Below are 72,089 nucleotides of genomic sequence, written 5' to 3'. Positions count from 1 at the left end.
TTAGTGATATTTGGAATGTACTTAATCCTTTGTATAAATACATTCTAGGTCATAAATTCCTCTTACTGAATGCATTGTAGAGATTATCTTGTATTCTATTACACATGAGTTATGTGCAAATCCAGCTGTGTAGAACTATGGGTTACATATTTAAAATAACTCTTTCCCTCATATGATTCCTATTTTTTTTCTCTATCCCATTTTCTCTAAAATGTGCATATATTCTTATATTACTTTAAATCCTATTAAACACAATCTGAAAAAGATCTATTATATCTATGATTTATGGAAACACAAGGTCTATTATTTGATTTTTTTCTTATATTAAATATCAACATTACTATTTTTGATAGTGTTGAACTAAATTGGTATAACATATGTTAATTTCAGTGAATATACCATTTATTCAAATAGTTGCATATAAAATCCCATGGCTCTGTCCTTTAACATGATAGATTCACATACTCCTTCCCACCCCCACATGACTCCCCTTGAAGATACCTTTTGAAAACTCTTAAATGCTTTGTCTTGGCAGGAAACATGTGCTAACACAGGATGGAAGAGAAAAATGAAAGTTCTTTCACTGGATTTATGCTACTAGATTTCTCTGACAGACCTTGACTGGAGCAGGTTCTCTTTGTGGTTCTTTTGGTCTACATCTTCACTGTGCTGGGAGACACAACCATCATTGCATTATCCCATGTGGACCCACATTTTCACACCCCTATGTACTTTTTCCTCTCCAACCTAAGCTTTCTGGACCTATGCTATATACTACAAGCATTGTTCCCAGGCTCCTGGTTAATCTCAGTGGATCAGACAAATATTTTTCCTTTGGTGATGGTGTAGTTCATCTATACAGCTCTCTGGAGTTGGGAGGTACAGAATGCATTCTCCTAGGAGTTATGGCATTTGACCGCTATGCAGCTGTTTGCAAGCCCCTTCACTACACAGTAATCATGCACCCCTGTCTCTGTACCCTGATGGCTTCTGCTTCATGGATTATTGGTTTTATCAACTCCTTATTGGAGACAGCGCTCATCTTCCTTTTACCACTCTGTGGGAGAAATGAATTAGACCAATTCTTTTGTGAGGTCCCTCCTTTGCTCAAGCTTGCCCATGTAGACATCACTATGAATGAGTCTGAGCTCTTCTTTGTCAGTGTCATCATTCTTCTTGTACCTGTTGCATTAATCATGTTCTCCTACAGTCAGATTGTCAGGGCAGTCTTGAGAATAAAGTCCACTGGAGGACAGAGAAAAGCATTTGGGACCTGTGGATCCCACCTGACAGTGGTCTCCTTGTTCTATGGCACAACCATCTATGCATATCTTCAGCCCAGCAACAACTACTCCTAGGATCAGGGCAAGTTCATCTCTCTCTTCTACACCATCATTATCCCCATGATCTTTCCCCCTCATATATATGCTGCACAACAGGGATGTGAAGGGAGCAATGAGGAGGGTGCTTTGGAAGGACTCTGCCTCCAGATAATGTGGTGAGGAGGACAATTTAATGAAAGGACTTTGAATGTCAAAGCTCTTTGGATGTATGTGTCCTCCATGTTTCATCCAAAATATCCCTGGAAACTCTGAAGGGAATTTCTTTACTTCAATTCTTTTTCAAAAGTGTATGTTCAAAATCTAAGTTCATGAATTCATCCCAACTTCAATAGGTGCTGATTTCAGTGTTCCTAGAACATTTGCCTTATATTTATTATTTTTAAAAAAGTACACTGGTTTTTCCTGTTTGCCCCCCATCCAGGAACATTGTTCCATTTCTACTTGCAAAAAGATATGTGAGTAAATAACATAAAGGCACAGCCAAAATAAGACCATAAACTACTGAAACACTGTAAGGAATACTGACATTTTCTAACAAATGCTAGAAGGATATAATATATTCTTGATTTTTTTTGGCCATTCCCGCAGCATGTGGAAGTTCTCAAGCCAGGGATCAGACCCACAGTACAGTGACAATGCTGGATCCTTAACCCACTGTGCCATCAGAGAACTCCCTATTCTTGCCTTTTGATCATGACTCTATTGCAAAGTACATGGGTTGAATGCATTAGAGCTTTTTCACAGAAGTAGGTGGGGAAACTATGGGAAAAATAAATTTTACTCTTAAAGGAAACTATATTAATCCTGATAAAGCCATTTACTACAGCTGTGGCAATGCCTGATCCTTTAATCCATTGTGCCATGCTGGGGATGGAACCCATGCTTCTTCAGGGGCCACTGCAGTCAGATTCTTAATCCAATGTGCCACATTGGGAACTCCTGGGAAGTCTTATTTTCTCAGTCCTGGAAGTCTTGGAAGAATACATTCTGTCCTTTAAAGATATTCACCTTAGCTATTTAGCCTTATCTTCTATGCAGCCTCAAAATTTGGCAAGTGCCTTGATGAAGAAAACTAGGTGGTAGAGACAGGACACCTTTCCCTAGTGGTTTTTTTGTTTCCTAAGCACAATGGACCTGAAAAGTGTTTTATTCTGTTTTTGAAGCTTTTGGTTTAGCTCTCTGGCTTCTCAGTTCACTGAATATGGAAATACTCACTGGAAACATCTGGCCATGTCTTTGAGGTCTCTTAAGTTCTTAGTTTGTCACTTCAGCCTTACATAACTATTGTGCTGTATCTTTTTCTCCTGGCTAAGGCCCTTTCTTTAGTCCAAGTCCAAGTTCACATCAGGGTTGTTAAATTCTCCACTGGGAGGTGGGGGGAATGCTGAGGTTATTGTCTCTGTGCAGAAGGGTCCTGTCCTCTCTGTAATCCTTGCCTACATCATCCTCATCACTTCCAAAGCTATCTAATGAGTAAGAAATGATTACTAAAAATTTAACTTTTTCAAGTACAGTTGCCCTATACAGAGGATTTGCAGAATATTGGTTCTAGGATCCTCAGAGTACCGAAATCTGTGGATCATGAAATCTCTTAGAGAAAATGGCAGACTAAATAGATCCCTGGTTGGTTGTATCTGCAGTTTGGAAACTGTGACTAAGGGCTACTCATATTGCAGTGGTTATACTGGTCAGCCGTCATCTGCTACACCTTATCTGGAAGTGGATGTTGCAAAAGGGCACCTTGAACGAAATTAGTGAATGGAATCAATGTTTATTTTCTGAAAAGTAAAAAGGTAAACATCTAGATAATTATAGATGGAACCTTTTTGTACTAAAAAAGATATGGTTAGCAATGCAGCTAGCTGTCATGAAAAAAATCCAAGGAATTGTTATTGAAATAATCATATCTTCTGTACTATACTCAGAATATAATCAGAAATCACTCAAAAATATTCATACAAGTAGATAAGAACTGTGTGAATGTTAATATTTTACTAATAAATTTTCACTTAAAGAAAAAGCCTTGCTCCTTTGTTGTTTCATTAGCAGAATGATAAACAAACCTTCAAACTTTCCAATTTTAAAGGCAAAATATCTAAGAGGAAATTACTTACACAAACTTCCCATTGACTTTACCACTTATCCTTTTTCTTATATTGTTTTATAAATTCCCTTCAATATCTGCTATATTACAAATGTAATATCAAATATTTACAAATCTTGATATCCTATATGAAAATATTTTTTGTTTTTTATTAAATTTTGGATTTTTATACACTGCATACATACAAATACACACAGATATACTCAAAAACACACAAATTCATCAAGTAAGCATCTTTTTCAGTCAAAATATAGTTAGTTCATTGACAATATAGTACTCATTTTTGCAAGACATGTTTTTATAATATTTTCTTAGCTTCTTTGCTGAAAACTCCACCTTGTCCTTCCTTACTTTGTCCCGTCTTCCTGCTTGAGAAACAGTCATGGTGATGGTAAATGACTTAAGCTTAAGAACAAAGACCTAAAGGCATAAATGATTTAAGCTTAAGAACTGTTATGTGCCTAGAGGTCAGAGTAAGAGCTTAACCTTTTACCAGCTAAGTGGCTTTTAAAATAGTAAAAGAAATTATATAATAGTAAACAAACCCTATATCATCCACCCATAGCCACTCCTCACTTGATCTCATCTAAAAAGCACAATAAAAGCAGTGTGGTTTCTTGAGGCAGTGCTCTTGTCCCTGAGACCTTGAGCCCCCCTTCCCATTCCCACCTTTACTTAAGATAAATGTCTCTGTGTCTTGTTTTATGTTAACTTTTTTCCTTAAGTTCCACAGCAACTGTTCTTCATTCCCATCCTGCTGAGCTGGTCTTGGCAACTCATGACTAAATTTTCATCAAAAAAACACTTGAAAATTATCACTATAATTTTAGCCTCAGGAACTGGCCACTAACCGTCTTCATGGAATGAAGAAGAGATCAGACACTCACTGTACAAATGATCTTTGATTGAGGTTTCCCAAGGAAAGTAAATAGTGTTCATTCTAGCTGGTTAAATATGACTAGTATAAAAACACTTTAAAACTATTAATTGAGGAGTTCCTATTGCGGCACAGTGGTAACGAACCCGATTAGGATCCATGAGGATATGGGTTCAATCCCTGGCCTCACTCAGTGGTTTATGAATCCAGCTTTGCCATGAGCTGTAGTGTAGCTTGCAGATGTAGCTCGGGTACAGCATTGCTTTGGCTGTAGTGTAGAAGAAAGGAACTTAGAATATTTAGATTATAAATCCAAATTTTATGTGAAAGGAACAAAAGTACTTAATGTGATTACTTAGTATCATAGTATTCTATTAATTTCTGTCTCATTTAAAACTTTAAAAAGTTTAAAACTTTTTAAAGTTTTAAAAGTACTTAATGTGATTACTTAGTATCATAGTATTCTATTAATTTCTGTCTCATTTAAAACTTTAAAAAGTAAATATTGAAAGGACAACAAACATACAGTAAGTACTTCAAGTGTAAGTTTTGAGATTTTTCACAAATTGTATACATTATATAACTAGCACTCATTTAGGAATTAGAACATGACAGAACCCCATAATTTCCTTCCCCATTTTCTCCTTCCAATGGAGAAAAATAACTCCCCAGGGAAACAACAGTTCTGACTTCCAATACTGCACACTCACCTTTCCTGGTTTTGAATTTTAATAAATGGAATCATTAACTATGTCTCACTTTTTCACTCAAAAACATATTTGTAAGAATCACATTGTTGTATGTACTACACTTTTAAAATTCTCATAATTGTAGAATATTCCAATATAGATATACTGTATTTTAATTTTAGCTTATCATATTTAATGTATATTCATTGCACTAGAAAGTATAGCTTCATGGGGATGGGGTGTCTGTTTCACTAATACATCTTAAGTACATAGAACAGTGCCTTGTACACATTTAGTGTTTATAAGGATGTGTTGGATTAAGTTACAACTAGTTTTTAGTCACTCAGAAGTCTCCCAGTGCACTAGAGTTTCAGTCTGCAAGCCCTGCACTAACTCTGTCTCAAGTCTGGTGTTCTCCTCACTAGTCTTCTTAGTGCCCCTTTGACTTCGTTGTTTCTCAAAGTGTAAATCAGGGGATTCAGCAGGGGAGTCACCAGAGTATAGAAGAGCGCAATGCTTTTGTTCACATCCTGAGAGTAACTGGAGGGAGGCTGGAGGTACATGGAGATGAGTGTCCCGAAGAAAACAATCACTACCATTGAGTGAGAACCACAAGTTCCAAAAGCCTTGCGCCTCCCCTGGGCTGACTTTATCTTCAGGACTGCATGGGTAATGTGGCCATAGGATACTAAGATAAGTGACAGGGGCACCACCAAGAAGAGGACACTGACAGCAAAGAGCTCAGCCTCATTGATGGAGGTGTTGGTGCAGGCCAGTTTCAGCATCGCTGGAACTTCACAGAAGAAATGGTCCACTTGGTTTTTGCCACAGAGAGGGAGAGTCATGGTCAGTGCTGTCTGTACTACAGAATTGCCAAACCCCGTGAGCCAAGCAGTTGCCACCAGCTGCAAGCAAAGCTGAGGATGCATGATCAGCATGTAGTGGAGTGGGCGGCACACAGCTGCATAGCGGTCATAGGCCATGACAGACAGGAGGACGCATTCTACACCCCCAAGCCCCAAGGCAACGAAGAGCTGGGTCACACAACCACCATAGGTGATGCGCTTGTCCTTTCCCTTAAAGTTGGCCACTGTCTGGGGGACAGTGCAAGTAGTCAAACACAGATCCATAAAAGAGAGATTGGAGAGGAAGAAATACATAGGGGTGTGGAGGTGAGAATCCACAAGTGACAGAAGTATAATGGTGCCATTGCCTAAGAAGCTCAAAAAGTAGATGATCAGGATGAGCACAGACAGAGCGGTTTCCAGCTGAGGCCGATTGGAGAAGCCCAGGAGAATGAATCCAGAGAAGGTGCTGTCATTAGCTCTTTCCATTGTTGTCTACGTGTTGAAATTAAGAGGACTCCTACTTTTTTCTTGCATGTTTAATCTACCTCTTTTTTCTTAGAGTGGGTAACTAGAGTATGTATGGTTGGAAGTTTGAGACATTTTCACAGTTACTTCCTTGTGGGCAAGACAGAGGGTAATAAATAACTACTGTATGTGAGTATCTTCCATGTTTCAGGCACTGGCCTAAGTATGTTCTATGCATTGTGTCACAACAATTCTGTGAGCTTTGCATCATTATGATTTCTGTTGAATAGAAAAGGAAACTGAGGGTTAAAGAGGTGTGGTAATTTTATCAGAGTGATGTACCTAATAAACTGCAGAGGTAGAATTCATGGACTTGGAGAATAGACTTGTGGTTGCCTGGTGGGAGGGGGAAGGAGTGGGGTTAACAGATGCAAACTACTGCTTTTGGAATGGATTAATAATGAGATCCTGCTGTGTAGCACTGAGAATTATGTCGAGATACTTACAAACGGAGCATGACAATGGGAGAAAAAAATGTGTACAAGTAACTGGGTCCTCATGATTTACAGTGGAAAAAAAATTGTGTTGGAGAAATAACAATTAAAAAAAATTACCAGTGGGGTGAAAAAAAGAATTCAAAGTGACTCTAAATATGAGTTCTTAACTGTTAGAGATACTGTCTTTATTATTGTATGAACTGCAAAGGTAACTCAACTTTCTCCAAAAATGAAATCTGATTATTGTGAATATGTTGCAAATATGCACTGCCCCTATCTCTTTTTTTTTTCCCTTGGGGATTGTATTATTTCAGACTGGCTCTCCTATTTTTGTTTTGTGTAGAGAAAAAAATTTTTTAAATATGCATAGATAATAAATTTTGCTATTAACAATTTTATTCATATGGGAACAATACATTTCAGTGTGTAAAGCAATGGTATGGGAGCCTGTAATCCTTTCTATTGATTGGAAAACTTCTGTTAGAAATTATTTAAAATTCATTGTATCTAAACTTCATGTTCCTGGAGAACTGAACCTGAGGAGTCATCATTGTTACTTCTTTGAGTAAAAACTCAAAAGCATTAATTGATTTTTCCTTTTCTTTCATTTCACAAGTATTTTAAAATTATTTAATGTGATAGAGCAAATATTCTTTGTGTACAGATAAATACCGACCTCACATCAATCATTCTGTTTTGTATTAAAATCATCTGGCCTACCTAAAAAGAGAAAAAAAGACAAAAAATAATCATTGGTCTTATCTTAGAACTCTCTCTTTCTCTCTCATACACACACACAGACACCATGAGGCAAACTTAATAGTAAATAATAATACCTAAAGAAGAGAAATATAAAGGCACCATAGCCTAGAAAAGAGTCTAGTATATGTGGTAGATTCACAGAAAATTTTAGTTGAAAAAAATAAAATATGGGAGAAGTTTAAAAACTGTAAGAGGATATGGAAAGTGAATTGAGTAAGAGAAATATAAATATACAAGAGGAAAACAAATGAAATCTTGAACAACAGTGAATATGTAGTCTTGACTATTTTAACTTTAGTTTTTTTAAAATGCTGGTTTTTATGGAAACTTGGACTGTATCTTTTGTAGACATCACTGTTTTATGTACAGCTTTATTTATAATAGTAGGATCTGAAAATATATTAAATATACAACGGTTCAGGAACTTTGAAGTGACAATAATTTGTCCGTGTTGCTTTTTTAAAATTTTAATTTAATTTAATTTTTTCATTAAAGTATAGTTGATTTACAATGATGTGCTAATTTCTGCTGTAGGGAAAAATAACCCAGTCATACATGTATATACATTCCTTTTCTTATATTATATTCCATTATGGTATATCTTAGTAGATTGGGTATAGTTCCCTGTGCTGTACAGTAGGACCTCATTGCTTATCCATTTTAAATGTAATAGTTTGCACCAACTAACCCTAAACTCCTTGTCCATCCTATTCCCTCCCCCCCTTCCCCCTTGATAACCACAAGTCTGTTCTCTATGTCTATGAGTCTGTTTGTATATAGGTTTATTTGTCCAGTATTGTAGATTCCACATATAAGTGATACCATGTGGTACTGGTCTTTCTCTTTCTGACCTCACATAGTATGAGAATCTCTAGTTGCATCCATGTTGCTGTAAATGGCATTATTTTATTCTTTTTTATGGCTGAGTAGTATTCCATTGTGTAGAAGTACCACAACTTCCTAATCCATTCATCTGTTGATGGACATTTAGGTTGTTTTTATGTCTTGGCACTTGTGAATAGTGCTGCAATGAACATAGGGGTGCATGTATCTTTTTGAATTATAATTTTGTCAGGATATATGGCCAGGATTGGGATTGCTGTATCATATGGTAATTCTATATTTAGTTTCCTGAGGAATCGCCATACTGTTTTCTACAGTGGTTGTACCAATTTGCATTCCTACCAATAGCGTAGGAGAGTTACCTTTTCTCCACACCCTCTCCAGCATTTGTTACTTGTAAATTTATTAGTGTTGGCCATTCTGACCAGTGTGAGGTGGTGCCTCATTGTACTTTGATTTGCATTTCTCTGATAATTAGTGATGTTGACCATCCATATGTCTTCTTTGGAGAAATGTCTATTTAGGTCTGCTCATTTTTTAATTTTCAAAATTGTTTGTTTTTTAAACATCACTTTTTATTAGCAAAATTCATGACCAGGAAAGAGGATATTTTTCTAACTCTCAATTATTCCTCTTCTGTTGGATTCTTGGTACCCTTATTCCTTTTTTCCTAATTTGTTAAGTACCTGTTATGGTGACTTGGTGGTTGTTCTTACTGTGGTGCCAAAGTGTAAAAGTAACTTGGAATAGGAAGTCCTAAAATGCAAAAGATGGGATCGGGATACATGGATAGTAAGAATCAATCTGCCACCACAGTCTTTGAGATTCTAAAGGCTGACTTCCCATCTTTACCTCCTGGCTCTTTCTACTTTAAAATAATAAAGATAATGTCATTAGGTATTAGTAAGAAATAAAAGAGGTAATGTCTTTAGTTCTTTACTGAAACCTGGTAGGTTTATGTTACAATGGATCTATTGTCCTATTTTGAGTAAGCTCTCCCCAGTCCTTGCACATTCTTTAGTGACAACATGGTTATTAACTCTTATACCTTCCAGATTTTGTTTTTACATCTTTAAAAATCTTTCTGCAGTTTTTTAAATTATTAAAGCATGTATATATATATATATATATATATATATATACTCATACCAATTATTAAAGCATATATATATATATATATATATATATACTCATACCATCTTTTTCTCATACTATCATCCCATCATGTTCTATCCCAAGAAACTGGATATAGTTTCCTGTGCTATACAGTAGGATACCTTCCAGATTTTCAAACCTTTTTTTCAAAATACCCAGAATGATACCAAAATGGTAAAACTGGCATTAGTCAGTGTAATTGTTTTATCAAATGTCGGTGCTTACCTTTGTTCCTTCCCTCTATCTTTGTGCTTTAAGAGTCACAGAGAAGCAGCCTCTCTGGTCCATCACGGTGCCCAGTGGAAGTCTCTGGCAATGTTTTTGAAAAGGCTGTTTCTCAGAGATCATGGAAATATCTCATAATCCAGTATGGAATATTATTTAAATGATTTTCTTTTTCTCAGTGATACACAGAACATGAACGGAACTAAGAAATCATTAATTCTGACAAGGATATGTGAAACTCTTTTGTAACTACAAAAGTAGAATTAAATTAACATGGGCATTTGATACAAATTTCAGTGTGTTCTATTATTTTTCCTAGTCTGCTATAACAGACAGAGTACTACAAACTAGAGATTTAAGACAACTGAAATTTATTGTCTGCGGTTCTGGAGGCTAGAAGTCCAAAACTAAGGTGCCCTAGCACCTCTGAAATCTGTAGGGGAGAATAAATTTTTGTACCTCTCTAGCTTCTGGTGGCAGTTTTAGGGGTTCCTTGGCTTGCAGCTTCAGCCCTTCGGTTACTTCCTCAGCAGCCACATGGCCATGCCCCTGCCTGTCTGTTCTGTTTTTCTTATAAGAATATCAGCTATGTTGGAATAGGCAACATGCTAGTGAGTCTTACCTCATCTTAACCTCATTACATCTACAGAGACCCTGTTTTCACATAAGGTCATATTAACAGGAATCTGGGTTTAGAATTTCAACCTATCATTAGGTGGGGGGTGGGCATGATCCACCCCAAGCAATAGTGAATGTAATCATACTCGTCACCTTATAACAATGCCTTATCATAAACGCCTGGTATGCAGTGGTAAGCCTAAGATGCAGGTATTAGTTCTATCCTGTTCCAAGTTCATAAGTGAGGTACATCTTGATCACGACAATTGCTAAGTAGTATTGATAGTGTTACTATTTCCCTTATTCTGAATGGTGTGTAGACAGCAGAAGTCTACAGCAGTGGGGAAAAACTGATTTCCCTTATTGGCATGAATGTCCAGTGAAGGTCATTTCCCCATACACACTTCCGTTACACTTTACAGATTGAAAACATCAACACAGATCACATACGAATATGACCCAGCAGTTGAATTGGTTTGAACTGGAAGAGAAACTACTTACATTCTTTGATTTCTCTAGTGAAGTGGTGTTCAGCCAATCTGGAGTTCACATTCCTCTTCCAGTCTAGAACTTAACTCTTGGTAAATAGCAAACTCAAGCATAGACACCGAATCTGCAGGTAGTACCACCACCTTTTTAGGAATAGGAACTATGTCCTCTGGCCTTAGGGACCCTTGAATTGGTGCTGGACTAGGAATACAGTGTCTCCCTCAAGAGAAAATAACAAAGATGAAAGATATACAACTACTTCTGGAAGAAACAAGGTAGTCTTAAAGGACCGCTAAGGTTCTATGCAACTGGAAGACTGGCATTTTGATGGGAATGTTAATATCGGGTAGCTGAAATTACATGACTGCTTGTCCCTCATGAAAACTTGTGCATTCGATGATCATCACGTGATGTGTGGCCCTGGAACTGGGCAAATGTGTTAGGGGATGAAGTAGATAGAGGGGAATCCTTAGAAAAAATACAGAGCACTGTATTTATGTATGTATGCATGTATGTATCATCTATCTTATCTGTCTGTCTGTCTGTCTATCATCTTTTTAGGGGCACATGGGGCAGCATATGGAAGTTCCCATGCTAGGGATCAAATCAGAGCTATAGCCGCTGCCCTATACCACAGCAACAGCAATGCCAGATCTGAGCTGCATCTGTGACCTACACCACAGCTCACGGCAGTGCCAGATCCTTAACCCACTGAGTGAGGCCAGGGATCAAATCTGCGTTTTCATGGATACTAGTCAGATTTTTTTTCTGCTGAGCCATGATGGGAATTCCCAGAGTCCTGTATTTAAACATGCTTTTAAAATGCCAACCTTGAAAGTGGTTAGTTATCAAAGGCAAGGAAATTGAAAATTGCTACTCACTCAGGCTCTGTTAAAGGTAGAACCAATTCTTTTAAAAATTGCCATTAGGATAAGTTCTATCATCCCCAGGAAGGATCTGCACTCATTTTATAGAGTGTTTCAATGTATAAGAGGGAGTATAAAGTTGACAATTGATTCTATAGCTCAACAGATGTTGGACTCTGAATTCTACATTATCTGCCTGTGGATGAAAGGGCTAATGTTATATCTAAGGGATATTTTTATAAGCTACCAAAGTAAAAGTACATGCTTTAGGGACTGAGATACTTGAGGATGTATTTATTTTCAGTGGCCCCAAGAGTGTTCTGCCCTTTGTAACTCTCTAGCTTCAGTTCAAGTATCCAGATTTTGACTGCCTCTTGGGAGCAACCAAAGAGAGAGTCTCTGGAGAGGTGATATCAGCAGAGTCAACCCTTTCCTTCCAAGTTGATAAGGAGTGAACTTGTCATTTATACTTACCTTCCAAATCCAAAATCTAGTACTTTTAAAAATTGGGATTGACATTTAACATTATACATTGGTTTTAGGTATAGAACATAATGGTCTGACATTTATATACATTGTAAAATTATCTCCATAATGTCTCGTAATATTCATCACCACATATAGACATAAATTTAACTTATTTCCCAGTATCTGTTGACCATAGCCTGAAAATATTGTTCATGCCTTTTCTATTAGAAAAGTAAAATGAGAATTAACTCCACCCCACCCCTGACTCCACACTCTTGTAGGTTACCCCTTCCATTAATGTAATCTTTTTGATAGGACACAACATATCCAAGTTATTTCTCATCTCATCAATGCTCCAAAGACTCTTATTTGTTATCTTATCCTACAATTCTAGTGACTGATTTCTATGAAATCTCTGATGCTTTTCCCATCATGCAATATAGATGAGCTAACAATCATCTTACTTGATGTAATTTGGCACTGATTATGTTCCCCTTCTTCAAGATATTATGCTATCCATATACTTCCTTCTGTTTTTCTATTGTTTCTTGGACTCCTTATTCTCACTTCTATCTCACTGAGCACAAATGTCAATGTTTAGATTTCCCAAAACTCCATCCTTGGCTCTCTTCTGTTCTCTCTCTGTACTGTTCCTTAGATACACTGCCATTTCCATGGCTCAAACTACCATCTATCCATAGGATAAACCTTCAATCCATAGCTACAATTTAGATCACCCTCTTTTTTTTAAATTTTATTTTCCCACTGTACAGCAAGGGGGTCAGGTTATCCTTACATGTATACATTTTTCCCCACCCTTTGTTCCATTGCAACATGAGTATCTAGACATAGTTCTCAATGCTACTCAGCAGGATCTCCTTGTAAATCTATTCTAAGTTGTGTCTGATAACCCCAAGCTCCCGATCCCTCCCACTCCCTCCCTCTCCCATCAGGCAGCCACAAGTCTATTTTCCAAGTCCATGATTTTCTTTTCTGAGGAGATGTTCATTTGTGCTGGATATTAGATTCCAGTTATAAGTGGTATCATATGGTATTTGTCTTTGTCTTTCTGACTCATTTCACTCAGTATGAGAGTCTCTAGTTCCATCTATGTTGCTGCAAATTGCATTGTGTCATTCTTTTTTATGGCTGAGTAGTATTCCATTGTGTATATATACCACTTCTTCTGAATCCAATCATCTGTTGATGGGCATTTGGGTTGTTTCCATGTCCTGGCTATTGTGAGTAGTGCTTCAATGAACATGCGGGCGCATGTGTCTCGTTTAAGTAGAGTTTTGTCCGGATATATGCCCAAGAGTGGGATTGCGGGGTCATATGGAATTCTATGTATAGATTTCTCAGGTATCTCCAAACTGTTCTCCATTGTGGCTGTACCAGTTTACATTCCCACCAACAGTGCAGGAGGGTTCTTTTTTCTCCACACCCCCTCCAGCACTTGTTATTTGTGGACTTATGAATGATGGCCATTCTGACTGGTGTGAGGTGGTATCTCATGGTAGTTTTGATTTGCATTTCTCTTATAAGCAGCGATGTTGAGCATTTTTTCATGTGTTTGCTGGCCATCTGTATATCTTCCTTGGAGACCAGTCTACTCAGGTCTTTTGCCCATTTTTCCATTGGATGATTGGCTTTTTTGCTGTTGGGTTGTATAAGTTGTTTATATATTCTAGAGATTAAGCCCTTGTCGGTTGCATCATTTGAAATTATTTTCTCCCGTTCTGTAAGTTGTCTTTTTGTTTTCTTTTGGGTTTCCTTTGCTGTGCAAAAGCTTTTCAGTTTGATTAAGTCCTATTGGTTTATTTTTGCTCTAATTTCTCTTGCTTTGGGAGACTGACCTGAGAAAATATTCATGATGTTGATGTCAGAGAGTGTTTTGCCTATGTTCTCTTCTAGGAGTTTGATGGTGTCCTGTCGTATATTTAAGTCTTTCAGCCATTTGGAGTTTATTTTTGTGCATGGTGTGAGGGTGTGTTCTAATTTCATTGGTTTGCATGCAACTGTCCAGGTTTCCCAGCAATGCTTGCTGAATAGACTTTCTTTTTCCCATTTTATGTTCTTGCCTCCCTTGTCAAAGATTAATTGACCATAGGTGTCAAGGTTAGATCACCCTCTTGAATTCCATACTAAAGGAAATGGATTCTGGGCTGTGTATATACATGGATTATTTGTGAACTCTAAAATTTCAGTGGTTTTACAATCTAACATAATCTCTGAAAACAGCTCTTGTCTTTGCATGTCAGATTTTGAGAATCTCAATACCAAATCCTTAGTAAGCTCAGTAACCCCCTGAATTAACCTTGATTCTTCCTTGTTTTGGTCTCAACAGTGAACCTAAGTTTTATTGATTATCTCTGGTATGTTTTTGAGAATACATTCACTCTGCAGCATACATTTTCCATTTGTTATCAGTATATTAGTTAAGCTCATTTTACCCTTGCATTAAATTCATCTAAGAGATCTATCAACCAAACCAACTCTCAGCTTTTGTAGTGCTACCTGAATTATTTTTCACAAACTATGCCAGCACATCACTATTTGCTTAGTTTTGGCTACCATTGTCTTATAAAAATCACACCATTAATATATTTATTAATTAATAATATTAACATATTATCAAAATATAATATATTGTATAATTAAATTATAAGCTAATTAATAATATTAACATAAAATAAAGTATCTTTATTCTTTGAGGCCAGCATTCTAATCTGCATTCTATTACTCTAATGTGTTTTTTTAGCTGAAAGATAGTTTCCTAATTCCTATACAACACATTGCATTTCTCTTTCAAATCTTTGCTCAAGGATCAGATTTTTCATGACAGCATAAAATCAAGACTTTCTGTCTTTTTTGATATCCTATAAAATTTCTTACCTAATTATTTTTTACTACTACTCAGTGGTCACAGTAATTATTTCTTGGCTGCCTATATTCCACATTAGAATGTGAACCCCCCAGGACATCACCTATTTCTTCTTCATCTCTCTAGCTACAGTGTTTATTCTGTGTCCTATGTATTCTGTTAGCAAAGTTTAATACTTATTGATATTAGATTAGTAGCTGGAATTTTTGAAATCTGAGTTTAATTTCCATGTAAACTCTAATTGTGGTGGATTGATAAAAAATAATCTTATTATTTCTGTATTTGTTGAAGGTTTATATATATATATATATATATATATATATATATATATATATATATATATATATTCTCTACAAGTGGATGTTGTTTTAAGAGGTTAGATTATGAATGAGAATTTGAGGAATCTTATCTATATCGAAAAATGAGAATTTTTTTTCCTGCTTAAACTTCTTTGTGCACATTTTCTTCAGGAAAAAAAAAACAACACATAAAACTCTAAACACCATAGTCAAGGTCTTTCTTGATGTGCTGTTTCTGTATTTTTTTAACTTTACCGTCCACCTTTTCCCTATGATGCTTCTTTCACTTTGCATGTTCCCATATAGTTTATTTCTTTTGTTTTGCAGCTAAAGCATTTCTTACTCTTTGAAACCTGTCTTCTTCTTCTAGGTAGGGTGAAAATGCCCTTTTATACCCCCTGAAGAAGTCAAAGCCTTTATAGTACTAAACAAGAAGGAATTAAAAGAAGCTATATAGGCACCCATCTCAAGATATAATTAAAAGAAATCCAAGGAAATAATAGAGAAAATATTAATAAAGAAAATATCACAATGAATTAGTTAAAAAGAGATTGGACTGGTTCTTCCTTAGGAAATGGATCTGATATGGCTTTTAAAGCCAAGCTACTAACATACTGTAAGTACTGTCTAAACTTTTAAATTACCTAACTTTAAAGTTTGTTACTTTTGCTTAGATTTTTAGCCCTTGAAATCTGGAATCCATCTGAGTTATTTTCTAATAGCACTTTCTTGGCCAATGTTATTTAACTCATAGACTTCATTTTACATACTACTGTGATATGTCAGAATTATGGAAAACTTACATGTGCTTTTTTAATGCTTCATTGTAGTTTGTAGGTATACACGTAGGATTCTTTTCTTGAGAAAGAAGGAATCAAATATTAGCAACTGAAGTTCCTCTTTAGGACAGTTTTAAAAATTTACTACTGGAAGTGTTAATGCCCAATTGTTTTTTGCCACTCGATGTGACTGCTTGGATTAATCTGCTCTTGGGCATCTTTTCTATTTTTTTCACTGTTGGAGATGATCAACATCTGATCTGTTTTTTTTTTCTGATAAAGTAACCACTTATTTTGAATTACCTGTCTAAATAGAATTGTTTTATGTGTATATTTTATAAACAAGCATGTACATGTCATTCTCATATACAGGAACATTCTTTTTCTTATAAAACCAAGTTAAAAAGTAAACATATCCTAGTCCATCTCACTCCCTCCCCCTTCCCTCTTGACAACCACAAATCTGTTCTCCATATCCATGAGTTTTCTTTTCTGTAGAAATATATGGTCATTTGTGCCATATATTAGATTCTTGATATGTGATATCATATAGTATTTGTTTTTCTCTTTCTGACTTACTTCACTTAGTATTAGAATCTCTAGTTCATCCATGTTGCTGCAAATGGCATCATTTTGTTCTTTTTATGGCTGAGTAGTATTCCATTGTGTAGAAGTACCACATCTTCTTAATCCATTAGTCTGTCAATGGACATTTAGGTTGTTTCCATGTCTTGGCTATTGTGAATAGTGCTGCAGTGAACATAGGGGTGCAAGTAGCTTTTCCAATGAAAACTTTGTCCGGATATATGCCCAGGATTGGGATTGCTGTATCATATGGTAGTTCTATATTTAGTTTTCTGAGGAATCTTCATACTGTTTTCCACAGTGGTTGTACCAATTTACATTCCCACTAACAGTGTAAGAGGGTTCTCTTTTCTCCACACCCTCACCAGCATTTGTTATTTGTAGACTTATTAGTGATAGCCATTCTGACCAGTGTGAGGTGGTGCCTCATTGTAGTTTTGATTTGCATTTCTCTAATAGTGATGTTGAGCATTTGTTCATGTGCCTGTTAGCCATATGTATGTCTTCTTTGAAGAAATTTCTCTTCTGCCTATTTTTCAATTGGGTTTTTTTTTGCTATTGAGTTGTATGAGTTGCTTGCATATTTTAGAGATTAAGCCCTTTTCTGTTGCATTGTTTCCAACAATTTTGTCCCATTCCATAGGCTGTCTTTTTTTGTGGTTTCCTTTGCTGTGCAAAAGCTTGTAAATTTGATTATTCACTTGGCTGTACAGCAGAAATTGACAGAACATTGTAAATCAACTATAATGAAAAGCAAAAAAATAAAAAATAAAATTACAATGTGAAAAAATAAAAATTAAACATATCATTCTTACTAGGAGCAAACCCACAAATGTTGGGAACATAAAAATATTGTTACTTTCTGCATTAAGTAACCTTGTTCTGGTAGTGTTAGACAATAAAATGAAACAGGAATAGAAAGCAAGAGCTTATACAAATAAGAGTTTCTTGGAAAAGGAGGAGCAAAATATTGTTATTTGCACCAAATGTGGTTATGCAATTAAAAATTAGAGCTGTAAATGTTTTTTCCCAAAACAATTTGTTTAATAAGCTTATGGATTAAAAAGTTGTTGTTCAGAATCAATCATTTAAACACATCAAAGTATCATCTTGTGGAAAATATGGTGGGGTAGAAATCTGAATTATAATACTACAAACAAAGTAGCACCTGACATACGTAGGAAATTTATGAAAGCAGTTAACATAATGGGAATTATATAAGATGGCATCTGCATTCTCTTGCCTACTAATAAATGTATTGTTTCATTTATTATAAATTTCACCTTTTTTCTCATTGATAAAAAAAACTTTCAATGCATGTAAGAAAACAGTATTTTCCTCTTGGACTTCAGCTCCTAAAGGGACAGGATATTTCATTACTCTTATACTCTTTAATGGCATTAAATGAAAACATCTGGGCAAAGTTTCAAGGCATATATTAAAGCTCAGAAGATTCAAAATAAAGCTCTAATTATGTGATATTTGGAAAATAAACGTTATGAAAAACCTCAGTTAATAAGGCTGAAATGGCTCAACATTTAAAAAAATGTAGCTGCACTTTGTATTTAATCTTTCTATAGGTTGGATGTGTAAAGTGACTAGGGGGAAAAAGAATACTATATAATCATAATAAAAATTGGCTTGTTATTTATACAACCATATACATACATTCATATATACATGTACAATATTTTCTAAATGTTGGCTCTTTGTTTACAAAACATATTCTTTTAAAAAATAAATTTAATTGGAGTATAGTTGACTTATAGCATTGTGTTTGTAAGTAAGGTGTACCATAAAGTAAATCAGTTGTATGTATATATATACACATGTATATATATCTCCACTCCTTTTCAAATTCTTTTCCCATATAGGTTATTACACAGTATTAAATAGTTTTCCCTGTGCTATACAGTAGGTCCCTGTTACCTGTCTATTTTATGTATAGTAGTGTGTATATGTCAATCCCACCCCCTAATTTATCTCTCCCCCTCATGTTTTGGTAACCATAAATTTGGTTTCAAAATCTTTGAACCTGGAGTTCCCGTCGTGGTGCAGTGGTTAACGAATCTGACTAAGAACCATGAGGTTGTGGGTTTGATCCCTGCCCTTGCTCAGTGGGTTAAGGATCCGGCATTGCCGTGAGCTGTGGTGTAGGTTGCAGATGCGGCTCGGATCCCGTGTTGCTGTGGCTCTGGTGTAGGCTGGCAGCTACAGCTCCGATTCGACCCCTAGCCTGGGAACCTCCATGTTACGCGGGAGCGGCCCAAGAAATGGCAAAAAGACAAAAAAATCTTTGAACCTGTTTTTGTTTTGTAATTCTTTTGTATCATTTTTATTAGATTCCACATATTAGTGACCTCATATAACATTTGTTTTTGTCTGACTTATTTCACTTAGTATGATAATTTCTATGTTCATCCATGTAGCTACAAATGACATTATTGTATTCTTTTATGGCAAAGTAATATTCCACTGTATATATGTACCACTTCTTTATCCAGTCCTCTTTTAACGGACATTTAGATTGCTTTCATGTCTTGGCTATTGTAAATTGTGCTGTACTGAACACTGGGATCCATGTATCTGTTTTTTGTTTTTTTTTTTCATAGTTTCCTACTTTATTTCAAGTTGATGAATTTAAGTGTCTCAACTTATTGTGAATTCCATCAAGTCAAGTGTTCTCAATAAGTTTATTTTTATTTTTTTTGTTTTTGCTTTTGTTTTCTTTGTTTTTGTTTGTTTGCTTTTTTAGGGCCAAACTTGGAGCCTATGGAGGTTCCCAGGCTAGGGGTCCAATTGGAGCTACAGCTGCCAGCCTAAACCCCAACTACAGCAACTCAGCATCTGAGCTGCATCTGTGACTTACACCATAGCTCACTGCAACGCCAGATCCTTAACCCACTAAACGAGGCCAGGGATTGAACCCACAACCTCATGGTTCCTAGTTGGATTCACTTCTGCTGTGCCACAACAGGAACACCTATTTTTTTAAATTTAGGTATAGTTGATTTATAATGTTTCTTCAAGTTCTGTTTTACAACAAAGTGACCCAATCACGCAAGTTTCCTGTGCATTTATCTTTTTGAATTATGGTTTTCTCTGGATAGATACCCAGGAGTAGGATATCATATGGTAGTTCTATATTTAGTTTTTAAGCAACCTCCATACTGTCCTCCACAGTGGTTGCACTAGCTTACTTTCCCACCAACAGTGTAAAAGGGTTCCCTTTTCTCTATATCCTCTCTAGCATTTATTGTTTGTAGATTTTTTGATGATGGTCATTCTGACTGGTGTGAGGTGATACCTCTCTGTAGATTTAAAAAAAATTTATTAAAGTTTAGTTGATTTAGTGTTCCTTCAATGTAGTTTTGATTTGCATTTCTCCAATAATTAGGATGTTGAACATCTTTTCATGTGCTTTTTGGCCATCCACATATCTTCTTTGGAGAAATGTCTGTTCAGATCTTCTGTCCATTTTTTGATAGGGTTTTTTTTTTTTGGTATAAGCTCCATGAGATGTTTATATATTTTTGAAATTAATCCCTTGTCAGTTGCTTCATTTGCAAAGATTTTCTGCCATTGTGTGGGTTGTCTTTTCATTTCTTTTATGGTTTCCTTTGCTGTGAAAAAGCTTTTAAACTTAATTAGGTCCCACTGGTTTATTTTTGTTTTTGTTTTCATTATTCTAGGTGGTGGATCAAACAAGATATTGCTGTGGTTTATGTCAAAGAGTGTTCTGCCTATGTTTTCCTCTAAGAGTTTTATGGTATCTAATCTTATGTTTAGGTCTTTAATGCATTTTGAATTTATTTTTTTGTGTGGTGTTAGAGAGTGTTCTAGTTTCATTCTTTTTTTTAAAAGATTTTCATTTTTTCCATTATAGTTGATTCACAGTGTTCTGTCAATTTCTACTATACAGCAAAGTGACCCAGTCATACACACATACACACACACACACATATATATTTATATTCTTACATTCACAGTATCCTTCATCATGCTCCATCATGAGTGACTAGATATAGTTCCCTGTGCTATACGGCAGGATCTCATTGCTTATCCACTCCAAATGCAACAGTTTGCATCTATTAATCCCAGACTCTCAGTCTGTCCCACTCCCTCCCCCTCCCTCTTGGCAACCACAAGTCTGTTCTCTAAGTCCATGAGTTTCTTTTCTATGAAAAGGTTCATTGGTGTCACATATTAGGTTCCAGATATAAGTAATATCATGTGCTATTTGTCTTTCTCCTGACTTGCTTCAGTTAGTATGAGAGTCTCTAGTTCCATCCATGTTGCTGCAAATGGCATTATTTTCTTATTTTTTATGGCTGAGTAGTATTCCATTGTGTATATTATATATACCACATCTTTCTTAATCCTTTCATCACCAGTGGACATTTAGGTTGATTCCATGTCTTGGTGGATAGTGTTGCAATACTTTCATTTTTTTACATGTAGTGGTCCACTTTTCCCAGCACCACTTTTTAAAGAGGCTTTTTTCCTCCATTATATGGTCTTGCCTCTTTTGTTATAACTTAATTGACCACAGATGTGTAGGTTTATTTTTGTGCTTTCTATGCTGTTCCATGGATCTGTATTTCTGTTTTTGTGCCAGTACCATACAGTTTTGATGACCATAGCTTTGTAGTAAAGTCTGAAGTCAGAAGCCCGATTCTTCTTTCCTCCTTTTTTTTCCCAAGATTGCTTTGGCTATTTGGGGCCTTTTGTCTTTCCATTTTTTTGGTTACATTTCTGTGAAAGATATCATTGGTAGTTTGATAGGGATTGTGAGGAATCTGCGGATTTCCTTGGGTAGTATAGTCGTTTTGACAGTGTTGAGTCTTCCAATACAAGAGCATGGTTTTTCTTTCCTTCTGTTTGTGTCATCTTTGATTACTTTTATTAGTGTCTTATAGTTTTCAGAATACAGGTCTTTTGCCTCTTTAGGTAGGTTTATTCCTTGGTATTTTATTCTTTTTAACGTGATGGTAAATGGAATTTTTCCACTTAATTTCTCTTTCTGATCTTTCACTGTTGGTGTATAGGAATTCAAGGGATTTCTGTGTGTTAATTATAAAATATATTCTTTGACTGGAGAATTACGGGAACCATTCTCTTTATTGTACATCAGGGGAAAAGGTGAGTGAAGTGCAAAACAACAAAAATCTTGAAAGGAGATAAGAGAAAACAGGGAGAGAGGTAAGAAAGAAGAGGAGATAGAAGAATTGATGAGGGCAAAGTCATTGAGCAGGGATCTCTAACTCAAACACCAATAGAAGATAAATTATTAACAAAATAAATTGGATTAGGTATAAGAAATACTGAATACCAAAAACTAAATAAAATATAACTAAAGCATTTTACAATTCAAATTGATAAACAGTAATTTTTATTTATAGTTTTAAAAATCCATTACTTTAAAAAATATTTTAAAGCAGACTCTTCTTTGTAATTATATCAGTACTGGGTCCAATATTTGTTTTAAAAATTTTCCAGGTTTCTTAGCATATTGTTGACATAACAACATTAAGTAAGTTTAAGGTGTACTTCTTGATGATTTGATATATGTTTTAAAATACATATTGATATATTTCTATATGTTGTGAAATGATTACTACAAAGGATTAATTAATACTTCCAGAATCTCATATAATTATTATTTTTTTTTGAAGCAGGACATTTATGATCTACTCTCTTATCAACTTTCAAGCATAGCGCATGGTGTTATTAATTATAGTCAATATTCTGTACATTGTAACCTCAAAACTTATTCATTTAATAACTAGAATTTTATACTCTTTGACCAACACCCCACATTTTGCTCACCTTCCAGCCACTAACAACCTACGTTCTACTCTCTGTTTCTATGGGTTTGGCTTTTTTAGATTTTACAGGGAGGTTAAATTCTTACTTGAAATGGCACAGCTTCTAAAAGGTGGGGCTAAGGATGAACCTAAATATTCAGACTCCAAAGTTATGCTCTTTCCATTGAATGATGAATTTTTTTTTTTAGAAATTCCTTTTTTATTTATTTTTTTATTTTTTATTTATTTTTTTTTTGCCATTTCTTGGGCCACTCCCGTGGCATATGGAGGTTCCCAGGCTAGGGGTCTAATCAGAGCCGCAGTTGCCAGCCTACACTGGAGCCACAGCAACGCGGGATCCGAGCCACAGCTCAGGGCAACGCCGGATCATTAATCCACTGAGCAAAGGCAGGGATCGAACCTGCAACCTCATGTTCCTAGTCGGATTCGTTAACCACTGCGCCATGACAGGAACTCCAGAAATTCCTTTTAATAAGCCTTCACTCTTCATTAGGTAGAGACTAATACTTACCAAAAGGTGGTAATCAACTTTTCTCAAGGTTTTAATCATCTTGCCATATATTCAAAATTTCTTCAATGTGATTATAAGTTTCAAATTTAACCTGTCATTAATCTCCAATTTAATTAATTAATAGTGAAAGATTTGGTGGCTAATAAATAGCTAAAATTGAAAGAATTTCAATTTGTGTTAAAATAGAAATTGGTTCAAAGTTGTATGTTCAGCAACCTGGACACAAAGATTTATTAGTTGGTCAAATAATGAAATTAGACATATTAAACCAAATTTTGGAAGCTTTCTAGCAATGCAAATGTTTTGTGCATGTTTGTGTAAGTGCATGTTTTGGGAGTGGAAAGGAGTAGAGATGGAAATGCAGCATGTGATCTATGGGCTCTTTCCACATGTTTTGGGATTATAGTGCTCACAACCATTTCCCCCCAAAACTATACCTAATTTTCTTTAGGTTCACCAAAATTCCCACAAAGATCAAATAGTTTGGAAGCATCTTTGAAGAGAACCTCACAGTGCAATGGAGTGTCCAGATATAGTCTATGAAAACTCTGCTTACATGAGAATCTCCGGAGTCACATCTTGTATAGGAGAGGGGTGTGTGACTGGATGTTGTATAAACCAGAAAGTAACTAGATTTTGTTACTTGACTTTTGATGGAACTATAAACATATATATTCAATACATCTCACCTTTTGTGAAAGATAATCATGTATCTGAAATTTCCTTCAAGAAGTGAATTACTTTTCAGTACAGAATAATTAAACTACATGCTTGATTTGTAGTCTGGCACTGTATTTTACCTTTCTTCTAATTACCTCAATACATTCTGAGCTTTTTGATTTTGAGAATCCCTTTCTCATCATTTTATTGTTTCCCCTATTATTTTCCTTCTCTTTCATTTTCAGTGTGTATCTTTGTTCTCTATTTAACTCATATCTCTGTATATACCTAATATCTCAAGTCCTGTTTGTCCATCTAGATTTCTCTTTTCTATCTCTCCATTTTTTTTCTGATATTTTCTTTTTCCACTTTCCCTACTTGGCCTCTTTATCCATTTGTCATTGGTAACCACAGAAACCAAAAAGCATAGTAGCAATAGATGGTTGGTAGCATTTCTTAGGAAGTTTGTACTTTTACTCCTACTTACCTCATATGGAAACAGAAATCTAGGAATGATTCAGAGTCCAGAAATAGCCTGTGCAATAATTTAATGAATGGTGGCAATTTAGACATTTCATATGAAAAGTTATTTTCACTAATCTATCTCTACAGAGAAGTTAATGTTCTAGAACTTGGTGGAAAATATTCCTGTTCTATAATACTGTCTTAAAACCTGGTTATGACACTGTCCTGTGTGTTAGTTCTGATGTCCCCTGGCTATCTCTCTTTCTGCTCTATCTCTGTATGTCTCTTTCTGTCTGCCTTTCTTGCTGCCTCTTTTTGACTGTCTCTATCTCTGTCTGTCTGTCTGTCTCTCTCTATATATAATATATATACTATCTGTGTAAGTATGTTCAATTTAAAGAATTAAGAGTGAATAGTCATTCCATTAATAACTAAAACCTAGACACTACCTCTGACAGCCTCTACCTTTTCTCCCCACTGCTCTTGACTATGGTATAATCAGTTTTTTGATACTCTTTTTAGTCTTGGATATAATTTTTGACTATAACTGTAGTTTTACCACCCATATTTTCACTCATAAACAACAGTTTGTCTTGCCTTTTTTTTGAAATTTTTGTAGAGGGAATAATTACTTTTTGAATTGCATCTTTTGCTCAGTGTTTTTTGAGAAAGACATTGATTTGTTTAGCTGTAGTGTGTTCATATTTTGATAGTACCCTGTTGTATGGAGAGGCCAAAATTTATGCATTTTACTGTTGATGGCATTTGGATTATTCTCAGGTTTTGGTTAATGTAAACTATGCTGCTTTGAGAATTCTTGTACATGTCTCTTGGGGCATGTGACTAAGAACTACTTTAGAGAAGAATTAGAGTGCAATTACCTAGGAATGCAGGTACAGTGCAGGTGACTAGTAGTGCAGGTCAGCATTACTAGATACCTGCCAAATTATTAGCCAAAGAGATTTTGCTAATTAATATTTTCAATAGCAAGGGTGAATTGGGAAAAAAAGCATTAATAACAGGTCTGTAATCTGTCCCTCTTCTGGACAGCTTAAGCAGTATTTGTCTTTACTAGACCTCCTTATAAAGATTATGATGGGATTTAACTAGTTGGGAGATAACAGAATATTCTAATCTAAGAATAGTTTTAGCAAAAGATATGTCTCTAAGCTGAATTTTATAACTAAAACAAGAACTTATGGATATATGGGAAACAACAAGCTATAAAATATAAATTAAGGGTCTCATGCTCTACCGACTGAGCTAGCTGGACACAGGGATAGATTGGGAATTTGGGGTTAATAGATGTAAACTGTTGCCTTTGGAATGGATAAGCAGTGAAATCCTGCTGTGTAGCACTGAGAACTATATCTAGTCACTTATGATGGAGCATGATTATGTGAGAAAAAAGAATATATACATACTGGGTCACCATGCTGTACAGTAGAAAAAAATAATTTATTGGGGAAATAAAAAAAAATCCCAGACTGATTGTCGAGGAATGTATCATAAGATATTCTCTTCCCTGCCATTCAGCAGTCTATCAGAATGTACCTGAAAGTTATATATAACCTTCTGGGCAGCCTAGATCTAGGATAGCCTAGATCTCTAGCTCACATTAATAATTTTTAATGCCAGACAAGATATACCTAGTCAAAATTATTTACATCTTTTGCAAAAGCAGAATAACAAGTATACTACATATAGTTAGTTGTCATGTCTATAGAGATTTCCAGACTTCAAATAATCCAGAACAAAAATTTTTTAAATATGTTTCTCATATTTGTTCTGTTTCTAGTACAGAAAATAACAGTTTCAGCTGTAAGAAAAAAACTGAACAACATATAGAGAACTTTTTTTCCCTTATGCCTGATCATTAGCTCTATGATTCTCTAAAGTTGGTTATGAATTATATTAAGTGAAAAATCATTTGCATATTTATATTTAAAATTAAGTAGCTGAATGAATTCTTATTTACTCTATATTTAAATGTAAAAATTGTTTTTGCAATTGTGAGAAAAAAATCTTGTGTTTCATGAAACATCTAAGCCATTCAAAGATGAGAGCTAAGGTAACTAGGAGGTATAGGAAATTATCTGCCCTTTGTCAAATATATGAAATTATGAAAGAGGCAGCTTAGGTATCTCCTGGTATTCTTCTTGATATTCATTTTTCCTGAGGATTGGAATCTCTGAACAGCAAGGTGACATTAGCTAATTAATAGAATAGCACATTCCCCAGAGACTTGAGTCAGATTTGGCTCTCTCTCTGTGCCAGCCCAGTCATAGTGCAGTTTTATACCACCTTATCTTATTGGATCTCTCTGCTATATAGCCAGATCATTGTATTCAGGTAATAATACTGAGAGTTGAAATTGCCTTCCTTCATCTTCCTACCATCTAGACAGAATACAGATCTCCAATATCATGTGAAGATATTGAAGTCATCATGAGAAAGCATCTTCTTGAAAGAAAAATTTCAAGATAATCCAATGCCTAATTGAACTCACTCCATACAACCTGTTTCCTGATTTTATATATCCAAGTTCCAATCCCTAGTACCATACTAAGGGTAGTAACTTGGATATGAAGTAGGGAGAGAGCTTAGGACCCATAGATAAGGTGAATAAAGGTGAGTGTAATGGAACTCAGCCTCTGTGTTGCTTTAGGAATTGGTGAATTATTTTCAGTTGCAATTGTTCTTGAAACAAAAAGCTAAATTGGTTAGCATGTATGTCAGTTGGCAAAAGGAACAGAAATTCCTGCAGAAATTCAAATATAAGAACTACATTTTATTTATTTTAGAAGCCAACACTTTGTTCCTAAACATTTCTTTCTATCATAGTACATTCTTTATACCTCAGTATGTTCATATGGAAAATAATTTAAATACAGCATATTTACTTGTAATAAAACATGCTCTTCAGTAATAGAATAATAATGTATATGTGAAAGTAAAAATATTAGACTATATGCTTCCTTTTTTTTCCTTTGGCTCCTTATTTTCTATGAAATTATAAAATAATTCTTAAAATATATTGTCACTATCTGTAGCTTTAAAATGTTCATTTTCTGGAGTTCTCTGGTGACTCAGTGGGTTAAGGATCTGGTGCTGTCACTGCTGTGTCACAGGCTGCTTCTGAGGTTCAGGTTCAATCCCTGATCCAGGAACTTCCACAGACTACAGACATGGCCTCCCCCCAAAAAAATCAAGGAAGTATAAAAATATCTGAAATATATACGGAATCTTCAAAATGCTAGGTTGATAGTTACAAGAAGGTAGTTCCATTTTGTGAATATTGTGTCAGTGCATCTTTGAGTTTATTGTTAATGAGAAATGATTCTTTAAGTACATATACCAATCTGAAGAGGAAAAGCTTGGAAGAGAAAAGGTAACCTGTTTGTGTAATTGGCAAATTAGGTAAGTGATAATTTTTTGAAACAAGATTACACTGCTGGTGATGTATGATGTACATTAGTGGCCATCCTTTATCTTTGCAGACACATTATTAATGGATTCTTTTGTATGAATGCTTTTGGTGTCCCACTTAGGTCTTTTTTTATTGGCTGGTGCACCTATCCAGACCCTACCTGTTGTTAGGATTGGCTGCTATGTTCTTAGTCAGTCCCTTCTTCTGAGATTCGCCCCCAACTGAATGACAGCCACATTGCCAGGAGTTCTTGGAACTTGATGGGAGCAGCCAGTGGCAGACTCATGAGATACACAAAAGGCTGCTTGTGTCAAGTGGCCCTAAACTCAGTGCAATTCATATTCTGCAGCTGTGCTGTTCAGTAGAGTTGTAACTAGCCATATGTAGCTATTTAAATTTAAGTGAATTAAAATTAAATACAATTTAAAATTCAGTTCCTTAGCTACCACCTGTCAAATGCTTCAGTTGCAACATGTGGATAGGGGCTATTGTATTAGTGAAACAGAATATTTTTTTTCATCGCAGATAGGTCTTTTGGAGAGTCCTACTCCAGCTTCCTATGGGATCAAGCTAAATTAATCCCTGTTTAGCATCCTTGCTTAGGATCTTTTCTGCGCTATGTTGCTTCCCTTATTCCCTTTATCCTGAAAGCATTCCCTCAAGAAGCATGTGGTGAAATTCTTACTTTAGCCTCATCTTCCAGAGAACCTGGCCTAAAACACCGTCCATGTCATTAGACCTGTCATTTCCAATATAGTGATAGATCCATTTCTCCCTCATTTATGGATGGATGAAAATGGCAATCAACTAACCTTAAAGTTGGCAATGTGTTTGGTTTAGTACAGCTAACACTTCAAGAAAGGTGCAATTAACCTAATATAGGTAGAGGTTCTTATATTTTTTTATAATATCAAAATATTCTTTTCTTAATGCCTTTTCTTATATTAGTTCTAGTTTTACATTCTATCTTTGACCTGTAATTGCACTGACAGTGTGTCAACCTTGATCTCTATGTATTTATCTATTTAATTATTTGTCATTGGAAATAATGTAAAGCATGCATTTTGTACATAGATCACACAACTGTATAACTTTAAAAATATTTATCTTGATTAGAATGTTGTTAGTGAATAATCCTACTTTCTTTAGGAACTCCATGCACTCTAGTTATTGGTAATGTTTGAAAATAAAATCAACAGAAAGAAGAGGTAAGTACTGGGCACTGGATTTTGAACTACTGCCTTCAACAGCAGAGCCAATGAATATTTGGAGTTCTTGTTAAATTGGTATAGCAATTTAAGACATCTTGAGAGCAAGAGTTAAGCACTGTAATTGAATGGTGATATTTTCAGGCCCCAAGTATTTATTTTCTTTACTACCATACAGAAAGACTAAGATAGCATTCACAAATATAATAGAGAAGTAGAGGAGTAATTCTGCTAAAATGTGTATGTGCAGCACTCTTAGTGATATTTTGAGTGTAATTTAATCCTCTGTATAAGTACATTTTAGGTCATAAATTTCCTTTACCGAATGCATTTTTGTATGTGTCTTTTTGCCTTTTTCTAGGGCAGCACCTGTGGCATATGGACATTCCCAGGCTAGGGGTCTAATTGGAACTATAGCCGCTGGCCTACTCCACAGCCACAGAACTCAGGATCCAAGCCAAGTCTGCGAACTACACCACAGCTCATGGCAATGTGGGATCCTTAACCCACTGAGCGACGCCAGGGATTGAACCTGCAACCTCGTGGTTCCTAGTCGGATTTGTTAACCACTGAGCCATGATGGGAACTCCTACTGAATGCATTTTATATGTTATCTTCTATTTTATCACATGTGAAGTATTTGAAATCCAGTTGTGTAGAATTATGAGATACATATTTAAAATAATTCTTTCCCTTGTCTGATTCCTTTTGTACTCTTTCTGACAGCATTTCTTATTTTCTCCTCATCCTCATTTTCTCTAAAACGTGCATATATTCTTGAGTACTTTAAATCCTATTAAACACAATCTGAAAAAGACCTTTTGTATCTATGATTGATGGAAACACAAGGTATATTATTTAATTTTCTCATATTAAATATTAATAGTAATATTTTTGATAATGAGGCACTAAATTAGTATAGCATATATTAATTTCAATGAATATACCATTTATTCAAGAAGTTGCATATAAAATCCTATGGCTATGTCTTTGAACATGATAGATTGATGTCCTCATGCCCACCTCCCCTCCCCTTTTGAAAATTTTTAAAAACTTTGTCTTGGCAGGAACCATGTGCTAACACAGGATGGAACAGAGAAATGGAAGTTCTTTCACTGGATTTATCCTACTGGGTTTCTCTGACAGGCCTCAACTGGAGCAGGTCCTCTTTGTGGTTCTTTTGATCTTCTACATTTTCACTTTGCTGGGAAACTCAACCATTATTGTATTGTCCCATGTGGACCCACAACTTCACACCCCTATGTACTTTTTCCTCTCCAACCTAAGTTTTGTGGACCTGTGCTATACTACCAGCATTGTCCCTCAGCTCCTGGTTAATCTCAGAGGATCTAACAAATCCATCTCTTTTGGTGGTTGTATAGTTCAGCTGTGCATTGCTCTAGGATTGGGAGGTACAGAATGTATTCTCCTAGGAGTCATGGCACTTGACCGCTATGCAGCTGTTTGCAAGCCCCTTCATTACACAGTAATCATGAACCCATGTCTCTGTGCCCTAATGGCTTCTGCTTCATGGATCATTGGTTTTGCTAACTCTTTATTGCAGACAGTGCTTATCTTCCTTTTACCACTTTGTGGGAGAAATGAATTAGACCACTTCTTTTGTGAGGTCCCTCCTTTGCTCAAGCTTGCCTGTGTTGACACCTCTATGAATGAGTCTGAGCTCTTCTTTGCCAGTGTCATCACTCTTTTCATGCCTGTTGCATTAATCATGTTCTCCTACAGTCAGATTGTGAGGGCCGTCTTAAGAATAAAGTCTTCTGCAGGGCAGAGAAAAGCATTTGGGACCTGTGGATCCCACCTGACAGTGGTCTCCTTGTTCTATGGCACAGCCCTCTATGCTTATCTTCAGCCCAGCAACAAGGACTCCAAGGATCAGGCCAAGTTCATATCTCTTTTCTACACCATCATTATTCCCATGATCAATCCCCTCATATATACACTGCGCAACAAGGACGTGAAGGGAGCAATGAGGAAGTTGCTTTGGAAGAACTCAGACTCTGGATGATGGGGTGAAGACCGTTTAATGGAAGGATTTTGAATGCCTGAGGTCTTGAGATGCACGTGTTCCCCATTTGTCATCCAGAATTTCTTCTGAGACCCTCAAGGGTATTTCTTTACTTCATTCTCTTACAAAAATGACTGTTCCAAGTCTAAGTTAATGAATTCTTTCCAACCTCTAGGAATGTTGATTCACTGTTTCTAGAGCATTTACATCATTATAATTTTTAAGACGTTTGAAAGAATATAGAATATCTCATCCCAAAATATGCCTAAAGATCATAGAAAGTATTTTTAGCTGATGGAAATTAAGAAGTAAATGATGAAAAAGTTCCCTATTTTCTGTCTAAAGCATAAAATAAATTCTTTTATTTATTTGTACAGGCTCTTATCAACCCAGAGATGGCACCAGAGGAATCTGTAAATAAACTTTTTTAAACTAACCCTTATTCCTAGTTAAAGAAGATGAGTACTGCTTAGCTATAGTTGGGCCACTCCTAGTCCAAACCCTTGGTCTTGTCCATTCTTCACGAATTTATTTATTCTTTGTCTAAAAGGTATAGAATCTTCTTTGTCTAAATGGTATAGTTTAGGGTTTTCATTCTCTTGTGAAGGCTCCTATATATATTTAAAAATTTGGCAAGATTTGAATGCTTTTTTCCTGTTAATTTGTCTTTGTAAAATTAATTTTTAGACACAGCCAGGAACCCTATGCTGGCAGAGGAAAACTTTTTCCTCCCCTAGAAGCTGCCCTGGTTTTCCTTCTTGGCACCCTCCATTTGGGAACATTATTCCTTTTCTACTTACAAAAAGACACTTAAGAACATACCGTAAAGGCACAGCAAATACAGAAACATGAAACCACTGAAACACTGTCAGAAATATTAATATTTTGGCATTTTCTGGCAGTCGCTAAAGACTATCACTTATTCTTGCATTTCAATTGTGGCTTTTTATCAAGTCCATGGGTTGACTGCATCAGCTTTTTCACAGAAATAGTTTAGGCTTAAAGAAAAAAAAAGTTTAGGCTCAAAAAAAACTTGGAAATATCAATCCTGATAAAGCCATCCAGAAATTAGGCCCAACTGTGATCTCACCAGTGTGGCAGTCATATTATGTAGCATTATTTCAGAGAATGCTGCACATAGGAAGAGCTGAGTGAAGGGCGTGATGCACTTCTGTCAGTGAGAATGGTAGCCCATAAGTGGTAATAACACCAGGTAATGCTTGCATATAATTTTGTACATATCCAGAGAAATGCTGATGTAAGGTTTGGGAGTTGATCATTTTAAACTTCTTCCTTTTAAGAAATGATCTTTGAGAATACTTTTATATCTGAATAGTACATGACCTAAGTCCTACTTCATATTCTACACATTTCACCTACAGTAATTCAGCAAAATTTCAAAGGGTAAGATATATTCAGACTACTCTCCTCATATCATTTTACAAATTCTTTGATTCAGGCATCAATTGCTCAGGGCCTTTGTATCTTATACCTGGCAAAAGCCCTGTATACTTTGAATTCAGTGACTTATTATATAAATATGAAAAATAGCCTCTTATTTCCAAGAAATCCTGTGTTCTGTAGAAGGTTACTCAAATTCAGTGGAAAAAATTTCAAGAATAAATAAAGTGCATATTAATTTTAAAAGATTCTATTTGCTTAGGCTTCACAAATAGCCATCTCACTGTGAAATAATTGTCATACAATTCTGAATTCTGAAAAATAAATATAAACATCCCAGAAGAATTTAATCTGACATTCTAGCCCTTAATTAGATCCCTGACCAAACTCAGTTTGTCATATAAACTTGTTTTGGGGTATGAATTCTGGTTTTGTATATGTCTGATGTCACGAACAGTGTGCGTTTCCATGGAGGTTAGAGCTTTGACAGTTACAAATCACAGAAATGTTTTTGTAAATGTAGGCCTTTCCAACACATGCCACATTTGTGTCTCTGAGTGGAGACAGGCACAACATTTATCACACAGTTCCCTATCCTGATAGCTAACCTACCTCCTCCTGGGCTTTGAACCCTCTCTGCTGGGCACACTCATGACAAGTGATCTTGGAACAGAGATATAATTTTGGCAAGCTAGAAATGATAGTTTAGGCAAATCATACACATAGTTAGGAGCTATATGTATCTCTAACAACATCTCATTACTCATACTTGGAATCAACACTTTGGAAATTTTAATGCCATAGTGATAGTTAATGTATACCGGCATAAGTATTTTTTGGAATACACCCAAGGGTGATGTATTTCCCATTCTCCATTATTATTCAACGACATCCTTAGAGTTATACCTTAATAATAATTTTAAAATTCCTCAAATTAACTTTCTTTGGTGCAGAAACCCTCAAGGTCTTATGAAGCCACAGAGCTTTTTCTGGCTAAACAACCACTCTTCTGCTTTTCAGGACACATGAAAGCACCGTTGCAAAATGGATTTATCTCCTTTAAATAAACATTGAAATGGCATTTGGATGTGTACATTTCTTGGAAATGAATTATATATAATAAAGATGTCAGGGCCCCTGCTAAAGTTAAAAAATCATTTAAGATACCAAACCCCACAAGTTCAGTAGTGTTCTATAACATTTTTCATATGGTATCTAGAAACTGCCTCCTCAAACTGTCTATGCTTTTGTCTATAACAGATCACAGGGTTGTGTAAATTGCCACCAAAATTATTTGGACTGTTTCTTTCTGAATTCTCATCAGTAATTTGTGGAATGGCTTCAGTGATTGTACCTGGGGCTTAATTAAATTATTTTATCCCATCTGTGTTTAGCATCTGGAGTTCAGGACTGTCATTATGCCCTAGAGCACTTCATAGAATCTTCTAGCCTTTTAACCCTCTGAGCAACACATGGGGCACATCATCAGCTCAGGTGATAAGTGAATGCAGAAATGCAAAAAGTCAGTCAGACTCATATGAAACAAATATCTTAAGGAGCATAAGATTTACTAACAACTAGTAAAGGACACATAACAGGAGTGACAGTCTCTGCAATATCTATGAGGACCTGAACCAGTCAGACATAGCTTCTGTAGTCTCCCTTTATACAAGGGAAAGCATTATTTTTTATTTTAAATTTTTGCTATAGTTGATTCACAATGTTCTGTCGATTTCTACTGTACAACAAAGTGACCCAGTCATACATATATATACATTCTTTTCTTCACATCCTCCATCATATTACATCACAAGTGATTAGATATAGTTCCCCTTATTATACAACAGGATCTCCTTGCTTATCCACTACAAATGCAATAGTTTGTATCTACTAACCTCCAAATCCCAGTCTGTCGGGAGCCATAAGGCTGCTCCAGTAAAGAAGCCACAGTCAGCACCTGCGTGAGGCTTGTCTGGTTAGCAGAGCTACAGACAGGCTGAAGAAAGAAGAAGGATTGCAGAGCAATTCCTTGAAAAACATCAGTTTCCTGGAAGAGAAAAATGATACCCCCTAAAAAATATGCTGATTTACTTCTTTGTGTTTGTTTTTCTCTTTCCATCTTTGACTCATAGTTTCCTTATAACTAGGGATTTGCCCTGGGTACGTAAACACCAGGACCAAAACAGAGTGAAGTTACTTAAACAGTTAATGGAAAAATCCTTTGTTTTGGAGTAATAATTAATGGCACCTATTTTGTAGAAATATACAGGGGAAACTTTTATGACTTCAGTCCCTTCACATGGGAAGAAGTCCGGGGCTGGTATAAGTGTTGTATGTGGCCTACAAATTGCCGTTCCCTACAACAGATATATTGTTTATTAAATAACAGTGACACCTGTAACTTTTAAAATCCCTCGTGGGGGCACTTGGCAATTCTTAGGATTGATACTCCTCCCTATTGTAATTGGTGGTTTAGATAGATAGCTTATAAAAGAGCTTACGTAAGCCAGGTTAATAGGTTATATGCTTAGCTATGCTGGCGCCAAATAAACCGCAGCCCCAACAATGTCATGAGTCTGAGGCTCTCTTGCGTTTCTGTTAACCACATAGGCCTCTAGCTAAAGAATGTTAGGTACCATAGTCTATCACTTATTAAGCTTTGTTCTTAGAATAGAATAGCTGACTAACTGTTATTGACCTTTTAAGAAAAATACAGTGTGAAATTTCTGAGTTTGTAATCTTAAAGAAAAATCTCTCTTTTTTTCATTTTGGGTGGAGGGTACAAAAGGGGCTTTAAATCAAATGTTAATGACAAATCTTACATAAGACTTGTTTGTAAAATGGTATAAAAGCTGATGCTCTTCACTTAATAAATCGGGTCATCTGCAGCATGCAGCTGAGGAGTTGACTCCAATTCTTTCCACGCTGTTTGTAGCCCCTCCTCTCCTTTGTCGCTCCCTGGCTGCTGGGGCTGGACTCCGGCACCAGTCCATCCCACTCTCTTTCCTTCCCCCTTGGCAACCATAAGTCTGTTGTCCATATCCTTAATTTTTTTTCTTTTCTTAATATAGGCTCATTTGTGCCATATATTAGATTCAAGATATAAGTGATATCATGTGCTATTTGTCTTTCTCTTTCTGACTTGCTTCACTTAGTATGAGAGTCTCTAGTTCCATCTGTGTTGCTGCAAATGGCATTATTTTGTTCTTTTTTATGGCTGAGTAGTATTCCATTGTGTATATATATCACATCTTCTTAATCCATTCATCTGTCAATGGACATGTAGGTTGTTTTCATGTCTTGGCTATTGTGAATAGTGTTGCAATGAACATAGAGGTTCATGTATCTTTTTCAATGAAAGCTTTGTATGCATATATGCCCAGGAGTGGGATTGCTGGATCTTATGGTATATATATATATATATATATATATATATATATATATATATATAATTTTTTTCCATTTATAGCTGGTTTACAGTGTTCTGTCAATTTTCTGCTGTGTAGCATGGTGACCCTGTTACACATACATGTATACATTCTTTTTTCTCACATAATCATGCTCCATAAGTGACCAGACATAGTTCCCAGTGCTACACAGCAGGATCTTATTGCTAGTCCATTCCAAAGGCAATAGTCTGCATCTATTAACCCCAAGCACCTCATCCATCCCACTCCCTCCCCCTCCCCCTTAGCAACCACAAGTCTCTTCTCCAAGTCCATGATTTTCTTTTCTATGTACAGGTTCGTTTGTGCCATATATTAGTTTCCAGATATAAGTATAGGAGTTCTATATTTAGTTTTCTGAGAAATCTCCATATTGTTTTCCATAGTGCTCATACCAATTTACATTTCCACCAACAGTGTAGGAGAGTTCATTTTTCTCCACACCCTCTCCAGCATTTGTTATTGGTAGACTTACTAATGATGGCCATTCTGACCAGTGTGAAGTGGTACCTCATTGTAGTTTTGATTTGCATTTCTCTGATAATTAGTAATGTTGAGCATTTTTTCATGTGGCCATTGGCCATCCTTATATCTTTTTTTTTTTTTTTTGTCTTTTTAGGACCACACCCACAGCATATGGAGTTTCCCAGGCTAGGGGTTGAATCAGAGCTGTAGCTGTTGGCTATGCCACAACCACAACAATGCCAGATCTGAGCCATGTCTGTGACCTACACCACAGCTCATGGCAATGCTGGATCTTTAACCCACTGAGCAAGGCCAGGGAACAAACCTGCATCCTCATAGATACTAGTCAAATTAATTTCCGATGAGACATGACAGGAACTCCCATCCTTATGTCTTTGGAGAAGTGTCTATTCAGGTCTTCTGCCTATTTTTCAATTGAATTTTTTTTTTTTTTTGCTGTTGAGTTGTATATTTTTTGTGTATTTGGAAATTAGGCCCTTGTTGGTTGCATCATTTGAAACTATTTTCTCTCATTCTGTTGGTTGCCTTTTCTTTTATGATTTTCTTTTTTTTTTAGAAGTTTTATTTTATTTTATTTATTTTTCTTGTCTTTTTGTTGTTGTTGTCATTGTTGTTGTTGCTATTTCTTGGGCCACTCCCACGGCATATGGAGGTTCCCAGGCTAGGGGTTGAATCGGAGCTGTAGCCACTGGCCTATGCCAGAGCCACAGCAACGCGGGATCCGAGCCGCGTCTGCAACCTACACCACAGCTCACGGCAACGCCGGATCGTTAACCCACTGAGCAAGGGCAGGGAGCGAACCCGCAACCTCATGGTTCCTAGTCGGATTCGTTAACCACTGCGCCACGACGGGAACTCCTATGATTTTCTTTGAGGTGCAAAAGCTTGTAAGTTTGGTCCTATTGGTTTATTTTTGTTTTTATTTCTATTGCTTTGGGAGACTGACCTAAGAAAATATTTGTATGGTTGATGGCAGAGAATGTTTCACCTATGTTCTCTCCTAGGAGTTTGATGGTGTCTTGTCTTATGTTTAAGTCTTTAGGCCATTTTGAGTTTCTTTTTGTGCATGGTATGAGGGTGTGTTCCAGTTTCATTGATTCACATGCAGCTGTCTAATTTTCCTAGCATGACTTGCTGAAGAGATTCTCTTTTTTGTATTTTATATTCTTGCCTCCTTTCTCAAAGATTAACTGAACATAGATGTGTGGGTTTATTTTTGGGTTCTCTATTCTGTTCCATTGATCTCTATGTCTGTTTTTGTACCAGTACCACACTGTTTTAATTACTGTAGACTTCAAAATATTGTTTGCAGTCTGGGAGAGTTATGCCTCCTGCTTGGCTTTTATTCCACAAGATTTCTTTGTCAATTCTGAGTCTTTTATGGTTCCATATAAATTTTTGGATTGTTTGTTCTAGTTCTGTGAAAAATGTTATGGGTAATTCGATAGGGTTTGCATTGAATCTGTAGATTGCTTTGGGTAGTATGGCCATTTTAACAATATTAATTCTTCTAATCCAGGAGCATGGAATATCTTTCCATTTCTTTGAATTCTCTTTAATTTCCTTGATTAATGTTATATAGTTCTCAGCATATAAGTCTTTCACCCCCTTGGTTCGTTTATTCCTAGGTATTTAATTTTTGAGAGGTGTGAATTTAAAAGGTATTGTATTTTTATATTCCTTTTCTAAAATTTCATTAAGTATACAGAAATGCAAGCGATTTCTGAATGTTAATCTTGTATCCTGCTACTTTGCATGAATTCATTGATCAGTTTGAGTAGTTTTTGTGTGGATTCCTTGGGGTTTTCTATATATAGAATCATGTCATCTGTGAGGGTGACAATTTTACCCCTTCTCTTCCAGTTTGGATACTTTCCCTTTTCATTTCCTCATTGGCCTATTGGTTTTTTTGCTTAGTCTCCACATAGTTTTTTCTCATTTCTTTTCCTGTGGTTGATTTCTAGTTTCATGCCTTTATGGTCAGAAAAGGCACTCAAAATAATTTCTATACTCTTAAATTTTTTGAGATCAGTTTTATGCCCCAGTATGTGGTCAGTCCTTGAGAATGTTCCGTCTGCACTTAAAAAAGTGTATATTCTGATTTTTTTGGACGTAATGTCCTGAAAACATCAATTAGGTCTAACTTTTCTACTGTGTCATTTAGGATCTCCGTTGTGTTATTGATTTCCTGCCTAAAGGATCTTTCATTGATATGAATGGCGTGTTCCCTTCAATCTCTCTTTTTACGTCTTAGGTTTTGCTGTATGTATTTGGATGCTCCTATATTAGGGTATATATACTAATGAGTGTAATATCCTCTTCTTGAATTGTTCCTTTTATCATTAAATAGTATCTTCTTTGTCTTTCTTTATGGCCTTTGTTTTAAAGTCTGTTTTGTCTGATATGAGTATTACAACTCCTGCTTCCCTGTCTTTCCCTTTTGCATGAAATATTTTTTTCCATCCCCTCACTTTCAATTTATATGTGTCTTTTGCCCTAAGGTGAGTCTCTTGTAGGCACCATATTGTAGGCTCTTGTTTTTAATCTAGTCTGCCACTCTGTGTCTTTTGCATTCAGTCCATTGCATTTAAGATCATTTTTTTTGGTCTTTTTGTCTTTTCTAGGGCCACTCCTGTGGCATATGGAGGTTCCCCAGGCTAGGGGTCTAATTGGAGCTGTAGCCTCTGGCCTATGCCAGAGCCACAGCAAAAAGGGATCCGAGCCACACCTGTGACCTACACCACAGCTCACAGCAATGCCGGATCCTTAACCCACTGAGCAAGGCCAGGGGTTGAACCTGCGACCTCATGGTTCCTAGTTAGATTCATTAACCACTGCGCTATGACGGGGAACTCCGGTAATTGTTGATAAATATGTATGTATTGCCATTTTAAACCTTGTTTTCCGGTTGATTCTATGTTTCTCCTTTGTTCCTTTTTTTTTCTTTGGTTAGATGATTTCTTTTTATTTTATTCTTTTGTCCTTTTCTTTTTAGTTTTTGTGAATGTAATGTTTTGTTTTGATTTGTGGTTGCCTTGTTTTTCAAGTATGTTAACTCCTTAGGATATCTGCTTGCTTTTGCCTGGTAGTCCTACAGGCTCAAACACATTCTTAAAAAAAAGAAAAAAAAAAAGTCTAGGTTTTCTTTCTTTCCTTCCCCACATTTTATGATTTTGAAGTCCTTTTTTAATATATCTTCATGTTTGTCCTTTAGCTGTTCCTTGTGTTTATTGTCACTTTTACAATAGGTTTTTTATTTTCCTTTTATTTCTTAAAATAAAATAATATTTATTTATTAAATAATATTTATTTAAGCCAGTGTACAGATCTAAAAGGAAAAAAAAAATTCCAATTGTTTTCCTCCATCCTATTTCTTCTTACTTTTTTTTAAATTAGAGGAGTCCTTTCAGTATTTCTTTTAGGATGGGTTTAGTATTGCTGTACTCTTTTAGTTTTTGTTTGTTGGAGAAATTCTCTATTTCTCTTTCTATTTTAAGTGATATTCTTTCTGGGTAGAGTATTCTAGACTGCAAATTTTTCCCTTTTAGAACTTTGAGTATATCTTACCACCACTCTCTTCTGGCCTGTGATGTTTCTGTAAAGAAATCAGCTGATAACCTTATGGAGGTTCCTTTATAATTAACTCTTATGTTTTTCTCTTGCTGCCTTTAGAACCCTCTCTTTATCTTTAACTTTTGCTATTTTTATTATAATATGTCTTGGTGTGGGCCTTTTGGGTTCAACTTTTTGGGGGACCTCTGTGCTTCCTGTATCTTGATATCTGTTTCCTTTAGATATGGAAAGTTTTCAGACATAATTTCCTCATATAAGTTTTCAATCCCCCTTTTTTTCTCCTTTTTTAAATAATGATTTTTATTTTTTCCATTATAGCTGGTTTACAGTGTTCTGTCAATTTTCTACTGTACAGCAAGGTGACCCAGTCACACATACATGTATACATTCTTTTTTCTCACATTATCATGCTCCATCATAGGTGACTAGATATAGTTCTCAGTGTTAAACAGTAGGATCTCATTGCTTATCCATTCCAAAGGCAGTAGTTTGCATCTATTAACCCCAAATTCCCAATCCATCCCACTCCCTCCCTCTCCCCTTGGCAACCACAAGTCTATTCTCCAAGTCCATGAGTTTCTTTTCTGTGGAAACATTCATTTGTGTTGTATATTAGATTCCAGATATAAGTGATATCATATGGTATTTGTCTTTCTCTTTCTGACTTACTTCACTTAGTATGAGAGTCTTTAGTTCCATCCGTGTTGCTGCAAACGGCATTATTTTGTTCTTTTTTATGGCTGAGTAGTATTCCATTGTGTATATATACCACATCTTCTTAATCCATTCATCTGTTGATGGACATTTAGGTTGTTTTCATGTCTTGGCTATTGTGAATAGTGCTGCAATGAACATAGGGGTGCAAGTGTCTTTTTCATGGAAAGTTTTGCCCAGATATATGCCCAAGAGTGGGATTGCTAGGTCATATGGTATTTCTATATATAGTTTTCTAAGGTACCTCCATACTGTTTTCCGTAGTGGTTGTACAAATTTACATTCCCACCAACAGTGCAGGAGGGTTCCCTTTTCTCCGCATCCTCTCCAGCATTTGTTATTTGTGAACCTATTAATGATGGCCATTCTGACTGGTGTGAGGTGGTACCTTGTGGTAGTTTTGATTTGCATTTCTGTAATAATCAGTGATGTTGAGCATTTTTTCATGTGCTTTTTGGTCATCTGTATATCTTCTTTGGATATATGTCTGTTCAGGTCTTTTGCCCATTTTTCAATTGGGTTGTTGGCTTTTTTGCTGTTGAGTTGTATAAGTTGTTTGTATATTCTAGAGATTAAGCCCTTGTCAGTTGCATCATTTGACACTACTTTCTCCCATTCTGTAGATTGTCTTTTTTTTTGTGTGTATGGTTTCCTTTGCTGTACAAAAGCTTGTCAGTTTAATTAGGTTCCATTGGTTTATTTTTGCTTTTATTTCTGTTGCCTTGGGAGACTGACCCAAGAAAACATTAGTAAGGTTGATGTCAGAGACTGTTTTGCCCATGTTCTCTTCTAGGAGTTTTATGGTGTCTTGATATGTTTAAGTCTTTAAGCCATTTTGAGTTTATTTTTGTGCATGGTATGAGGTTGTGTTTCAGTTTTATTGAACTACATGCAACTGTCCAGCACCACTTGCTAAAAAGACTGTCTTTTTCCCATTTTATATGCTTGCCTCCTTTGTCAAAGATTAATTGACCATTGGTGTCTGTGTGCCTTTTCTTTTTCTTCTTCTGGAATGCCTATTGTGTGTAGATTGGCCTGCTTTATACTATCCCATAGATCTCTTATATTGCTTTCATGTTTTTTCATTTTTTTTTTCCATCTGCTGTCCTGATTGGATGATTTCCATTATTCTATCTTCCAGGTCACCAATTTGTTACTCTGCATTATTCATTCCACTCTGCAATGCCTTTAACTCAGTTTTCATCTCTGCAAATGAATTTTCTGTTTTTTCTTGTCTCTTCCTTATATTTTCTAGTTCCTTTCTAAAGTAATCTGCATTACTGTTCACGTCCACTCTTAATTCCTTCATATTCACCCTTAATTCCTTCAGTATTTTCATTATCTCCTTTTTGAACATAGTGTCTTTTATTTTTTTATTAGTTTTTTAATTTTTATTTTTTTGTCTTTTTGCCTTTTCTAGGGCCACTCCCACAGCATATGGAGGTTCCCAAGCTAGGGGTCAAATCAGAGCTATAGCCGGTGGCCTACACCAGAACCACAGCAGCAGGGGATCTGAGCCATGTCTGTGACCTATACCACAGCTCACGGCAACGCTGGATCCTTAACCCACTGAGCAAGGCCAGGGATTGAACTTGCAGCCTCATGGTTCCTAGTCAGATTCGTTAACCTCTGAGCCACAACGGGAACTCCAAACTTAGTGTCTTTTAGACTGCAGGGGTCTGTTTCATTATTTGCTCCTGTCTTTTACCTGGGAATGCTTATTGAGCATCTTTATTTTGCTTTTATTTTTCTTATTTTCTGAGTTTAGGGAAAACAACTACTATTTGTGGTTGGGCTATTTATATGTGTGAGTGCCCCTAGGTATTTTGTGAGGGCTTACTATTTATTTTTTAGGGTGCTGTGTGCTTCCAGGGAGATGGAGGGTAGTAGCCAGTGCCTGGTTGTTGGGCCCTTGAGAGTGGCAAGGACCCACAGGAAGGTGGCACAGGCTGCTCCTAGTTGCAGGGCCCTGGGTACTGGCAGTGACTTTCAGGCAGGTGTAAGCAGTGCTCAGGTATTTAGCAGGGGTGTGGCATGATGTGTGCACTCCCAGGGTAATGAGAGCAACAACAGGTGGTGCTCAGTTATAGTGCCCTCCTCTGAGATGATTGGGACCATAGGTGGTGCCTGTAGATGGACCCCTGGTGGTGGCGGGCCTCACCTACCTCTGGAGTCTGAGATGACTGTTTGCCCGCACTGCCTGTAGACCATACAAGAGGTGCCCCATCACACTTAGGCTGCTCAAGAGGGACCTCTCCTTCTCAGCCTTCAAGAGTCTTGCTGCCCGTAACCCCACCCTCCAAGAGTCTGAGAATGCAGAGAGAAAGATATTCCTATGGTGGTCCTCCCCTCCTCCTCTTGCCCTCCCCAACAATGGCACCTTGCTTCTCCTGCCTGCTCAGACCTCCTCCTAGATTCCCTTGGCAATGCCATTCTACTCCCTAGCTCTCTCAGGCTGTCTCCACACAGCCAACCCTAGTCCTCTCCCTGGACCTGAACTCTAGAGGCTCCAATGTGGAAATTGCTAGTCAGTCTTGCAAGAGTCTCTGGAAAGTTTCTGTATTAATTTATCCATAGGAACGTGAACTCTGTTTTAATGCATTTAAAAGAAGCATCTTGGCCAAAAATGTGTCATTTTTAGCATGAAATTAGTTGCTCTCTGGATTCACAGCCAACCTTGGAAAAATCATTTGGTACTTTCCAAAGAATATTTCTCCTCATATTCCTCTACAACATGTTACATTTTGACTTGTATTTGGATATGAATAACATAAACAGTATATTATATACTAATACATTATTACATACAAATAAACACATATATATGCATTTATAAATCATGACCTCCACATGCAGTCTCTTGTATGTCAATCTGTTAATTCTTTCTGAAAATGAATAGAAGGATGTATATTTCCTTAGCTCTATATTACTTAGAAGTTATATACTCACAAATGAAGTAATGCCAATATTTTCTGAAATAAGTATAAAATACATACAAGTGAATGGTGGATCAAGGTTTATTCCCTGCAAGTCAAATTAAAAAAAAAAAACAAACAGTTTACATGGAGCTAGTGGGTGTATGCTGTTGTTAGAATCTTGCACCACTGCAGTTCTCCATGGAACAAACTATCCTGCTTTTTCTGTCATAATAGTTATGCATAAATTTTTAAAATTTAGAAGAGCCATTCTTTCAGGTTCTGAACTGAACAATAAAATAAACAGAAAAAAGGTAGAAACTGAAGAAATTTAAAATACTACCACAAACCTAGAAAAGATTAATTGTCAGCAGTGGCATGATTTTTTTTCCTCCCTCCCTTCCTCCCCACCTCTCTCTCTCCTTCCCTCCCTTCCTTCTTCCCTTCTTCCTTCCTTTTTTCTTCTCTTTTCTTTTGCTTTTTCATTTTCACTTTTATTGAGGTATAATTGAGATATAGCGACTTCACATATGTAAAGCATAATAAATTTTGATATACGTACACACTTGCATGTTTTCATAGATGCCCTTTATAAAGTTGAGGAAATTAATTTGTATTCCTAGTTTGCTGAGACTTTTTGTCAGAAATGGATGTTGGCTATTATTAAATGCTTTTTCTATATCTATTGAGATGACCACATGATTTTTCTTCATTTGCTTGTTAATATGTTGAATTACATTGATTGATCTTCAGATCAGATTGGCACCTTCAGGGTGGTGTGGCTATAGACTACATTGATTGCTTTTCAAATGTTAAACTAATTGTATCCCTACGTTAAACTAAAATACATCATAACTATTGTTGAGCTCAATTTGCTAAAACTTTTTTTTTGAATTGTTGCTTCTATGTTTCTGAGGGATATTAATCTGTAGTTTTCTTTTAATAAATGTGCACATCTGTGTAGCCATCATTTAGATCAAAATATAGAGTGTTTATATCATCCTAAAAAATTCCTTCATATTCCCTCCCAGTCAAAAATCCCAAAGGAAATCACTGGTCTGCTTTTTATTATCTTAGATTAGTCTTTTATTATCTAGAAGTTCCTAAAATTAGAATCATATAGTATCCATGCTTTTGTATTTGACCTCTCATGCAACAGAAAGTTTTTGAAGTCCACCTATATTGTTGCACATCTCAATAGATTGTTCATTCCCATTGACTAATGGAATTACATTTTGTGACATCACATTTATATCCATTTTTCCATTAAAGATTTTTGCATCGTTTTTGGTTTTGTGCTATAATGAACAAAACCACTGTGAGACCACACTTGCACAAATCTTTTTTTGGGGAATTAGTTTTCATTTCTCTTAGGAAAATGCACAGGAATGTGAGTAGTCAATCATAGAGGATGTGTGCTTAACTTTACTAAAAATAGCCAAACACTTTTCTAGAAAAATTATATTACTCTATATTCTGCAAGCAACAAATGATGGTACCAGTTGCTCGGCATCTTCACTAGTATTTGGTATCATCAGAGTTTCTGTTTTTAATTTAGCCATTTTAGTGATTATGAAGTGGTACCTTGTGATTTTAATTTTCAATTCCATGAAAATTAAAATACTGAGCACTTTTTCAAGTGTTTTTTTGCCATGCATATATCTTATTTTGTGAAATGTCTGGTTTTAGTTTTGTTCCCATTCTTCACTAAATTATTTGCCTTTTTACTGTTTATTTGTATGCATTCTTTATATATTCCAGGTATAAATCTTTATATATATTGATTCATGATTTTGTTGAATTTTAATTACAGGTAGATAACTAAAAGGAGAAAAAATGATTTGAAGTGTCAAACATAAGATATTATGAATTTAATTTTATCTATTAGCTAGCTAATCATCAGTATCATATTTGGGGCTTTATAGTACATACTCCCAAACTCCATCCCTGGAGGTTTTTATTGAGTAGATAGGAATATTTAAATAAATTTAAAATTTTCATTTCATGAGTTATTTATTTCCATTAACTAAGTAAAAGAAGCAACCTTAGGAAAAGTCAGTCACCTTACTTTCTAGACACAAGCCTCTTCAGTGCACCCTTTACATCCCTATTCCTCAGTGTGTAGATGACAGGGTTCAACATGGGGGTCACCAAGTTGTAGAAGAGGGTAAGGAATTTCCCTTGGTCCTGAGAAGAATTATTTCCTGGTTGCATATACATATAGATAATATTCCCATAAAACAAGGAGACTACAGTGAGATGGGACCCACATGTGTTGAAAGCCTTCCTTCTTCCTGCAGCTGACTTGATCCTCAGTACAGCTAGGGCAATGTTGCTGTAAGAGATGAGAATAAACAACAGGGGCACCAGGACAATTATTACTGATAAAATGAAAACAGTGCTCTCCACAGCCACTGTATCCACACAGGAAATTTTTATCAGAGCAGGCATCTCACATAGGAAGTGTTTCACCCTGCATCTCCCACATCGTGGCAGCTTCATAGTCACTGGAGACATAACCAGAGAGTTGAGAAGCCCAACTCCCCAGGCCACAGACACCAGTGTCCAGCAGAGCTGAGGGTGCATGAGGATGGAATAGTGGAGGGGCTTGCAGATTGCAGTGAAGCGGTCATAAGCCATGACTGCCAAAAGAACACATTCTGTACCACCCAGTTCCAGGAACATGAAGAGCTGTATGGCACAACCCATGTAACTGATAGTCTTGTCTGGGCTGCCTAAGTTGAAAAGCAGCTGGGGGATAGAACTGGTGGTAAAGCAGAGATCCAGGAAGGATAAATTAGTGAGGAAGAAGTACATGGGTGTCTGGAGGCAGGGGTCCAGGCAGGAAACCAAGATAATGACACTATTGCCCACTAAAGTCACAAGGTAGAAAATGAGGACAAAGACAAAAAGAATCTGCTCTAACCTGGGTCTGTCTGAGAAACCCAACAAGATGAAGTGTTCCTGGCAACTCTGGTTGGTCATGACAGTGGATAATCTGTATACACCTGCAGGAAAGTAGATAGAACACATCACGTTCTTAATGAAGAAGGCTAAGGCATCTACAGAGAGAAGAGGAGGATTGTGTAAAATAATCAAGTGATTATGTAAAACAATTACATAAAATGTCAATATTCTGTGTAGATATAGATTGTGTATTTTAGGAAGAATATCTCTTTTTATTCTTTTATTTTTGGATACAAAAAATTACAGATTATTGTAGAATGTTTGGAAAACATAGACATATGTAAAGAATAGGAAAAGACTATCCACATCCAGAAACAACCACTACTGCAATACTGATTTATTTCTTTTTACTTTTTCCTTATATGTAATTTAATACAACCTAAATAATAATGTGTTTATAAATTTTATATTCTAAATTTACTTTCACAATTTTACACTGTGAAAATTTGCTTTGGTTTTAAAGTGCTACAGAAAATAATCATTAGTGTGTCATCATTTTTCCAATCATTTCTCTGTACTTAGTCAGTAAGGATATTTCCAATAATTTAAAGGTCTTGATAAAGTGATTATAGAAGTACCTGTTTTTGCTGCACTCTAACAGGCATGTCTTTCCCTAAATTTTTAACAATTGTTTGGTCTCCCAAAATCTCCTATTGTTCAAATTTGATGATATTAGCTATGCGGTTGATTAATTTTGATGCTTATTAGCCTTTTGCATTTGGGAAACATTTGTCACTGAGCTAGCATGTCTCAAATCATAGAAAATTTTATCAATAGAACTTGAAAGTGACTTTTTGCATAACAATGAAAATAAGAGTAAAGGGTGATTTTTTTTTTGAAATTCAAGCCACAACCTTTAAATTTTTATTCAACAGTTGACTCCATAACACCTAAATTCTTTTATAAGTGATGAGATCCCTGATTCTACTTTGTTCTTTATGTGAAGTTCTTATTTTCCCTACCTACAAATATGCTCTCATATATTTCATAAAATTTCAATTTGATGAAAGACACAATTATGTAGTTTTCAATTAAACTTCATGTTCAAGTACAAAATTAATTACAAAAATACAAAATTTAATTGTATTTTTAACAGTTTCTTCCTTTTATGAATGATGTTTATATTTTTAACTGGATATAACTATGAGGAAGACATAGTTCTTTAAGTGACATAAATTATAAAATAATTATAATCATTTATACAAATAGAAACATACTTGTATGGTGATATAATAAAATTATAAATGATATAAATATAGGATTATATAACTTCATTCATATAAATAAATTTATATAACTTAGAAATTTTAATACATTGACAGAGAATGCTATCATGTTGCTTTAGAAATATGCATTTTTATCCCCAAGAAGAACTAATTATCAAATAAAAAATAATTCAAGTAAATCACTTTTTCATATTTAAAACTGATGAATAAATTCAAAACATAAATGTGCATTTTATAAAAACTTTTCTATGTACAAGAAAAATCTCAAAATCCTTTCAATACTTCCTGGAAACTTTGATTTTTATGTACTTAAGGGATTAAACATTTTAGGTTCATTTGAATGTGTTGAAAGCGCTTCTAAAATCAGATAGTTTAAAACATTCAAAGATGATTTTATGACCTGACATATAACAGGACATTTTTCAGCATCTTCAATTAATATATTTCCTGTACTCTATCTACAGAATATGGTGTTTGAATCAGAATACTTTGGCTCAATACCCTCTATGTATTTATTGTCCTGTAAAATAATTCTATTACCTCATGGGTTGATGTGAATTTACAGCTTTCGGGGTCACCTGTCCCTCAGGTGCTTAAAAAGTTTATGACTCTATCAAATACCACTTCAAATAGTCACTGTAACTAGTTCCTGCTGTAACTGGTGATCTTTTCTGGCCAAGCAAGTGTAATATAACATCTAGGAGGGATAGATGAGAGTGAAGGAATCACATCTTCATCTCCATCTCTGCACCAGTATCTCATACACATTGGCATCTTTATACAACATTACACATGTTTGTGAAGTGAATTGCACATCATAAACCAGGTTCTAGGTTTATTATTACTATGATTACAAACAGAAAAGTCCAGGTCTATGTTACACATAATCAAGAAGAGAACCTTTCCCGTGCTATTTTGAGTAGAAATATTAGCATTGTTATTATAAAGACTAAGTAGTTTTCAACAGTTTGAATTGATTAGAGCTGCATAGATGGCCTGAGAAGAAAACTTTTGACTGGAAGTTATATTCCAAGTGATTTTAAAAGGCCTCTACTGGTACATAGATTGACATAGCCTTAGATCAGGTAGTTAAGCTTATGATCTTTGGAATGAGAATTACTGAAAATATTTATATTAATAAATAAAAATATATTAATAAATACATATTTGACAAATATTTTTGAGCTCCTATTATTTGCCAAGAAGACTACCAAAATAGATAATTTACCTCATTGGTTTATAGCCTAGTGGGAGAAACAGACATTCATCAAAAACTCACACAAATGTAATGTATAATGACTATCAATGATATTAAACCCTTACTTAGTGTCACTGTGTCATTCAAGTAGAATTGGAAAATTTTTGGCCTTATAATTTTTGGGAGTAGAGAAATGAAGCAAATGTCTATTTCAAAGTTCCTTTTGTTTAACCATATCTGCATTCTTATAGTCTTATTTTTTTATTTCTCTATTTCTATCTGTTCCATTGCAAAAAAGTAATACTGCTCAGCTTCATAATTTTAAAATTTCTTTTTCATTGGAAATCTCCTTATTTATAATTCAGTCATGGTTTCTAGTCTAGTCTTTATTAAAAAGTTTTGACAGTTTAGTCAACTGTAGGTATCCTTCTTCTACAGAATGAAAGTTAGAGGTATATTTAGGGAAAAATAAAACATGAGTATCTACCATATAACTTACACTGTGGAAAATTCTGGGGATAATCTGATAAACAATATGTAGATGATCAATGCACTCATAAAATTATAGTCCAGAGTGAAATTCAGAGAATAATATGGCAACTATATTTGAGAGAGTGATATATAATGTGATTTACAGTGTATAGCTATGATGGAGTACTTACCTAAAAACCAAGGGGTGAGAATGTGTTCTTAGAAGAAGTAGTACCTCAGATCAGAGCTTTAACATGAGAGGACTAGAGTCAAGAAAAAGAGTGGCATATGGGAGAAGTTGAAATAGGCTGATATTGTAGAATGAGATGAGGGAATGAAATTCACTCAGACTGGAGAAGTAATAACAGCTAGCATATATCTTCTCTTGTAGTTCATGTTAAGGAGTTCTGTCATAATGTTAAAAAAGATAGAAGCATTGAGTGATTTAAAGTAGTAACACGACTGAGTTTGGATATTAGAATTTACTCTGGCTGAAATGAACTAGAAAAGAGTGATCCTGAAAAGTGGGAGACAACCATGAGATGGCTTCATTTACCTAGATGGTGATCTGTTGCCCTTTGAATGCTGCAATAAAGGGAAATTCACAGATGGACGAGTGATGCTGGAGAGAGAACCTGTAGCACTGAGAAATTTATTAAATGAGAGATGGTAGAGTGATGAAGCAAAGTCTTCAAGGTTGTGTCTAGTTGGTTGCACAGATGCTTAATAAAGTAGCAACACAGAAGGAAAGAAATACCTTCGAATTGGTGCTGGTAACTGGTTTAATTGGGGGGCCAAGTGAATATGAAGTTTCTATAGAACCTTGTAGTCTAAAGGTCCATTAGGCAGATGGACATCTGCATCCTTTCCAACCAGTCAAATATGTATATATCTCTGGAAAACAAGAGGAATTTTTAGGAAATTTTCAAACTTTTTAAAAAAAGTGACATCTATTTAGGCACAAATTAAAGCAATACGATCCATAGAATGTTTTAAAGATTTGGGAAACAATTTATTTTACTAATTCGTTTATTTTATTTTGCATTTACTTATGATTAGAGTGACTGATCATATGAAGTACATGAATTATCAATCTGTTTAAGAAGTTTAAGATCATCAATTTGTTCTCAAAAATAAGACTGATATGAAGAAACGGTTACTAGTTCATGTTTAGAGATAAGAATTGTGACACACTGGAGTTCCTATTGTGGCTTAGCGGTAATGAACCCAACTAGTATGCATGAGGACTCAAGTTCAATCCCTGCCCTCCATCAGTGGGTTAAGGATCCCTCATTGCCATGAGCTGCGGTGGAGGTTGCAGACGAGGTTCACATCTTGAGTTTGTGATGCTGTGATGCAGACCAGCAGCTGCAGCTCTGATTCGACCCCCAACCTGGAACTTCCATATGCTGGAGGTGCGGCGCTATAAAGCAAAAAGAAAAAAGAAAGAAGAGTGACATACAATAAAATCAATAGATTCCCAATGTCAAAATAAGAACCTGATTACACTTTCGTTGAATTAGTTATATCTTAAACTGACAGAAATTTTATCCACTTGGATGCATTGGTTATCGCTGGTGGATTTTTCAAAAGTCTGAAAAGATTCTATTTTTAGGGCCACATCCAAGGCATATGGAAGTTCCCAGGATAGGGGTGGAATTGGAGCTACAGTTTCTGGCGGACACCACAATCATAGCAACGCCAGATCTAAGCCTTGTCCTCCACCTATACCGCAGTTCACAGCAACCCCAGATCCTAAACCCACTGAGCAGGGCCAGGGATCAAACCAGTGTCTTCATGGATACTGGTCGGGTTCATTACTGTTAAGCCACAACAGGAACTCCCAAAGATTCTGTCTTTTTATGTCAAGGTTTCTTAAAGTATTCCAAGCTAAAAAAATATTTTGAAACAAATTTTATCCATGTAAGTTATATCAGTACACATGGGTCTTTTGCAAGTAGAATATTAGCATTATCTAAACAGTCAAAAAACAAGAAAACTGATGTGTTACAGTAATTATACACTTCTCACATCATAATTGATAACAATTTTATTAATAATGAATGTAGAATTCTTGAAGTTGGGTAGAAGGTCTATGTGGAGTCTAGGAAGCAAATTTATCTGGAATTTCATAAGCAGGGATTTTTAGTACTTCATTTGTCTACATGAATTCTACTTCTATGATTATCTATTATCAACTACATTAAAAGTTATATTCCAGTCCAGTATTTGCTTCCTTATGCAATTGTCCTGCTGCCCCTTTTTTTCCCATAGATATGTCAAAGGAAAATATAGCTTTTAGTAATACCATTAAGTATGAGTACCAGTCATGTTTTTGTTTTTGGTTTTTGGTTTTATGGCAGCACCTGCAGCATATGGAAGTTCCCGGGGCCAGGGGTTGAATTGGGGTTGCAGCTGTGGCCTACGCCACAGCTTGCAGCAATGCCAGATCCTTAACCCACTGTTTGAGGCTGGGAATCAAACTTGCATCCTCATAGAGACAATGTCAGGTCCTTAACCACTGAGCCACAATGGGAACACTGCCAATCATGTTTTTATGGTTAAGAGACAAGTAAATTAGAGTAAGAAAAAAATAACTTGTTATCAAAATAATTGTTAAAATAGAACTTGTCTTCTCTTAAATTATCCATGAGGAAATATTGTCAGGATTTACCTCTGTTCTAATTCTTCTTCTCTCACTCATTTTTCTTTCTTCTGAAAATCAGATTTAGTCCTCAGAAATTTATTAGTGCTCTCTGTTCTTGAGAATATTTGCCCTATTGTGACTTTACGTTGAAACTTGTTTCTGAACTTGCACAAATAAATCCTATAAGGAGGCCAGTGTGAGGGAGAAACCACTCACTAGACAAGGGTACGGTTTACACCTACAACCGGGACCTCAGTCACTTTGACTCTCAACTTGTGTTGTGTACCAGGATTCCTGTTTAATTGGTACACTTTTCATTTGTGAAGCCATCCTGAGGTCCTAGTAGGCTTCAGGATATCCTACACCAGGAGTCTGAGATCAGATCTTCAGACACCTAAAGGACTCTTCTAAGGTAATAAAGACCATTTATACGTTAAAATGTTGCTGAACTTCTCAGATTGGTGAACTAAAAATATTTTATTATTTTCATTGAAGCCTTTGGGAATATATATTCCATTGAAACAATTAGACAAGGAAGACCAGTGGGACATGTGTAAGGAAACTAACTCCATGCTTCCCTTAGACTTTGAGTAGGGGGTTGGAAGAGGGGGCAATTGTCTTTATTTTGGTTAAGAAATATATCTCTTTGAGCTCATCTTTAAGTCTGAGGAGACTTAGCCAGACCTGAGACCATCTGAAAGAGTTAATGTTCTTTTAGGTGCCAGAAAGTTTTTTGTGGGTTTTTTTAACTTTTTTAGTTTTGTCATAATTTCAAACTTATGGGAGAGTTGTAAGATTTGTACAAATAACTATTTCCTGAATTATGTAAAAGCAGTTTGCTCCAAGACTCTCGAATACCTTAGTGAATTTCCTACGAATAAAGTCATTCTCCTATATAATCACAGTGTAGCTAGCAAAATAATGACACTTACATTTACATATTACTGTCACCTAATTCACACATTCCATTCGAGTTTTAATGATTACCCTAGTGACATCGCTTACAACAAAAGGATCCAATCCAGAATCATGTATGGCGTTTATTTTTCATGTATCTTTTTCAATCTGGAAAATTTTGTCAATCTTTTCTTGACTTCCATGACTTTGAAACTTTGAAGAGTACAAGATATTTATTTTATAAAATACTTCAAATTCCTCAATTTGGGTTTGTCTGATATATACATATATTATTATTTTATTTTATTATTTTTTGCTTTTCAGGGCCACACCATGGTGTATGGAAGTTCCCAGGCTAGGGGTCGAATTGGAGCTACAGCTGCCAGCCTATGCCACAGCCACAGCAATGTAGGATCTGAGCCGTGTTTGTGACCTACACCACGGCTCACGGCTACACCAGATCTTTAACCTACTGAGCAAGGCCAGGGATCGAACCTGCAACCTCATGGTTCCTAGTCAGATTTGTTTCTGCTGTGCCACGACAGGAACTCCTGATATTTTCTTATGATTATAGAAGTTCCACATCTTTGGCAGAAATAGCATAGAAATGATCCTGTGTCCTCAACTGCATCATATCAGGAGGGCACATGATGTCAGTTTGGCGTGTTGCAGGTGATAGGAACTTTGATCATTTGATTAAGGTGGGATATTCCAAATTTCTCCACTGTAAAGTTCTGTGCTTTCTCACTGTAATTAAGAAGGATTTTATGAGGTGGTGAAATATATATCCCATTCTTCATTAAACTTTCGATACTTGCTTTTAGCACTTACTGATATCTCAACTTAATTATAACTATGATGCTTCTAATTTCGTTATTCTTTCTGTAGTTATTAGTTGGAATTCTACTATAAGAAAAAATTTCCTTCCTCCTCCCTTCCTTCCTTCTAATGTAGATTCCTACTTATTCAATGGGTTACAATATATTAATATTATTTATTTTGATGTTCCGATTGTCCCAGATTTGTTTAGTGAGAGCTCCTTCAGCCTGCCTTCTGTGTCCATTTTAAAGAAATGTTTTGTTTTGAAGTAACTTATATTTACAGAATAGATATAATATATTCTAAAGAACTCTGTGTACCCTTTACGCAGCTTCCCATAACATGAGCATTTTATACAACCACATTTCTGTATCCTTTTGATATGTCCCCATCATTATTTGAATACTTCCTTACTTTTTAGCACAAAATATCCACATTAATCTTATACTTCTCTATCACAGTTCTGGATTCAGCCATTTTTCCAAGGAGCCCTAATACAGAAGGATCAGTGGCCATTTGCCTACACTTTTAAAAATCAAATTCTTTGCCCAGTTTCCAGATATATGTTAGTACCCAGAATAAGAAGAGATCACAGAACTAAAAAGAGACAAGTTCCCACTTAAGAAGGACATCCAGTGCCACAGCACTCATATAAATTCATCCTCAATAACAATTTCCCCTGTTCCTTCCTGAATGGCACTGCAGTTATTTACCAGAATACTGGGAAAACTGGAATTCTCAGAGTTTTCAAGGATTTTTGGTTAGAGGGGGGCCAACATAACACTGATACCAGCTGACACAAAATACCATCATGGACTCTATTAGAATGGAGCCACATATGAGCCAATTGATGAATGGAGTCCTAACTTAAGTTCTTCTTAAAATTCAGTCCCTGTGTATTTTATATTTTTGATACTGCTATAAATAGTATATTTTATTTCAATTGGAAGATTTAATGTTAGTATGTAGAAATATAATTTTTTCTATCGATCACTTAACTTCCAACCTTACTAAACCCACCTATTAGTTTTAATAGCCTTTTTTTTTTTGGAGATTCCAACAGATTTTCTATAGATGATCATGTGATCTATGGATAAGGACAATTTTAATTCTTCCTTCTCATTATGAGTGCTTTTTATCTTCTTACCAATCTTCTTTTCTTATTGGACTGACCAGAACCTCCAGTACAATATTGAATAGTAGTGGCAAGAATGAACATTTTTGCCTTTTTCCTGATCCTAGGAGAAAAGCAGAGCAGCAGTTTAATGTCTTAGAGGGCTTCTTTCATGTCAAGATAGTGCCTTTTTATTCTTAGTATACTTAGAGTTTTAATCATGAATGAATGTTGAAATTTTTTTGCTTCTATTGTGATGATCACATAGTTTATTCTTTATTGGGTGGTTAGTATGATATATTAATGCTGATTGACTTTAAAATGTAAATCCCATGGAGTTCCCTAGTGGCCTAGCAGGTTAAGGATCCATCATTGTCACTGCTCAAGTTTGATCCCTGGCTCAGGAACTTCTACATGATGCAGGTGCAGCCTAAATAAATAAATAAATAAAATGTAAATCCCTCTTGCATTCCTGTAATAAACCCAACTTGGTGAGGAAATGTTGTTCTTTTTGTATATTATTGGATTGAATATGCTAATGTTTTTTAGAGGGATTTTTGTATCTATGTTCATGAGGGATATCGGCCTTTTTTTCCCCTTATAATGACTTTTTCTGGTTCTATTGTCAGAATAGTACTGGCCTTAAAGGATGAATTCAGATGTATTCAGTCTACTTCAATTTATCCAGTCTAATTCACTTTTCTGGAAGAGTTTGCATAGTAAACTCTTTGGTATTATTTCTTAACGAAACATTTGATAGACTTCACCAGTGAAACCACATGGTCCTGGAATTTTCTTTATGAAGCTTTTTTTAGCTTCAAATTCAATTTCTTTAACAATTTAAGGGGACTAGTCAGAATCTTCTTGAATGAGCTTTTGGTAGTATTTGCAATTCAAGAAATGTTCTCATTTCTTATAAGTTGTTGAATTTATTGACAAGATTTTTAGTAAGTTTCTTTTACTATCTTTTTAATGTCTAATGCATCTGTAATATCACTTCTTTCACACCTGATATTGGTAATTTGTGTCTTTTTTCCCCCGGTCATTCTGTGTAAGAGGTTTATCAATTTTATTATTCTTCCCAAAGAGCTTGCTTTTGGTTTTATAATTTGAAATTTTTTTCTGTTTTCTGTTGTATTGATTTCATTTTTGCTATTGAAATCTACTATTCTGTTATTGCCTCTGTTTATACTGGGTTTCCATTTGTTCTTGTTTTCTAGTTTCTTAAGGTGGAAGTTGAGGAATTTGCTTCGTGCTCTTTCTTCAGTTACATTTGATGTGGTTATCAATATGCTCACATTTAAATTTGTCTTCTGACATATTTATTAATTCCTATTTTTCTTCTATGTTTTTTCCTTTCCCCTCTTTCCTGCCTATTTTTTATTAATGAATGTTTTCTAATTACACTTTATTTTCTTTATTGTATTATTAGCTATACCTCTTTATTTTTAATTTTATAATATGCATCTTTAACTTATCACAGTCTAGCTTCAGATAATATTTTACTACTTCACCCATACATTGTGTTTTAAATATATATAAAATTATATTTACTTTGTGTGTATGTGTGTGTATATATATATATGTATATATGTGTGTGTATGTGTGTGTATATATATATATGTATATATGTGTGTGTGTATATATATATATTTTTTTCTTTCCATGTGGAAGTTCCCAGGCCAGGGATCAAACCACAGCTGTGGCCATGCCGGTTCCTTAATCCACTGTGCCACAAGGGAACTTTCCATTGTTTTATTTTTGTCTTACATTTTACTTCCACATATATATTTTTAACTCATCACAGTCTAACTGCCTTTAACTGATTCGGATAAATCATTTCAAAGATACCCATTTTAGTTTATAAATAGGAGGTCTGTAAATTAGGGAATGGCTTTTTGTTTTTGTTTTTCCTTCACAAGAAGGTAGGAATCTGGACAGCTTCACCAATGCATTATAGCCTTCTCCAAATATTACTTGTAACATAAAGGTTTGCTTTTTCTGCTTTTTTCCAGTAATAAGTTTTCAAGACTAATGAATTGGAATTTACTTGGATTTTAACACTGTATTCCTTAAATAATAACACTTAATTTTTCTTATTGATTCCTTAACTAAGAACATATTTCTGAATACCAAGACATAAGAACAGTTGTAGATGAGTAAGGTCTTGTTCCCATGTTTTCATGACTTGCTTCAAAGTTTACTTTGGGGTCATGTTGAATTTCCCTTAGTTTTCTTTACCTCAGTGTCATCCAACTCAGCACATCTTTTCTTTCAGATCAAAAAGGTTATTTTTGTAAACAAAATTTTCAACCATGGGCTTTGTCAAAATTGGATATGGTGCAATTTTTATACCCTTCACACTTCTAGGAAAGTTTCATAGAACAAGAAAAAATAAGCCATCAGAAGCAGAGCTTGCTTCTCTAATATGCTTCATATTTGGGGTAATATGTGTGTTCTTTTAAATAAAGTATGCACTTATGTTATCCAAATATAGCTATTTCCTTAGCTAGATTCCCTATTTGAACAGATATGGAAGCCATGTAGACAATCTAGTGATTATGAGAATGGAATTATAGGAGACCAATTGTTTTACTTTATACACTGTCCTTTAAAAATGTACTTCAACTTGATAATTTTCATTCATGAACATAAATTAGGGAAAATTGCTGTATCATCTTACCTACTATCTCCTTTTCTTGTTTTCCCCTCACTGTATCTGTTTGGACAGAGTGGTCAATTTCATAGTCAGTTGGTGCTCTATCTGATATAGGCATATTTTTAAATAAAGCAAATGACTATGAAAAAAAAATAACAATCCAGCTTCCCTGAAGGCATATTGATGAGAGGAAAAAATAAAGAATATTCCTTGTAATATTGTTGGTATCCACAAATGTTATTTGCACATAAAAAGCATATTAGAGATGAATTACCTGGGTAAAAATCAAAGCCTTGAAGAGAATAAGAGGACAAGCCACAGGCTAAAGGGGAATATTTGCAGAAGCATATCCAATAAAGGTCTGTTATCCAAACTATACAAGGAACTTTTAAAATTCAATAATAAGGAAATGAACAACCCAATTTAAAAGTGGTCAAAATCTGAGTAGGCATCTCCCCAAAGATATACAGACAGCAAATAAGCATATGAAAAAGATGCTCAAAATCATATGTCATTAGGAAATTGCAAATTAAAGCAATGAGACATCACTATTAGAATGGTGAAAATCTAACACTAACTCCACCAAATATTATCAAGGATGTGGAGTGCAGGAACTTTCACTCACTGCTGGTGGGAATACAAAATTGTACAGCCACTTTGGAAGAATGTTCATTTCTTATAGAACTAAATATTCTCTTACTGCATGACCTAGCAGTCATACTTGTTGGTGTTTACTCAAATGAGTTGAAAACTTATGTCTGTATAAAAACCTGCACACAGATTGTCAAAATTGTCAAAACTTGGAAAGGAAGCAACCACAATGTCCTTCAATAAGTGAATGGATAAACTTTGATACATCCACATTGATTGATTGTGGTTTTTGATGTTTCTTTTGTTAATATGGTGTATGACATTGATTAATTTGAGTATGTTGAACCATCCTTGTGAATTTGAGATGAATCCCACTTGGTTGTGGTGTATGATCTTTTTTATGTGTTGTTGGATTTGGTTTGCTATAATTTTGTTGAGAATTTTTTCATCTACATTCATCAAAGTGTTGATCTATAATTTTCTTTTTTTTTTTGGTAGTATCTTTGGCTTTGGCATTAGAGTGATGGTGGCTTCATAGAATGTATTTTGGAGTGTTCCTTCTTCAGTTTTTTGGAAGAATTTAAGAAGAATCAGTATAAATTCTTCTTTGTATGTTTTTTTTTATTACCTTAATCTTTTTTTTCCCTTTTTTTCTTTCTTTCTTTCTTTTTTTTTATTTTCCCACTGTACAGCAAGGGGGTCAGGTTATCCTTACACGTATACATTACAATTACATTTTTCCCCCAGCCTTTCTTCTGTTGCAACATGAGTATCTAGACAAAGTTCTCAATGCTATTCAGCAGGATCTCCTTGTAAATCTATTCTAAGTTGTGTCTGATAAGCCCAAGCTCCCGATCCCTCCCACTCCCTCCCCCTCCCATCAGGCAGCCACAAGTCTCTTCTCCAAGTCCATGATTTTCTTTTCTAAGGAGATGTTCATTTGTGCTGGATATTAGATTCCAGTTATAAGTGATATCATATGGTATTTGTCTTTGTCTTCTTTGTATGTTTAATCCTGCTTGGATTTTTGATTGTGACTGTATTTATAGATCATTTAGGGAAGGATGCACATCTTAAATACTGAATCTTCCAATCAATAAATATGTCTACATTTATTTGAGTTTCTTAATTTTTCTTATAAATATTTGTTAGTTTCCAGTATAGAAGTTTTTCATGTTTTTCACTGTATGTTAAATCAAACTTGCATTACTAACAAAATATATACCCTACAAAAAAGGAGCTCATAGTATGCAAATGAGGAGTTGAATTGGCATGTTTTAGAATTGGAGAATTTGATCATAAAATGTTGAATCAGATATAAAGTTAACACCATCTGGAATGAAATATTGCAGTGATTTGAAGTCAGTTTGGTGTATGCTCACATTCAGAAATAACTAATGCCTTTCAATCCAAACCCTACCTAATGTTATGCAAAATAAATCAGCTTGTTTGTGTTCCTCTCTCACTCCTCAACTAGATTTGTTTTCAGCTTTTTTGAGTCTGATAACTTGGTTGAGCAATAACCTGATTTCCATCTATCTCTTCATCTGACTGTTCATTCATATCTTTTCTTATATTCTTTATATTGTAAGGATATTACTGGTATATGTAAGTAAGTAAGTTTTTCCTTGAGTTTTGTGAGCTGTTCTAGCAAATTGTTGAACTCCAGGAGAGGGTTGTGTGAACCCAGATTTATAGCTGGTCAGAAGTACAGGTGACAAACTGGGACTTGTGGTCAGCATCTGAAGTGCAGGCAATCTTGTGTGACTGAGCCCTTAATTTGTGGGACCTGATGCTAACTCAAGGTGGATAGTTTCAGAAATGAATTAAAATGTAGGAAACCCAGCAGGTATTGGAGAATTGCTTGATGTGTGAAAAAACCCCACTTATCTGGTGTTGTGAGTATTGTGAGTGTAAATAAAGGAGAAATACTATCTTTTTTTCCAAGATTGTTTAGCTGAAGCTTATTCCTCTTAAATACACCACAATTTATTTATCCACGTTAAAGGATCAGGAAGGAATTTATGTGTGAATCTTTGTGTCACACAAAAAGATTATATTTAATCCAATTATGTACACTTAAGGATAAAAAGAGGACTATGGAAAGAAATAGGCATAGATTGAATACAAGATAATTGATTAAAACTTAGAAAATTTTAGGAGTTCCCATCGTGGCGCAATGGTTAACGAATCCAACTAGGAATCATGAGGTTATGGGTTTGTTCCCTGGCCTTGCTCAGTGGGTTAAGGATCTGGTGCTGCCATGAGCTGTGGTGTAGGTTGCAGATGCGGCTCGGATCCCACGTTGCTGTGGCTCTGGCGTAGGCCAGCAGCTGCAGCTCCAATTCAACCCCTAGCCTGGGAACCTCCATATGCCACGGGAGCGGCCCTAGAAAAGGCAAAAAAGACCAAAAAAAAAAGAATAAAACTTAGAAAACTTTAAAATCATATTGACATTAAATTAAATAATATAGCAATGTGTTCTTGTAGGATTTAAAGATGACCTATAATAATCTATCTTTATCAATTCAGATTCATATACCAATTAGTACAGTGGTATAACTTTTGAGTTAAAGGAAAATCAGAAGTCCTTGAAGTTTGTTCTTCCACCTTTCCATTCCTTCCCACTCTTGGGAGTAGAGATTGGTCAAGGGGCTCTCTAGAACCATGAACTACTGCAGTATACACATTATACTCTGAAGATATGTAATGAGGCTTTGAGAGGAGAGAGAGTTCTATAAACTATTGGAAGTGGAAGGATAGTTTGTCTCACTCCCAAAGTACATTCGTCATGTCAATGTTGGCAGAAAGAGCATCCCAGGGAGCCACCACCTCTTATTTACTCAAACAACTTCTCTTTCCATCTCACCTCCAGGTGCCCATTTTCAAGATAGTTTACACACAAATGCACATATATACACACACATGTATAACACATATTTCCTTTTTTTTGGACAAAAAGAAGCTTAATATTATAATTTCTCCTTTTTCGTTGTAATGGGATCATGTGATCAAAAAAGGAAGACCCGATAAGAGATACATAACTCAACAACCAAGGACATTATGAACTAAGAGAAGGCTATCTAAGGGAACAAGTAAAGGCACTGTGCTGTCTTAAATAATAAAGGTATTCCTGCAGTAGTCACAATGACTAATAGGAAGCAACTGAGTAGGACAAAGTCTTATTAAGACTCCAGAACTCAGAAGGTAACCAAATGATCATGTCATGTGTCCTTTATTTTCTTGAAAATGTTACCCAGGACGCAAGTTCCTGGAATCTTCTCCTGACCCAGAACTGACAAGTTTCATAATTCTTGGGGTGTCTTATAATTTCATGGAAACCTGTATCTACCCTATAAAAAGGATATCATAGCATACAAGTGAGAAATTGAATTGAGGTGTTTAAGGACTAGACAGTTTGATCATAGGATTGATTGTTTGCAGTGATCTGAAAGTCAATTTGGGGCATAGAAACTGATTGTTTGCAGTAATCTGAAAGTCAATTTGGAGCATAATGTGATAACTTTCCTTTGTCAGAAAATGTAATAAGCATGAAATATATGAGTATGTGTGTATATATGAATATATATGTATATATTTTATTTTTAGGGCTGCACCCTTGGCATATGGGAGTTCCCAGGCTAGGGTTTGAATTAGAGCTACAGCTGCCGGCCTACACATACAGCCACAGCAATGTGGGATCCAAGCCGAATCTGTGACCTACACCACAGCTCACAGCAATGATGGATCCCCAACCCCTGAGCGAAGCCAGGGATAGGACCTGCATCCTCAAGGATGCTAGTCGGATTTGTTTCCACTGCACCACAATGGGAACGCAAAATATTTATATTTTTTACTCATTGTCTTAAGGGGGTTCTGACCCACTGTGACCAGGAATTTTCACATGTATGTCCAAATAGATAGATAATCACACTGTTGATGGAATTAATTTGTAGAGTCACAAAATAATTAGGGTTAGAGGTAATTTTTTACATAAGACTCAGGATCCTACCTATACCTAATACATTTCAAAACATGTATGATTTGCAATTATGATGAACATTCTTTGGCAGGTAAATGCAGTAAATTTACAAGTTATTTTGCCAAAATATGTCAGGTGATATTTTTATTTACATGTACAAGAATAAACATATCACCTGTGTCATTTTTTTCTTTTTAGCAAAATTTGACAAAATTAAAAGGAGACAAAGACAGTTCCACAGCCATGGCTGGATATTTTAACATATATATCTGTTGGAGTTCCCGTCATGGCGCAGTGGTTAACGAATCCGACTAGGAACCATGAGGTTGGGGGTTCGGTCCCTGCCCTTGCTCAGTGGGTTAAGGATCCGGCGTTGCCGTGAGCTGTGGTGTAGGTTGCAGACGCGGGTCGGATCCCGCGTTGCTGTGGCTCTGACGTAGGCCGGTGGCTACAGCTCCGATTAGACCCCTAGCCTGGGAACCCATATGCCGCAGGGGCGGCCCAAGAAATAGCAAAAAGACAAAAAAAAAATATATATATATATATATCTGTTACTTTCTCAGCAATTGATAGAACTAAAAAAAAAATCAGCAAAGACATAGATGTTCTAAACAACACTGTCAACCACCCTGACTTAATTGATATTGACATTGCTGGCCACCTTTTTCAGAAAACTGTCCCAAAACACAACTTCAGTTTGTTTTCACCATTACAAGTTACAACAGGCAGCAGTCTCTGAGACTAAGGTGGAACACTGTCTGCCCTACGGCACCTTCAAACCTGCAAATTAGACACTCACCTTTCCTGCAGCATTATCAAAAGAAATGGCAGCCCTCAGTGGGCACAGTCTCTGGTGGGTGGTAACCATCCAGACCTTTTATGAAATGCCCGTGTGAAATCCCTAAGAAATCATCTGACTAAAAATTTTAAAAAGAATTCAACATTTTGTTTTCTTAGGTAAGCATGTCTTTGATGTCACAGAGTAGTTGAATTCCTCATTTCTTATTTCTATAAGTACGGCCTTTTACAGGAGCTATTTAGATAATAGATAATATTTTTAAAGGCTGACATACTTCCATAATACAGAGCATAGTTTGTATGGTAATAACACTATTTAATGGCATTACACATTATGGTAGAAAAATTATGGTAGATACAGATTTTTGTTTTTCAGATAGCCAATCAATTCAGGAATTTTAGAAACTATTAACTACACAAAACAAAACAAAACAAAATTTTTTTCTTCATAATCATAAAGAAGGAAACATTGGTATTTTGAATAAGAAATCAGAAGGTTTTTTTTTCTTTTCCATTATATTATTGAATATAGTTCCCTGCGCTACACAATAGGATCTTCTTTATCCACTCTCTGTGTAATAGTTTGCATCTACTAGTCCCAAATTCCCAATCCAACCCTCCTCCTCTCCCTTACCTCTTGGCAACCACAAGTTTGTTCTCTATGTCTATGAGTCTGTTTCTGTTTTTTTTTTTAAGACTTAGAAAAACCCTGAGGTATTTTCTTTATTATCTATTTTATTGATCCTCTTTTATTAAGTCTTAGTCAATTACTTTCTTTTTTTTTTCCCGCTGTAAAGCATGGGGATCAAGGTATTCTTACATGTATACATTTTTCCCCCACCCTTTGTTCTGTTGCAATATGAGTATCTAGACATAGTTCTCAATGCTATTCAGCAGGATCTCCTTGTAAATCTATTCTAAGTTGTGTCTGATAACCCCAAGCTCCAGATCCCTCCCACTCCCTCCCTCTCCCATCGGGCAGCCACAAGTCTATTCTCCAAGTCCATGATTTTCTTTTCTGTGGAGATGTTCATTTGTGCTGGATATTAGAATACAGTTATAAGTGATATCATATGGTATTTCTCTTTGTCTTTCTGACTCATTTCACTCAGTATGAGAGTCTCTAGTTCCATCCATGTTGCTGCAAATGGCATTGTGTCATTCTTTTTTATGGCTGAGTAGTATTCCATTGTGTATATATACCACTTCTTCCAAATCCACTCATCTGTCGATGGGCATTTGGGTTGTTTCCATGTCCTGGCTATTGTGAGTAGTGCTGCAATGAACATGCGGGTGCATGTGTCTCGTTTAAGTAGAGTTTTGTCCGGATATATGCCCAAGAGTGGGATTGCGGGGTCATATGGAATTCTATGTATAGATTTCTCAGGTATCTCCAAACTGTTCTCCATTGTGGCTGTACCAGTTTACATTCCCACCAACAGTGCAGGAGGGTTCCCTTTTCTCCACACCCCCTCTAGCACTTGTTATTTGTGGACTTATTAATGATGGCCATTCTGACTGGTGTGAGGTGGTATCTCATGGTAGTTTTGATTTGCATTTCTCTTATAACCAGCGTTGTTGAGCATTTTTTCATGTGTTTGTTGGCCATCTGTATATCTTCTTTGGAGAAATGTTTATTCAGGTCTTTTGCCCATTTTTCCATTGAATGATTGGCTTTTTTGCTGTTGGGTTGTATAAGTTGTTTATATATTCTAGAGATTAAGCCCTTGTCGGTTGCATCATTTGAAATTATTTTCTCCCGTTCTGTAAGTTGTCTTTTTGTTTTCTTTTGGGTTTCCTTTGCTGTGCAAAAGCTTTTCAGTTTGATTAAGTCCTATTGGTTTATTTTTGCTCTAATTTCTCTTGCTTTGGGAGACTGACCTGAGAAAATATTCATGATGTTGATGTCAGAGAGTGTTTTGCCTATGTTCTCTTCTAGGAGTTTGATGGTGTCCTGTCGTATATTTAAGTCTTTCAGCCATTTGGAGTTTATTTTTGTGCATGGTGTGAGGGTGTGTTCTAATTTCATTGGTTTGCATGCAACTGTCCAGGTTTCCCAGCAATGCTTGCTGAATAGACTTTCTTTTTCCCATTTTATGTTCTTGCCTCCCTTGTCAAAGATTAATTGACCATAGGTGTCAGGGTTTATTTCCAGGTTCTCTATTCTGTTCCATTGGTCTGTATGTCTGTTTTGATACCAGTACCACACTGTTTTGATGACAGCAGCACACTGTTTTGATGACTGTGGCTTTGTAGTATTTCTTGAAGTCTGGGTAAGTTATGCCTCCTGCTTGTTTTTTGTTTCTCAGGATTGCTTTGGCGATTCTGGGTCTTTTATTGTTCCATATAAATTTTTGGATTGTTTGTTCTAGTTCTGTGAAAAATGTCCTGGGTAATTTGATAGGGATTGCATTGAATCTGTAGATTGCTTTGGGCAGTATGGCCATTTTTACAATATTGATTTTTCCAATCCATGAACATGGACTATCTTTCCATTTCTTTACATCTTCTTTGATTTCTTTGATTAAAGTTTTATAGTTCTCTGCATATAAGTCCTTTACCTCCTTGGTCAGGTGTATTCTGAGGTATTTGATTTTGTGAGGTGCAATTTTAAAAGGTATTGTATTTTTGTATTCCTTTTCTAATATTTCATTGGTGGTATACAGAAACACGACTGACTTCTGAATGTTAATCTTATATCCTGCTACTTTGCTGAATTTATTAATCAATTCAAGTAGTTTTTGGGTTGAGTCCTTAGGGTTTTCTATGTATAGTATCATGTCGTCTGCATACAGTGATAGTTTTATCTCTTCTCTTCCTATATGGATACCTTTTATTTCTTTTGTTTGTTTAATTGCTGTGGCTAGGACTTCCAAAACTATGTTGAAGAGCAGTGGTGAGAGTGGGCATCCTTGTCTTGTTCCAGATTTGAGTGAGAAGGCTTTCAGTTTTTCCCCATTGAGTATTATATTTGCTGTGGGTTTATCATAAATGGCTTTGATTATGTCCAGGAATGTTCCCTCTATACCCACTTTGGTAAGAGTTTTGATCATGAGTAGATGTTGGACTTTGTCAAATGCTTTTTCTGCATCTATTGAGATGATCATATGATTTTTGACTATTTTATAGATAAGTTCATCAGTGTCTTATTTTAGATTCCACGTATAAGTGATATCATATGGTATTTATCTTTCTCTTTATGACTTTCTTCACTTAGTATGATAGTCTCTAGTTGCATCCATGTTGCTATGAATGGCATTATTTCATACTTTTTTGGCTAAGATTCCATTATATATATGTACTACATCTTCTTTATCCATTCATCTGTTGATGGACATTTAGGTTGTTTCCATGTTTTGACCGTTGTGAATAGTGCTGCTATGAATATAGGGATATGTGTATCTTTTCAAATTATAGTTTTATCTGGAAGTGCCCAGGAGTGGGATTGCTGGATCATATGGCAATTCTATTTTTAGTTTTGTGAAGGATCTCTGTACTCTTCTCCATAGTGGCTGCACCAATTTATATTCCCCGGAATAGTGTAGGAGGGCTCCCTTTTCTCCACACCGTCTCCAACATTTGCTGTTTGTAGACTTTTTCCTGATGGCCATTATGACTGGTGTGAGGTAGTATCTCATTGCAGTTTTGATTTGCAGTTCTCTAATAACTGGTGATGCTGAGCATCTCTTCATGTGCATTTTGGCCATCTGTCTTCTTGGAGAAATGTATTTAGGTCTTCTGTCCATTTTTTGATTGAGTTGTCTGCTTTTTTTGTTGTTGAGTTGTATGAGCTGTTTTTATATTTTGAAAGTTAAGCCCTTGTCAGTCACATCATTTGCAAACATTTTTTCCCCCAATCTGTGGATTGTCTTTTCATTGTGTTTATAGTTTCCTTTGTTGTGCAAAAGCTTATAAGTTTGATTAGGTCCCATTTGTTTATTTTTGCTCTTATTTTTATTGCCTTAAGAAGTTACTTTTTTGTGTGTGTCTTTTTTGTCTTTTTAGGGCTGCACCCATGGCACATGGAGGTTCCCAGGCTAGGGGTCTAAGTGGAGCTGTAGCCGCTGGCCTACACTGTAGCCACAGCGATGGGGTATCTGAGTTGCATTTGTGACCTACACCACAGCTCACGGCAACACCGGATCCTTAACCCATTGAGCAAGGCCAGGGACTGAACCCTCTACCTCATGGTTCCTAGTGGGGTTCCTTAACCTCTGAGCCATGACAGGAACTCCAGAAGTTGCTTTTTAAACTTAAAAAGGAAATATACTTTTTATTTAAATGTTCTCATCAATTATAATTGTGACATTTAATTTCACACAGGATGGATGTGAACAGCTATGTCTGCATCTTCTCAAGTTGATAAACATAATTTTTAATAAGCCTCATGATGATGACTGATAGTCTCCTGTTATGGATTCATTTCTTTGGATAACAATTTTCTAAAAATGATCCCCTGATGTAATAAAATACTCCAGTGGAAAGAAGCTTAAAAGAATTTTTTTCTTTTTTTAGCACTTCTAAAATGTAGTAAAAACTTCAATGGAAGAATTTGCTTTCTTTTACAGTAGAGACAGGGTAGTTTGTTGTGAAAAATCCTGAACATGTTGGAGTTCCCATTGTGGCTCAGCAGTAATGAACCTGAGTAACCGTGAGGACACGAGTTTGATCTCTGGCCTCTCTCAGTGGGTTAAGGATCCGGTGCTGCCATGAGCTGCGATGTAGGTTGGGATCCAGCATTGCTGTGGTTGTGGTGTAGACCGACCCCTAGCCTGGGAACTTCCATTTGCCATGGGAGCAGACTTAAAAAGACAAAAAAAAAAAAATCCTGAATTTGTCTAAAGCTAGTGCATCAGGAATTATAGGGAGATCATATAAGATCAATAATCCATATAATTCATTTTGCAATAGACATAGGACAGTCATTCTGTATTTAGATTTATTCTGTTATACCTTATAAATTATTTTAGATGGGTGTTAGACTCTCATAGCAAAATTAAATTTTTTTTTGATTCTCAGTCTTAATAATACTCACCCAAAATTATTTCAAGGCAAATATTCTGTAAAATACAGAATATGCAAAATAAACGTGCCTTTCTACCATATTAAATTACCATATTAAATTAAAAAGTCAATTATATTGACTTTTTAAGTAAATACAAAGGAAAAAGAAGTATAGAAGTGGAGACTATTTTGGAAATCACCACATCTATAACACATTATGGGGGATTATATCATCACAAGAGTAGAATACTAAGTGCTACCTAACTTAAATCTCTAGTGCCCTGAGAAATGGTATAGCCAACTCTGCATCAGAGATAAAAGTAGTGTTCATTTGAAGTATTTTTTTCTACCTGCACATCACAATATACTCATTAAGAGTAATTTCCATTTGTAGTGTAAAATTCAGTACTGTATAATCATTCATAAAGGCCATCCTCAAACTTTCCAAATTTTTAAATGTATTTTTTATTTTTTAAAAGTTCATTTTATTCAAGTATAGTTGGTTTACAATATTGTGTTAATTTCTGCTGTACAGCAAAGTTATATACATATGCATATATATATACAGTTATACATACACATATATATATATACACAGTTATATACATTCTTTTTCATATTCTTTTCCATTATGGTTTATCACAGGATATTGAATATAGTTGCCTATGCTAGACAGTAGAACCTTGTTGTTTATCCATTCTTTATGAACTTTCCAACATTTCTGTGATTTGCAAACATACGTTATTCCACTATTTTTACATAAATGTTTTTTTAAAATATTTTAACTTTTTAAAATGATTAACAATGGGAAGTGGGTAGCAAATAAGGAATGATAAAATGGGGGGTTGAGGGCATTGTATGCAAGAAAATCATTTTAAAGAGAGGATAACTACCTTTCTTACGTTAACAAGTTTAAAATTCTACAGTTTTCACCATCAAAACAGCCTTTAGACCATGGCAGAATTCATTGCAATTCCCCTCGAGTTTATGATTGATGGGGGAAAAGTTTTGTTTCCAAAAAATTGGGGATGACTTTTGATATCCATGGAGATTCCTTAATGACTTTTTTCATATCTCTTCATAGAATTTATTTGAATTTATTTTTTAAAAAGCATAAAACATTTGACAGCAGCTAAAACTCAAACAGTATATTGTGATAGGTTCACTTGTAATCCTGAAGAACAAAGAAAATATTAGACAGTACATCAAATAAAATTAAGGAATTATTTCTAGATGTAATTGATCAGTTAAAATTCATGGTCATCCTAAGCAATTATTGATTGCTTACTATCTACAAGGCATTTTAATAACAATTTAATATGTGGAATGGTGCTAAGGATTAAAAAAATAAATAGCCCTGTCACATCAAGAAACCTACAGTCTGATAGGCAACATCAGAAATATGTAAATATAATAATATTAACTAGAAGAACTATCATTTCACCGTATAGAAATACGGTAGTTTAGAAGGAGTGACAGAGCTTTTTTAAATAAAATAGTCCTGGATAATTTTATAAATATATTGTATCAGAGGTGACCACTGAAGCATGGAAAGATTTGGACAGGGAATTTGCATGGGGCAATCATAATACTAATAGTTAATAAAAATTAGCAAACTTCTAAATAGTGAGAATTCTCTAATATGGTCAATAGCATATCCAGCATGATTGAAGGATTGTACAAGCAAAGAAAATGAGGTTGGGACTGATTATTAGGCCATCTGTACATGCACTAAACACTCTATAACAAAGCGGTGTTACTCAGTGGACAACAACAAAGGTTCAGACTTATACACACCACTTTCGAATTCTAGTTATCTAACTGTGTGACTCAGGTTCATTTACATAGGATCTATAAACCGTATTTTTGCCATTTAAAAAATCAGAATGAAAATACTCACAAACCTTTTATTAAGAGGCTTGAAACTACTTACTTAGTTTTATAGCATAAATAAGATTTACAGATTAGTTTGTAGGGACAAATTTATGCTGAAGTGGAAAATTATACATTGTCTAGAGTCTAGATGACACTTCTTCAGGTTATCTGATTCTGTGGCATGAATTTTACAACATTGTAAATTAGAGATAACTGATAGCAATGCAAAATAATTCTTGTCTATGACATGTGAATTCAGTTCTATCAAGTAGAAATTAAATTGACTTCCCTTTCCCACAGTGGCAGAAAAAAGTTGTGCCTCCATTTGTACATTAATTTCAACATGTAAATTTGTGCTTTTTGTGTTTCTTCGGAACTGGTTATCCTATTTTTCCTGATTCCCTTATTAACTGAGTTGAATAAAATCTTTAACATATATCTATTTCATATCTATATGAGAGTCATTTCAGCTTTCTTCTGGGACTTAATTCTTTTTCACCAAATATTATTTTACCAAGATACATATTGAGTGTAGCTATGGTTTTTGGTTGAGTCACATTGACTCTGGATATATCAATGTATTTATCCACATTTTTAAAAATCCAAGAGTATTTTATACATTGGCTAAAGTTATTGTAGGCACAGAATAAATGGTGGTGTTTGAAAAAAATATTTTGTCTAAGGCTTTATAACTTAGCATACCTCTACTGTTCATTGTTGCTTCCCCAAAACCTTTTTCAGTGCCCCTTTCACCTCCTTATTCCTTAAGGTATAGATGAGTGGATTCAACATGGGAGTTACCAGGTTGTAGAAGAGGGTGAGAAACTTGCCTTGGTCTTGAGAAGAGCTGTTTCCTGGCTGCATATACATATAGATGATGCTCCCATAGAACAAGAAGACCACAGTGAGGTGGGAGCTACAGGTATTGAAGGCTTTCTGACGCCCAGCAGCTGATTTGATTCTTAGCACTGCTGCTGCAATATAGCCATAGGAGATAAGAATAAGGGTGAGGGGCAGCAGGACAATGAGAATGGCAAAGGTGAAAGCCAGCATTTCCACTGCACGAGCATCCACACAAGCCATTTTGATGAGTGCTGGCATTTCACAGAGGAAATGGTTAACTCGTCGCCGACCACATCTGGAGAGGGTCATTGTTAGTGGGGACATGACAACGGCATTGATCAATCCACTCCCCCAGGCCACAGCCACCAGTTGCAAACACAGCTGGGGATGCATAATAACCATGTAATGCAGGGGCTTGCAGACTGCTGCATAGCGGTCATACGCCATGACAGCCAGAAGGATGCACTCGATTCCTCCAATGGAAAGAAAAGAGAAAAGTTGGACAACACAGCCGGCATAGCTGATAGTCTTCTCAGGGCCCCAGAGGTTAACCAGCATCTGTGGGATACAGCTGGTACTGAAGCAGAGATCTAGAAAGGAAAGATTTGCCAGAAAGAAGTACATTGGAGTGTGAAGTCGAGAGTCTAATATACATAGGAGGATTATGGTTGAATTTCCCAGCACAGCCACTGAATACAGAATCAAATTTACTGTGAAGAGCACCATCTCCAACTTGGGACGATCAGAGAAGCCCACTAAGATAAAACCATACTCAGAGCTGTCATTGGATCTTTCCATTGCCTTCCTTTCACATCATCTGTATAGCTGGTAAGAATGAAATAAACAATACTTAATCTATAGTTTCTGAAAAACCATTGAATATCAGGATTTTAAAGGAACACACAAGCCATCAAGTCTAACAACCCAGCCAATATTTGAGTAGCATCTACCTAGCCATATAAGCTGTTCATCATTTGTTCAAACACGTAAGACAGATTATTTAATCTTTGGAAATTCTGATAATCAACATCCTTTTATTAAGTAGAAATTTTCTCCCTTATTCATAAGACAAAGTATTTTAATTTTATTGAATATACCTGATATCTAATCTCTGTTCATATGACAACCATTAACACAGTTTAAGGCAGTTTCCATACCTAAATTTTCTTTAGGCCAAGACATTCAATTCCTTCAACAATTCTTTGCTGAGTTCCCAACATGGTTCCTCAGAAACGAATCTGACTAACATCCATGAGGATGCGGGTTTAATCCCAGGCCTCACTTAGTGGGTTAAGAATCTGGTGTTGCCATGAGCTGTGATGTAGGTCGCAGATATGCTTGGATCCCACATTGCTGTGGCTGTGGCGTAGGCCTCCAGCTACAGCTCCAATTCAACCTGTAGCCTGGGAACTTGCATATGCCATGGGTGTGGCCTAAAAATACTATATATTCATATAACAAGGTTATCAGATGTATTATCACCCTAGTAGATGTCTTCCCAATACTCTAAATGTAGAAAATGATTTCTGGAAATGTGAC

The 72,089-nt window shown here is 35.7% G+C and overlaps 4 protein-coding genes and 1 pseudogene across 4 annotated transcripts; 2 read left to right on the top strand and 3 right to left on the bottom strand.

The window, feature by feature from the left end:
- The first annotated feature begins 555 nt into the window (after positions 1-555).
- On the top strand, positions 556-1,494 carry LOC125136189 (putative olfactory receptor 2B8; annotated as a pseudogene).
- Positions 1,495-5,402: 3,908 nt separating this feature from the next.
- Positions 5,403-6,347, bottom strand: LOC125136170 (putative olfactory receptor 2B8). Its single transcript, XM_047796873.1, has one exon. It carries the CDS (start codon positions 6,345-6,347, stop codon positions 5,403-5,405), a length of 945 nt encoding a protein of 314 aa, XP_047652829.1.
- A 23,604-nt stretch (positions 6,348-29,951) lies between these two features.
- On the top strand, positions 29,952-30,924 carry LOC125136180 (putative olfactory receptor 2B8). The gene has a single exon (XM_047796882.1). It carries the CDS (start codon positions 29,986-29,988, stop codon positions 30,922-30,924), a length of 939 nt encoding a protein of 312 aa, XP_047652838.1. The 5' UTR covers positions 29,952-29,985.
- A 14,599-nt stretch (positions 30,925-45,523) lies between these two features.
- LOC125136192 (olfactory receptor 2W3-like) lies at positions 45,524-46,444 on the bottom strand. Its single transcript, XM_047796892.1, has one exon. It carries the CDS (start codon positions 46,442-46,444, stop codon positions 45,524-45,526), a length of 921 nt encoding a protein of 306 aa, XP_047652848.1.
- Positions 46,445-70,418: 23,974 nt separating this feature from the next.
- Positions 70,419-71,348, bottom strand: LOC125136190 (putative olfactory receptor 2W6). Its single transcript, XM_047796890.1, has one exon. It carries the CDS (start codon positions 71,346-71,348, stop codon positions 70,419-70,421), a length of 930 nt encoding a protein of 309 aa, XP_047652846.1.
- Positions 71,349-72,089: the final 741 nt, after the last annotated feature.

Source organism: Phacochoerus africanus, chromosome 9 (genome assembly GCF_016906955.1).
Source record: "Phacochoerus africanus isolate WHEZ1 chromosome 9, ROS_Pafr_v1, whole genome shotgun sequence".
NCBI lineage: Eukaryota > Metazoa > Chordata > Mammalia > Artiodactyla > Suidae > Phacochoerus > Phacochoerus africanus.
Note: the sequence above shows the minus strand (reverse complement) of the source record. Positions and strands in the feature narration are given on the sequence as shown.

Excerpts from the sequence above, each read along its gene's own strand:
- LOC125136170 (XM_047796873.1), bottom strand. The coding sequence starts at position 6,347 with ATGGAAAGAGCTAATGACAGCACCTTCTCTGGATTCATTCTCCTGGGC.
- LOC125136180 (XM_047796882.1), top strand. The coding sequence starts at position 29,986 with ATGGAACAGAGAAATGGAAGTTCTTTCACTGGATTTATCCTACTGGGT.
- LOC125136192 (XM_047796892.1), bottom strand. The coding sequence starts at position 46,444 with ATGACCAACCAGAGTTGCCAGGAACACTTCATCTTGTTGGGTTTCTCA.
- LOC125136190 (XM_047796890.1), bottom strand. The coding sequence starts at position 71,348 with ATGGAAAGATCCAATGACAGCTCTGAGTATGGTTTTATCTTAGTGGGC.